General features: G+C 41.2%; 1 protein-coding gene across 5 annotated transcripts; it reads right to left on the bottom strand.

The window, feature by feature from the left end:
• Positions 1–37,996: 37,996 nt before the first annotated feature.
• LOC147634906 (histone acetyltransferase HAC1-like) lies at positions 37,997–69,004 on the bottom strand. 5 transcript variants are annotated; one of them, XM_086804144.1, is made up of 16 exons: positions 68,726–69,004; positions 67,229–67,485; positions 66,832–66,925; positions 65,958–66,735; positions 49,301–50,886; positions 48,835–49,131; positions 48,467–48,742; positions 48,229–48,357; positions 47,878–48,078; positions 40,623–40,765; positions 40,196–40,508; positions 39,974–40,116; positions 39,721–39,799; positions 39,105–39,497; positions 38,770–38,987; positions 37,997–38,679 (listed from the first exon to the last, which is right to left on the bottom strand). In XM_086804144.1, exons 2-16 carry the CDS (start codon positions 67,381–67,383, stop codon positions 38,568–38,570), a joined length of 4,917 nt encoding a protein of 1,638 aa, XP_086660270.1. In that variant the 5' UTR covers positions 67,384–67,485; positions 68,726–69,004; the 3' UTR covers positions 37,997–38,567. The 5 variants fall into 5 exon arrangements, with proteins under 5 accessions (XP_086660270.1, XP_086660268.1, XP_086660269.1 ...); XM_086804142.1 differs by having other exon boundaries at positions 49,301–50,889; positions 68,726–69,003; XM_086804143.1 differs by having other exon boundaries at positions 49,301–50,889; positions 67,229–68,609; positions 68,726–68,967.
• Positions 69,005–72,089: the final 3,085 nt, after the last annotated feature.

Here is a 72,089-nt window from a genome sequence, read left to right as displayed (position 1 = left end):
GTCAGGGAGCCAGAGGCATCAGTTCATGTGCTTTTGTAAGCAGCATGAATCATACTTGGAGAGTATGTAATACTAGCTATCCAATCACCTGCTACTAGTATGTAATACTAGCTATCCAATCACCTGCTAGACCCCTGATTATATGGCCAGTTGTGGACGAGGTACAAACCTTACTCTGCAGATGAGATCCGAACATTGGAGGTTAGTGGATTTGTGTTGTAAAAGGGACTACACCACGAAGAAATTGATGTAGCCCATCGGTCAACAAAGTACAAAAGTGGCATATAAGATATGGTAGTCAAGAGAATATATTTGGCAATTTTAAACATAGCTACAGTCTTTGAGCATTTGGTCATTAAGGCCGGGCGCAGATGGAAGTGTTTGTAATTGAGACCGAGGAATCACTACTACGCAATGAAAAATACCGTGTGACTATGGGAAAGAATCCATCATGCACATGCCTCAATTTTCAAATAGGGGTAGGGGTTGGTAGGCCATATTGTGCATGCAAGTACCTTTATTTTGTGTATTTGCGTATTTTTGGGTTAGATGCGAACCATAATATGTTTATACATCAACCCACTCTAAAAAAGGAGGACTTAGCAAGAGAACAATCTGAAAAGGACCTTGTACTGTTGATGACATTGTACTATTGTTTTGAAAATGTCTTTCATTTTGCAATAATAAAATGTCCTTTATATCATGTTTCTATCAACTGTCTAAGGTCTATTTACTTTTCATTTTTTAAATGTCTTAGTAGGACAATCAATATGGTTGTATGTTGATGGTTGGAATATCTTCATTTATTATTTCAAGGTCTTCTCAATGTTGATGTCTACATCGATTTTCTTAATTATAGTGCTTATTCATGTAATTACTTTTTCTACTACAAAGAACTTATCCATGTATTTACTTTTCTAAATTTAGAAAATATCCATGCAAAATCCCTTTTTTCTTTTAGCATGATGTATCTATAAATATGACCCCCTGGCTCTTACTCTAACCCTCACTTCCATACCTCATTGCCTCCTTCTCCCTTTAATTGTATTTCTCTCCCTCCCTATTTATCCTTCTTCACTTCACTCTCCCTCACCATCCTCTCTACCTCACCAACCCTTACTATCATCCACTAATCTTTGTCGATCTCACTGTGTCTTCTTCTAATGGCCCCAACTATGCTCTCAAGGATATCCTTGATGTTGTTTGCAAAGATTTGTGCACAAATTCAGATGGAGGTGCAAAAGGACATTTAAAAATCACAAGGACCATAATCTTTGGAGTAAGATGCTAGTGGATGAGCCCATTGATTCCAGAGATCTATATGTCTGGAATATGAAGATTGGAAGCGCCATTGGCACTTGGTGGAGTTACAAGTACATTGTTGAAGAAAAGGAGAAGTCCCTTTGAGAGGAGTTGAAGAATAGAGTAGCCCGTAAAAGCACATAGGTGTAGGAACCCTTATGTAGTTATGGCAGGTTGTCCTTTGTAAACAATATTTAAGGCTATAGCCCATACAAGTACTTAGTTGTAGGAACCCTTATGAAGTTAGGTGAGGCTGTCATGTTGTCTTTAGTCTTCACGTGCAAGGATGATGTAACAACCTTTCTAGAATAAAGTCTTCTTTAACTATAATTTTCCTTATCGTTTTTATTAATTGCCTTGTTAAATTTTAAGTTGTTAGTTATTTTTAGGAAACAATATGTAATCCCAATGTAATTTCAGGATCCATAAATGTTGATATATATCACATGTGCTTTTGATGTAGGTGGTTCCTTTTCTTCCATTTCTCAGAGATATCAGTCTTAATAGACTAAATAAAAAAAAGCTTTTTCCCAGAGAATCTTAACTCTTTATTAAATCTGCAGCTTCATGGAGAAGCTTGAACCTAAATGAGGTCCATGATATAATGCATTAATTCTTCATCCCTATTTGCGAGACTGCCCCATTAGTTCCCTCTTCTTGTAGATTAGCTTTGAATCTGTAACTCTTATTTCTTCCATGGTATTATCCCCATCATCGTCTATCTTATCCACAAGAATCTCGTTTAATTCTTCTATCTCCGCCACCACCAGTGTTGTTGTATCCTTTAGTGCACTCCTCATCTGTAGAATCAAGGAGATTTTCAATCCCTACAGCATATCAAACTATTTATTTTTTGAAAAAGCATCATATTTCTACTAATCCAAGCATTCCACATAAAAGCTGATCTGATTACATTCCATATTTTAGTTCAACACCCATTATCTTCCCCCAACAGAAGCTCTTTCCAGTTAATCTCTTGTCGGTGGGTTGGCATATATGCATTGCTGTACAAAGGAGAGCGCCAGTTTAACTTTTTGGTAAGAGATGAGGAATAGTTTCCTTCTTTTTCGTGCAACCCTGGCATGTACCATTGCCTAACCCCATTGAAGCTACACGTGAATTTGTTCACAAGGCATGATGCAATATGAGCCACATCAAACATTGTTGACTTTATGTATCTTTAAAAAATAGGATAAAGTATCCAAGCATAAAATCCACATATGCTTGAAGAATGGCATATGCTTTGTAAAGTTGCCTTTATAAAAAAGGACACAATCTAATGGAAATGCAATAAGCATACAATTTTTCCAATTTTTGTGTGTTTTCTCTCTATGCCCACGTAGTGTGTAATTATCTTAAGCTCTTTCCATTAGCTATGTTTCCATTAGCTAATGTTTAAAACATGAGCTCCATCTTCTACTTTGATCCACCCTAAACCTAACAGTGGTATCAGAGTCTTGTTAAGCCTAGGACTAATCTCTTTTACACTTATATTAAGAAAAAGGCTATTATCTCATGTTGCAATTAAGCATAATTACTACATAATTATCAAAAAAATCATTTCTATGTGATTTCCCTCTTTCTGTCAAAACCTACAACCCTTGGATTGTTGAATGCTCTCTCTACACAAAAGCAATTGACAAAATCCAAATTGGCAATACTTCTCAGCTCCTATGCGTTTATTCTAATCGCTACACAGACAGAGAAATCACCGCAAGCAACGGGAATTCGCACATACAGCACAATGACATTTTCTCTATAGTTTCGATTGCTATGGATTTTCTAGGACAAGAGAGACCAAGGAAGAGTGGGAAGCTAAGGATGAAAAAGCATTTGCTATTATTACATTAGGGCTTAGTGATGATTATATTCATTACATTTCAAATGAAAGAGAAGACTTTTTGGGGCTACGGTAAGCATTCAAAAATAAGCTTAAAATTCTAATTTTTCAAACTTGAAATTCAGGTTTCCAAAGCATTCCCTAGTCATTTGAATCACATGAAAAGCCTTATGTCACAACTAGTAGCTATTGCAGCACCAATAGAAGAAGAGGATACAATAGCTGTCTTGTTGAAGAGTATGCCAGATGAGGATTATGGACATCTTGTCTCTACCCTCATGAATCTACATGATCCTTCTCTAGAAGACATTGAAGCTGCACTCCTTGAGGAGTACAAGAAGAAGCAAGAGAAAAGCAAAACCTATGATGAGGCACGCTTCACCAAAAACAAGTTCTCCAACAACAACAAGAGCTTCAACAAGAGGAAATCCAATAACTCCAAGATGAATAAGAAGCCTTGTGGTTTTTGCAACAAAGACAATCACACACCGAGGAGAATTGTTCTTAAAGAAGAAGGCACAACATGTGTTTCTTGCAAGCCAAGAAGAAAAAGAAGAGCATCAAGAAGAGCCTCCACCAGTGAGGCCAATTTTACGGAATCGGATTGGACATTTAAATTTCCAAGATTAAATGCCTCAAACTCATGACTAAAACTCCTCTATCCTATGCATAAATTTGCATTGTAAGCCTAACTTCACATGGTAAATCATCATCTGTCATTGTAACTAGGTAAGGCCCAAAGAGGCACTAGCACCATAAACAGTAAATGAAACCTAAGGGAACTAGCATGGTCATCATAACAAATCATGCCATGGACATCTTGTTGAGGAGGGTATTGGAGGAAGCAACACAATATCCATGTCGAAAATCTAAGGTTGTGAGGCATATTTAATCTTTGGATTACACTTCAAGAAGGCAAAAAGAAATGCAAGAAAAGGAGCCACCTACATCAAAAGCACATGTGATATATCAACATTTATGGAGCTTCAAAATGTTGACTTTATGTATCTTAAAAAAATAGGAGAAAGTATCCAAGCATAAAATCTACATATGCCTCAAGAATATATTGGCATATGCTTTGTAAAGTTGCCTTTATAAAAAAGGGCACAATCTAATGGAAATGCAATAAGCATATAATTTCTCCAATTTTTGTGTGTCTTTCTCTCTATGCCCAATTAGTCTGCAATTATCTTAGGCTCTTTCCATTAGCTATGTTTAAAACATGAGCTCCTTATTCTACTTTGATCCACCCTAAACCTAACAGTCTCTGTGTGCAATGAGTGTGCAAGCAGGTGAATGTGTATATGATAATGGAATGTTGAGATGTGCACACATGTGGGGTGCGTGTGTGTATTTGTGAATGAAAGTGAATGTCTAAGAGTGTCGGTGCATGTATGTGAATGTAAGAGTGTGTGGCGAAAATGCGTATGTGGACTGGGTGAATATGCATGGTGTAAATAAGTGTGCACATGTGTGTGTGTGTGTGTGAAAATATGTGGGGAGGGTGCATGGGTGCACGTGCAAATGCATGAATGCAAGTGTGTGTGCACATGTCAGTGTGCACGCAAGTGAATGTGTATATGTGAATGGAGTGTGTGAGGTGTGGTGTGCACACGTGTGGGGTGCATGTGTGCATGGGTGAATGGAAGTGAATGTGTAAGAGTTTCGGTGCATGTGTGTGAATGTAAGAGTGTGTGGCGAAAATGTGTATGTGGGCAGGGTGAATGTGCATGGTGTAAATGGGTGTGTGGTGCATGCAAGCATGGGTAGAGTGCATGTGCAATGTAAGTGGGTGGAGTGCAAGTGCGAATGCGAATGCATAAATGAATGAATGTGCACGCACCATCATGTGGTACCCATGCAAATGCAAGGGGTGTATATGTGCACATACATGTACGCACGAGGTGCGAAGGGTGGGTGCACATGGGGATGCAAGTGTTGTAAATGTGTGAATATGTGTGTGCACATGCCTATGCAGTGGGTGTGTGTGTGTGTTTTTAGTTGTTCTTTAACGATTCTTGAAATGTTTTTAGGTTTTTGTGTTTTTTATCTAGTGGACTGGGTTGTTGTCGCACCCATCACCTGGATTTTTTGGCTTCTAAGTTTGTGTAGATGGTGAGATTTTTGGGGCCTAGATGAACAAGTTCCCTTTATAGAAGCCCTGGGCTTCCAGCAACTTAACAGGGATCCAACAAGGCTCATGGTTTGGGTAGAGCATTGTTGCATAAGGCTTCCACTTGTTGGTAGATCTCCACTCATAGTTGGGATTTGGGCCAATGGTGGTGGCTACCAGGTCCTTGCAAAAACAGTTGCTCTGAGGTTGAGGTTTGAGGAGGGGTCTTTGTCTTTTACCGATGAGATTTAGGATCTTCATAATGGTTTGAGGGGGTGGCCACGTGCGAGGTGAGAGTGTTAGGCTACCTGAGAGGGTGGTTCATTAAGTGGAGGAAAATGCTTGGGATGTTGATAGGTTCAAGGTGCCCTCATCCACCAAGGGTATGGTAACCATTTCAAAGGGGAGCTCAAGCATTGCAGTCCTTTTTTACTAGTTCACTATGTAATCCGTGGGGCCATGATCCATCATCTCCCAAGGATGATGCTCTTGTTCAATGTACATGCGCGGGTCACATAAGACTAGCACAAGTTAGAAAATCTACTTCAAAACAACTCACGATCATAGATTGGGAATTAATTACTGTGGTAATGGTTGCTATGGATAGTGCGAGGGGTGTGTGGCATAATGAGGTCCATGTCTCCTAAGACAACAGGTTCTGAGACTAGCCTCGATGTCAACCTGTAACAAAGTAAAAAAGGGACTTAAGTCAATTTCGGCGGGATGAAGGGGATGTGAATGGGGCAAGGGTTAGGCTAATGGGTTGGGCATGCCCATGGACACTTTTAATTGTACTGTGAAAGGGTGGCCTAGTATATAAGTTAATATCAACCCTAATCTCTTGTTAACTTTAATAATCACTTTTCTCATAGAAATTACCGATTCTTTCTCTAATCATAAGCTAATCTCTTTCATCTTTGATTTGTTTTTCTAGGCTAATCTAGGCTAATGAGGTGAGCTACTTTCTTTCATTGGTATCAAGCCTAGCTCTTGATCCATCATCCTCTACTTCATTTCAATTCACTTTTGACCAAAAAATATGTGTGTGTGTGTGTGTGTGTGAGATTCTTGAAGTTCTTGATTTTCTTGATCTTCTTGATTTTCCCCAACTTTTCTTGAAAATTTTGGTGCAACCATGGATGATGTTCAAGTTTGATCCTAAGAACACAAGCTATGGTGAGCTTGAAAGCAAACCAGGCATCAAATAGGTGAGAATTAATCAATTTCATGAGTTTTTGAATAAAATTTCTTCAAAAAGGTCACTTGGACATGGCAAACTTGGGTGTGGAGAAAAAAACATTTGGTCCATGGCCATCCGCTTGTGAAAGAGTTTCAAAAAAGAATGGAAAAAAAAAAGGGGTGAAAATCATCCATCGTGCGTTTTAGGGTTTGTTGTTCATGGCTCACTAGTGTTGTTGTTAAACATTGTAAGCAAGCAAGCTTGGCTATTTGTGGTATCGACACGGTGAAGAACGAATTAATCCAGCCATGAGAAGGAATCTGCAAAACGGCCATCCATTTCACTTGCGTTTTGGTAACTCCCTCAAGCCATAGCCATTAAAAATCATCAAGTGAGCTCTCTTCTCTTGATTGAAAACAAATTTCACAAAATTTCCTTGAATCGTCCTGTAGCATCAAGAATGAAAAGCTTCCATGTTCATTAAGCTTTGTGTCATCAAGAATGTGGATATTCTTCTTGCATTACATCATCTTGAAACATTGAAGAAGCATCGATTTCTTTCTAATTACTTGATGGAAATTTTGGGATTATTACATTGATAATCTTGCTATCACCAAGCTTCGTGATGGAGTTTATGCATAATGGAATTGTCAATGCCTTGACTTGAGATTCTCTTACATGATTCACACCATATCTAGCAATATTGAGTTAATTGGCATATCCAATCAAGGGTTTTTGAGAGAGTCTTCATCATACACATGCTTTGATGAAATCTATGCTTAAATGATGCTTTGTTAGATTGCCTATGCTTATCTTATGCCATGGTAAGGACATATTATGGACACTTGATTTGTTGAGATCATTTGGGAGCTATTCTACATGATGGAGACATGAATCGATGCTTTGGAATGGCATATGATTTGCTTTGCGAATGCTCAATATGCATGTACATGGAGGTGTTGAATGCCCATGCATTTGACATGCCTATGTAAGAGGCATACATTTGTTTTAATTGATGCCTTTGGAGCTATATGGTATTGTGGAAGAGCATGGACATTATGAGATTGACATTCTAATATTAGCATGAGTTCATGCTATAAGTGAACTCTCTTACATATTTGGATTAAAAGCTTTCATTACATTCAATTTCAATTTCAAAATGCTTGTAGAATCTAGTATGGTGAGAGGGTACCTTTGGCATGAGGTGGAGTGGTCAAAGGGAAGTGTGTCTTGAACATTTCGTGTCATGAGTGCCTTGTAAAGTGGTACGAAAGGGGATTAGGTACATGGTGTGAAGACATGGCCTCAAGCTTTGCCATTTGATCTAAACTTTGGTAAAAGGGTGAGAAGAGCTTGGCGAGGATATCAGCAAGCTTCAACGTGCTTCACTAACCCTCCAAGTGGTGACGATTGGTGTATTTTGATGTGGCAAAGTTTTTGCAAAGAGTGGGTAGCACTGCAATCGAAAGTTATTTGAGTCTACATTGAGATTTTGTTGAAAACAAAAGAGACGATGCCAATTTCTTTTGCAGAAAGCACATATGCATGACATTTGGAGTCAATATCTTGGATTCTCAATGATACAAATTGGTGTTATGCATGCTTTTGAATGGTGTGGTGCATGCTTTTGAATGGTTATGAGGCATTGCCAATGTAAGGGGAAGGAGTGAATAGCAAGTGGAGACAATTTTGACAATTTATGCTACAACATAAAACCCTAATTCAACCCAAAAGGGTTGGATTTGTTTTCAAGTGGTTTATATAGCCTTATTCTACTTTCCAAGGGCTCCGTTTGGAGCCCTCAAGTGCTCCATTCTTACACCGTTTATATCTCCAACCGGCGAGTCTCATCCACAAGGAAAAAAATAGCAAGTTAAATTTAAGATTTGAGCATGTGGGTGTGTAGTACATGCCATTAGCTTCTCGACAAACCAAAGAGCTCTTAATTATGTCACCCTTAACTTGGTCAAATAGCAATAGTTGACAGGTCACAAAGGGGGTCAAAATAGAGAGATGTTGCTAGTAAACTTGATCAAAGTGTTGACATGGATGCGTAGTGCTTGCTTTAAGCATTCCATCAAACCAAAGATTCTCAAAATTGGATTTTGCTTAATCAAGATTTGGTCACTTTTGGGTTGTGATTGACTTTTCAAAAAAATTTAAAATAGAGAATAGTACATGGTTAACAAAGTCAAAGGCAATTACATAGGTGGTTAAAGCATTCAATCACCTCTCTATAGAGCCCAAGGACATGCAATTCAGAGTTCAGGAACCTGTTCAACTAAAAATCCGGAGTAATTCTTGGAAAGCCATGACTATGATGGTGACGAAGAGGATGTTAGCTACTACAAGAAGAAGGAAGATGGCCATAGCACCAACACCAACAATGGGATTTACACCAATGAAGAAGATCGTTACATTGATAATCATACCTTCAATGAGGGGATTCATAGCCTTGAAGATCCCACATACATAGGGGGTGGCATGGAAGAGGTGGTCTATGCTTATGATTCTCAAGGATATTGGGATGGTGTGGATTTTTGTGGCAATGCATATGCCTATGATAAGCATGATGACTATGGCTATGATGATCATGCCTTTGATGACCGTGATGCCTATGCCTATGATGATCATGGCTATGATGACTGTGATGCCTATGCCTATGACGATCGTGTTAGTTGTTATTCTTCTTATTATGAGTCCATGTATGGCAATGAGGATTGGATCAATGGAAGTGAAGAAGAGTTCCAACTTGGCACTAGTGAGGGCAATAATGCAAGTGACCTTGTGGGTAAATTTGATGAGGAACGATGACGAAGAGGACTATGAGAATTTGTTTGCAATGCCATGAGCATTTTGACTATCTCTATGCAAAACTCTTTTGCTAGTAGGGACCAAAGGTTTCAAGCCATGTTTGACAAACCACAAGCAAGCCTACGAAGCCTTTGTTAGCATTATTCATGTAAACACAACATTTATCTCTCAAGCTCACTTGCAACAAACAAGGAGATCAAGATCAAAGTTCTATACATGGAAAGGGGAACTTACCTCCATATTCAATGCAACAAGGTGGAATTATGTGTTTGGTGTGCCTATGCATCAAAGTGGTGCATATGGCACACGTGTGTTGGGGATGCCAATGCAACAAGGCGAGGCAAATGTGTTTGGTATGCCGATGCATCAAGTTGATTCATATGGGTCAAGTATGGCTATGTGTGGTTCCTCTTCAATTCATATGTCCAATCATTGATACCCTTCACCCTTGTCTATCAGCCACACTGTCAAACACTCTTGTCTTTAAAAGGAGTCCACTACATGTGTAGCCAAGATAAGGAGAATCAATGCAAGTGAATTGTTGGTGTCAACTCTTGGCTTCCCTATTGCTTTGAGTGGGGAAGATCTATTATACACTCAATGTTGCTAGATTTGGGCTTTGCCAAAAGCAATAGAGGATCTTTGTTCACTTTCACATTTGGTCAATGCATGAAGTATGACTATGTAGGCCTTTATGCACACATTATGGGTGTTGAATTGGAAGAAATGCTTGCTATAATTTTTGCACAGTATTGTCAAAGGGGAGACACAAGCTGAAAATGGGTATAATTGGACAGCTTTCATAAGTGCTTTGATTGAGGATGATGTATGCATTGGTAGTGAGCATGTGGATATTGAGAATGATGCTTATGTTCATACGGAAGCTAGCTATGAGGGGTGTATCTTTGAACTTTGTGGATGCCAAAGTGATTCTATGGTTTATGAGATTGGGGCATTTTTTTTGGATGCATCACTTGTCATGTGAGATGCATGGTGCATAACTATGTGGTACGCCATGGTTTTAGTATATTTTCCTTGGATGATGGAGGTACTCTTACACATGGCGAATTGAATTTATGTTTTGGATTGATGAATATACCAGTATGCTTTCCTTTTGACCCCGGTATATGTGGTAGCCAAGTTGTATGGGTTGGCAATTATAGTAGCTATCATTTTGATCCGGGTGGCTACTTGTGCTTGAGGAGGTTTGATCATTGGTCTCTCAATTCCGAGAGGTCAAAGCTTTTGATAAGTTGTCCTTCGGCTACCTTTGAGGAGTCAATCAGTGCATTAAAAAAATGATTATGGGTTGCTATAATTTTTTAAAATCACTATTCGGACAACTCTATACCTTTTGGTTTTAAAAGCATAATGCGTGGAAGCTTTATGGAGTACATATTCCATTATGGAATACATGATATGGCTTGATTTGAAGGCATTGGGGGTAGTTTACAGCCATACATATGTCTTTTTGGCTCCAACATACATCACGCATGAGCATGCTACTTGACATGAGTCCTTGATGGTATTCTCCATCCATGTAAGTTTGTACATGAATACCTAAGGTTTAAAGGACAAAACATCTTGGGTGGGAATGGTTTGTAATAACAAATTATAAAGGAACTTAAGCCAATTTGGGCCCAAGGCCAAGGGATGAAGGAGATATGAAAGGGGCCACGGGTTGGATTGATGGATTGGTCATGCCCATAGACACTTTTAAGTATAATAATGTGAAAGGGTGGCCTAGTATACAAGTGAATATGGGCCCTAATCTCTTGTTAACTTTGATAATCACTTTCCTCATAGAAATTACCATTTCTTTCCCTAATCATAGGCTAATATCTTTCATCTTTCATAATCTTTGCTAATCCATATTTTTCTAGGCTAATGAGGCTAGCTACTTTCTTTCACAACCAAGGTGGGCCATGCAACTAGGTGGCCTTTTTGGGGGAGCCCTAACTCAAGGTGAGCCAGTTCCACTCCCCGGTTTCACCCCTAGTCCTATCTCAAATACGTCGAGCATGAACAAGGATGTGATTTTAGCACCATCCAATCGTTTTCAAACCTTGTCCCAAGCTTTTGTCAAGGAGTGTCTGTGGTTGCAAGAACGTGAATCCAGTCCTCATAGTCAGCAAGCTCCAAGAGGGGCTTATATCCATGGTCCTCGTCTTCACCATCCAACATCTTGTTATAAGTTCTACAGATATCTTCTGTGTTACATGCTCTGTAAATATCAACTAAAGCGGTCTAAGCGATTATGTTAGACTCGTTGTGTGTGGCGGCAAGAATACCATCGACCCATGGGGGATATCTTCCTCCCTAGTTTTAATTTTATTTTTAAGGACTAGTTACCTTTGCATATATAGATGTTATTAGTTTCCCAATCATGACCTGCCTTGCATCTCTCATGTAAGACCTTTCGAGAATCATGATGTATGACCCTCTTCTCTAGAAATCCATCACCACAAATATGTGGTAAAAGCTTATCCTGAAGGTATTAACCACCTTTGCATCCTAAATTATGCCCAAAGTTTTAGTTGTGCTCCCAATTCATCCAGCCGGATATGTCACCCAAAGCTGAGGACAACCTTGTAAAAGAGAACTTATTGAGACTCAAACATCCGAGGATAAGAAGGTTGTGAGGCTTGCTATGTCCCCCTCGTGTGATGTTCATGCTCACTTAGCTTATACTCACTCTCGGAGGAGGGCTTGGACCTACTAATGTGTATGGGATGTGCACTGATCCTTCTCTCGTAGGCGATGCCTCTAAATAGAGTCAAAATGAAGTCATCATCTATCACATCAGAGAGAAAATATTATGGTGACTATGATGATCCACATAAGGCTAACACGAACCGATTGGGGTGGTAATATCGGAGGTGGGTATGGCATTGGTGGTGGCATATACATACCTGTCAGGATAGGGTTCTGATGGATGGGTGATGGATTATATGTCGGTTGAAAAGCATTTGGTATGGGTGATAGGGCTAGTGGTATGGGCAGTAGAGCTAGTGGTTACTTTAGCATTGGCAAGAGTGTAGGTTGTAGTGCCAAGTTTCCTTGGTACCAACAATGAGTTGTGTCATGGTCCCATAGGCATTTGTAATGAGCACAATATTGTTGTTTTCTAGGCCATAGCATTGGACACTCTATGCTTGCATGATTCTGACGAGATAATTGCACACCAAACCATGTCTCTTCATGGGAATAGATGTGGGTGTCATGCTTGAGGTGCTGGCTGGGGTGGCCTTTGAGATTGCACTTGGGGCTAGCCTGACAACCATTGCTTGGCCTAAACAATTGAGCAGATTCTCTGCCAACTTGTTCATGCTCATATCCTTGACTAGGACTCTAGCTTTGGCACCCTTTGCCACAGCGATGAGGCTTTGTACGATGTGTCCCTTATCTCTTGGTTCGAGTGGATAACTTCTACATCCTTATCTTATAGGTTATCTACTAGGTCTATTACCTCATGGCAGTGGCACCACTCATCAAAGATATAGTGCCTAGACCTATAGAGATGTTCATAAAGCCTCTTGCTCTTAAGACCGATTATAAATCAATCAATCAGCAAATAAGTCATCATGGTGCATCTCATGTGGAGATACTTGGTTCTAGCAATGTGATCCCTCATCGTTTCTCTCTCCTCCTAAGGTTGTATAATTGTGGAATGGGGCTCCATGTCACTCCACTAAGTGAGAATCTCACTATATGAAAGTGTGTCTCGACCTCATAATTGGCCTTTTTAAGTGGCTTTAGTGACCTAAACCACTAGCATGCTTTGCCTTCAAGGCAAAGTCCAAATGAGAAGATCTTGGTGGGATCATCAATCAGTCCCATGGCCTCGCAAATTTGATTGAACTTCTCTAGGTACCAAATGGGATCTCTAATTCCATCAAATTTGGTCATCATCCTTGAGATGTGATTGGATTGGTTTGCCCAACTTTAAGCCACTAGGTGCTATGTTTGACCCCTTTCCCATCTCATACGTCATCCTTAGCATGCCTTTTGTGTACTCATGGCAATGGAATGTAAGGAGGTAGTTACACAAAACCCTTTATTTTCAGGGTATGAGATCTCTTTCTCTATAGGGTTAGGATGTACGATTTTCTAATGGCACTTATCCTCCGCCAGCCTAGCCTTGAGGCTATAAGATCATTACAGCTAATAAGGACACATTTTGTGAATGCCCTTGTGGATTCCTTTGTGATGAGGTCATTCCAGACATTGGCTCTTTACCCTTCCCCATGCTCCATGTTCCTCATCTAAACACAGAGAACTAGAACTCGATGTTGTGGTAAAGGCACTTTTGTAATAAGCTCCTGTGGTGGAGAGTGGAACTCTTGCTTGCAATGGGTGTGCTTACTATTGGGTGTATTATGAAACACTTATCCCTATTTATACAACAAAAGAGACACATCCCATTTACTGTAACTACAGCTGTTGGTGGACTTCTTGTCAAAAAGACTACTTTGGATAATCCCAGATCACGATTTACACCAAATGTTTAAAACATGGTTTGATCACTTTGTGTGGAAGCTTCCTATGGGAGCAAACCTTGAGGTTCCTAGTCCTTCTCTAGCTCCTTCATTAGAGTTGCACCCAAAAGTAAGGCGATTAAATGCCTTCTTCATAAAATTTAAGGTGATGTTAACAGAGCCATTTGGTGAATTTGTATACTCATAAGCTACCTTAATGGCAGCATATACTTTAGCACTAATGAAGTGTTGAATTGCAAGAAACATATATATCCGAAGGATTGATCTTTGGATTTGTATTGCAACTTAAAGACTCATGGTGGTCTCAGAGGTGTGGACTATGGACGGCGCGTGATTACACTCTGAGATTGAAAAATAGGGATTTTGAGGAGCTAGCTAAAGAGGATATGCATGTCCTTGCAAAATGTAATTGCATTGTTATTTACATTATAGCTATGTGACAATATGCTCTACTCAACTTTACCCACACAAACAGCCACTTAACTTTTGTAAGACAGCACTAGAACATATAAAGTTGCCTTATCCCATGGGCTTAATGTCAAATAGGGAAAGTCTACAGACTTAGTGTACATACTTGCTTACGACTAGTAATAGAGACCTAGATATTTTTAAGTTTGGCCGGCCTAGTGTGAAAACTAATCACTTGTATATAATTCATTTTTGACAATTAGCAATACACAATCATTCCCTTGCAATAGTTTTCTTATGAGCTCTCCTTCTTCCCTCTTCTTGCTTGCTTTTATGCTTTTGAATTCATGCTTGTTAGATGGATGCATGCTTGAATAGGTTTGATTTTAGCAATACACAACCATTCCCTTGCAATATAGCTATGTAACAATATGCTCTACTCAACTTTACCCACACAAACGGCCACTTAACTTTTGTAAGACAGCACTGAACATATAAAGTTGCCTTATCCCATGGGCTTAATGTCAAATAGGGAAAGTCTACAAACTTAGTGTACATACTTGCTTACACGACTAGTAATAGAGATGTAAGATTCCTCCCCCAATCCCTTTTTGATGTCTAGTATCTTCCCCTATAATCAATCCCTCTTCAAAAATATAAAGACCTTGTTTCTAACTGTTTTAGCCTAGAGTGAGAAAATTATTCTAGAGAGAGAATATTCAAATTATGAATATTTTTGGATAGAAAAATAACTCATCTTATTAAAATAAGTTCCCCTGAAATAAAAATTCAAATATAATTTTTCAATGTGCAATTAGAATTAATTGGAAATGGGTATAAAGGACCTTAGTCTAAGGGTCTAGATTTTCAGAAATTTTTGGATAATGGTCCAATTAAGGTTCCTATGGGCCAATAGCATCAATCCATGTGTAGGGAGGAGATAAATCCAATTTGTAAAAGAAGATACCCAAAAATGAGTAAATGCTCACACAAGATGAAGAGTTGAAAATGTACAAGGTTTATTAGTAAAAAACTATGAGCAATAAAATTTTGACACATATGTAAGGAAGGGGAGTTCTTTAACACTAGTTTGGTACCAAAACAGGACACTTGAGTGTCCTTTTTTGGGGGTTGCGAAAAAAAATCAAACTCCTAATGTAGGCTTTAAAAACCAAAATGCTTCATTGGGCATGTAGAACATAACCCTATGCTTATGTAAAAAATGCTAAACATATAAAATGCCTTTTTATTTGGAAGTACATAAGCAACAAAGTAGCATATGTCTTGAAAATGAACATTTTTCAAGATTTTTCAGGATTTTTCCAAATATGCAAGCATCATTCTCTCAAAAAAAAATCCAATGATATCAATAGCATTTTTTCCAAGATATTTTGATAGCATACATTAGTCCAAGGAGGTAGAAGTTCACCAAAAAAATCATTTTCCTTTCCTAGAATTTTTTCCAAAAAAGTTGTATAAAATCAGCAAAAGTAACGCGTATTATCAAAACTCAATCACGCCACTAAAAAAAATTGTAGCCCTATCAATGAGAATGTTGATTATTGGTTTTCATGCTTGAGATGAGATAAATAAGCCATAATTTGATGTGTATGACACTAACTTAGCCTCCACTTAAGTAGATTCTTATCGCCTAGTTCTAAAAAAACTGTAAAAAATAAAAATACAAAATTTGATCATCTTTTTTCAAAAACTAATCATAACTATGCTTGCACAAGTAGTCTACACCTATAGTTACAACAAATAATGCACTTACACAGCTTTTTCCTTTGATGAAAATCAAAATTAGGCTCATAATTAGACATTTTACGTATTAAAAACAGGTTGCGCAAAAGGCCATGTATGAGAAGAGGCCCAAAAAGTGGCTCTAAAGTTTTGGAAAATTCAAAACAAAGTAGTATTTACCCTATATAACATGGGTGCACCTCAAGTTTTACATTACTAGCTTGCATATGGAAGGAGAAAAATTCATGCTCCACCTATATAAAAAACATCATTTCAATATTAGCGAGTCAAAAATTTATCCAATAATTATCGTTTGATGATTCCAAGATTTAGTTTACATCATGGGCTTTCCATCAAGCCAAGTTTCATGATCAAACTATGTCCCTTCTAAAAGTTATGTACAAATTACTACTATTTTGAAAACAGCAAAAAATCATGCGTTTTATCAGCATGTGTCTAAGAAAATTAAAACATTGCCTTGCAAAAGCTAAGAAAAGTGCAATTTAAAAAATCTCAAATTTTTTTTGGGTCTTGAGGAACATCTGTGGATGTTAAGCATTTCAAAACTCTTAATAGATTGCCCACAAAAATTCAAGAAAAATGCTAACTTTCAGGACACTTTAGTGTCCTCAAGACACTTTAGTGTCCTCAAGACACTTTAGTGTCCAATTACAGAACTAGTGTTAAAGAAGGTGCATATTTCACATAAGATGAAGAGTTGAAAATGTACAAGGTTTATTAGTAAAAAAACTATGAGCAATAAAATTTTGACACATATGTAAGGAAGGGGAGTTCTTTAAAGAAGGTGCATATTTCACATAAGATGAAGAGTTGAAAATGTACAAGGTTTATTAGTAAAAAACTATGAGCAATAAAATTTCGACACATATGTAAGGAAGGGGAATTCTTTAAAGGAGGTGCATATTTCACATGCTTGAATGAGTTTTAAACTCAAAAATAATGTGATATTTTTATCTCTCATCTCTCTTGAACCAAACCAAATCAAAATGGAACCAAACCGAATCAAAAAGTAACCAAACTAGGTCCAAATCTAGTCCAAATTCAACCAAACTGACTTGGAAAATTCTAGAATCAGTTTGTTTGGTTAGGAGCTCAATTTTTCCTATAAATAGAAGCCTTCCCTTGTTGAAAAAAATATAATGTCTTATGCATTGTTACTCTACTCTACCTAAGCCAAGAACTGTGAATTCTTTAATAATTCACTAGTTTTTGATACTTCTCTCTTTCTTCAATCCCCATTGGTGGCTCCATCAACATACTAAACCAATTGATTGGTTGGGGGCCTCTACCGTGATCAAAGAATCAAGCAAATTATAAGATAAGTATAGTGAATTTTGATCTTTTCTATAATTTCTCAATGATTCTCTCTTCTCAACCCCTCTCAAGCTTGAGAAGCTTAATTGATATGGTTTTTGAAATGCTATTGAAGTAAATTAATTAATGATAGTAAAGAACTACATAAAATTCTACTTATATTTAATTCTAATGGTCTTTCTCTCTCTCACTTAAGAAATGGTCATACTCATGACCCTTTTCAATCCAAATGAAGCTTTTCATAAGGCTTTTCCTTAATCCAAGATTAAGCTATGCTTGAGGCCAAATTAATGGCTTTTTACTATGCTTTTAGTTTATGTATATTGATGATTCAATCCATTATGGATTGATGATCCAATTAGAGACCATTCTAATTATTTCCTTAATGATAAGCCTTATCCCTTAGAAAAAATTGAGATTTATCAGTCATAGTAGCGGAGCTATGGAAAAATTTTTATAGAAATTACGCATAAAATAATTTCATTTAAAGCATAAAAAGAGGACTTCCTACCATATTCTAGGAACTATCATCCTAGATTAATTAAAAGAATTTCATTATGCATGGAGATGTGGATGTTTGCATGTAGATGTAGATGTATAGATGTGGATGTAGATGTGGAGGTGGATGTATGCATGTAGATGTTGATGTATAGATGTAGATGTGAATGGAGATGTGGATGTATGCATGTAGATGTAGATGTATAGATGTGGATGTGAATGTGGAGGTGGATGTATGCATGGAGATGTGGATGTATGCATGTAGAAGTAGATGTATAGATGAGGATGTAAATGGAGATGTGGATGGATGCATGTAGATGTAGATGTATAGATGTAGATGTGAATGGAGATGTGGATGTATGCATGTAGATGTAGATGTATAGATGTAGATGTGGATGTGGAGGTGGATGGATGCATGTAGATGTTGATGTATAGATGTAGATGTGAATGGGGATGTGGATGTATGCATGTAGATGTAGATGTATAGATGTAGATGTGGATGTGGAGGTGGATGTATGCATGTAGATGTAGATGTGGATGTAGATGTGGAGGTGGATGTATGCATGTAGATGTAGATGTATAGATGTGGATTTGAATGTGGAGGCGGATGTACGCATGTAGATGTAGATGTATGGAGGTGAATGTGAATGTGGATGTGGATGTATGCATAGAGATGTGGATGTATGCATGTAGATGTGAATGTACGCATATAGATGTGGATGTATGGATGTGAATGTGCATGTAGATGCGGATGTATGGATGTGGATGCATGAATGTGCATGTAGATGTGGATGTGAAAATAGATGTATGGATGTAGATATGGATGTATGGATGTGAATATATGATATGTGATGTGAAGGAATCTGAAGTGATGAGATGGAAAATGATATGATGGGATGAGTATACATATAAATGGAATATGGAATAAGTAATGTAGATTGATGAGGGATAATGTGGAAAAATGAAAGTTAAAATAGAAATTGTATTGTAAACTGTTTGTAAATGCTGTTTGTAAATGACTGTTTTATGTCAAGAATGCTAGGGGAGCATTTTGACCATCTTGTGATTAAGGTCGTGGAGACCTAACTGATAAAGTTGCAACTACTGACGGAGAGTCAATGAAGGACGTCTCGCGTAGCAAGGTCGGCCGAGGTCTTGACCAGCCTCGGTGCGATTAAAATGGTGAGCTTCCGGTACGGTGGATGAGGGGCCAAGGAAGTAGCCTATGAGTGAAGCGCTAGGTCACCTGCGAAGGATCCTAGAGGGTGCTGACCATACGGTGCTCGGGCTCTGGGTCGCCTAGGATACCCACGCGTGCGTCGAGGAAGATATTGGAACAAGAGTAGGAGTTGTTTTCTCAAATCGGGCATGGATCTGGTTGATTGACCTTGCTGGTCTTCAATGGATGAGTCCATGGCCCTTTATATGGATCTGTTGGTTGATCTTGCTGATCTTCAACGAGAGTCCATCTTGATAAGTGATTATATTGCCGAGTATTATGGGCTAGGGATTAGGAAACGGCCCCTGAGTGGACAAGTGGTGAGCGTCCTAGTTGCCAATGATGCCATAGATACTCTGATGAAGGAATGATGGGAAAATTAAGAATCAACTGGATAAATTGGAAGATGGTGATCAGTGATACTATGGTTTTATTAAAGGATTGTTTTAAACTGGTTGAATCTGTGAAAAGGCAATTTCATATTGGGTGTATGAGTGGTGTGACTAGTTTTATTTTGCATGAACATCCGGCTAGGGGGCCTTGGAACTCTTTCCCTTGGTACCCGGGACAAAACCTAACCAAATTCTTAATTGGATCCCATCACTACAGTGGTTGGACGGTTGGCTAACCCATGGGTCTGGATGGGGTTAGGCTGGACTGATGGATCCGTAAATCGAGACTCAAACTTTTGTTTTTACGATAGATAAAATAAATCCCGGACAGTAACTGTTCTATGGATAGGAATCAACGGCTGTGCCTCTTGAATGGGGAAAAAAGCGTTGATCCCAATGATCCAAGTGCAAGTTTCTCCCTTGATCTGACCAAGTATCTTATAGATGTAATTGGATCAGCTCGATCAGAAATGATCTTGACTACGTTAGAGTAAAAAGTTATCCTGGTGGAATCGCTCGTGCTTTCCGGTAAAGGAAGTTTTTCCGGGTTTGGTTTTGGAACAACCGACGGATTAGTCTCTTATCCGGATATCCGTGGGTGAGGCCCCGATGTGGGACCCCTGTCCCGCGCGAGAAGTGCTACTTCCGCTGCCAGTACCCCGAATCCGTTGCTCGGTGGGAACAGGGATCTTACAGTTGGTATCAGAGCAATTGGTTAATAAAGATCAACTGAGAAGACAAATATGTCAAAAATTTATCAAGAAACACAAAAAGGTTATAATTGTGTGATATAATTCATACAATTTGATATTCAAACTGAAATTCATAATTTGGTAATTGGTTTTTCAGATGGAAGTACCGCAATTATATAGAATCCCTGACTTGCTTGAGGCCTAGACATGATAGTATTTACCTTATAATTCCAAGGGCCGTGACTACCCGTATATACCGAGAGTATACTGCAGCTCTTTACTGACAGTATATACGAGTAAATCCAAGACTTGAAATTATAAGCGTTAATGCTATCTAGATGATGATTTCGAATGTGATTGATATGATTTTTAATTCTGTTTGAGAATGGATGAATTGATTTGGATTCTGATTGAAAATTTTGATTGAAAAATGATGATTTTTAAAAATTAGTTGAAATATAATGAAACCACAATGAGGGGGAATGGGACGAGTCCCTGTGATGATATTCATAACTAGAATGATGATAATGAATTCAGCAAATCGCTATGAGGTTAGTGGGTTGAGCTTTTAGATTGCTACTGTTAATACTTGACCGGTAGATCAAGTTAAGGGATGTCAAATTGAGAACTTGCTTGACTGAAATTTTCGTGGAGGAATGTTCCGAAGGAAACTTTTCAGTCTAATGGACCATTATCATGTTAAAGATATGAATGACATGATCTGAATGAATTGTTATTTAATGATGAGTTCTATATAAGGGATATTTATCCCAGTGTTCTGTTGGGTTGACCAGAATATAAGGAACCCCAGATAAAATTGGATCTTAAGAAAAAGAGCTGTCCTCTACCTTGCGAGATGAGGACATCTCACACTTTTTAAGTGGGGTAGAATGTAAGATTCCTCCCCAGCCTTCGAGGTATATAGGAGTAAGAATCTCCCTTTCTGATCTTATAATTATTCCCTCTCTAAAAATAAAAGAAAGTTTTTGTTTAAAAAAAGGAAGACCCATTTTCTAGAATACTTCTCAGGAGTCCCACCTGTTTTCAGGATCTAGAACAATGAGTTCAGAAGTGAGAATCGGTGTTTTGGATACCAAGGTTTTGGTTTTCATTCGAGTACGGCTCAAAAGTTCTTTATCTCTTGGGGAGTATAAGAAGTTATGCCCCAGATATTGTGACCTTATATCTGAATTCAATGAAAGTAGGTGACTTAGCCTACAAGTTTCTTTTATCTCCTCATCTCAAAAGTCTTAATGCCTTCTATAGAAAAATGTGTCAAACTCAAATCATGGAAAGACGGTAAAACTTCAGTGGTGGCAAGTTATCGTTGGCTTCTAGGTTACGCTAGCTCCTTCCTTTATATAAGTCGTAACTTTACTTGTCGCTCACAGTAATCTTACTCCCATCAATCTCCTTTCCTTCTTAATCTCCTTCATGGCTTGGCAACAAGAATTAGTTTTATCCCTAATGATTTCTCACCTTCAAGACGCAAGAGAGTCTGTGAAGAAAGACTTTATAGAACAGTATGAGCGCTCACTTTTTTCTCACCTAGGAACTTCGGTAGCACAGACCAAATGGCGGACCTATCAAAACATAACTAGGGTAACACCCTGGGGTCAGCAACACTTTCATAACAATGTCCGCTTGGCCATGGTTATTGAAGCTTTGGGTTTGGGTCCCCGATACTACTGCGTCATGAGATCAAGGCATCTTGGGTTTTCTGAGCGGGTCTTCTTACTGGCGTGTTTTCTTCCTCATGAGAAGATATGCCTTTATCCCGTTTTTGGCTTGCCTCTCAGAGGTCCTTTTGTTAGATCACCTCATACCACTGAGATAGGTGCGACAATAACCAGCAGAATCATTCCCATAGATGAGTTACCCTATACTTGTGCAGCTTGTGAGTGCTGCTTTTGTGACCATATGATGGACGGGCTTATGGAAGTGTAAAGAGTTCTTCTATCTTTACTGTATAAGTTTCGAGAATGAATAAAGTTTAAATCTTGTTCTATCTTGCTTTCTTTAAGACTTTTCTTGGTGGTTAATCTTGATTAAAATTTTTCTCTAAGTCTCATATTCGTGCATCTTGCGAAATTATCCCAGTTTGCGAGATGAGGACATCTCGCATTTTTTAAGTGGGGTAGAATGTAAGATTCCTCCCCCAACTCCTTTTTGATGTCTAGTATCTTCCCCTATAATCAATCCCTCTTCAGAAATATAAAGACCTTGTTTCTAACTGTTTTAGCCTAGAGAGAGAAAATTATTCTAGAGAGAGAATATTCAAATTATGAATATTTTTGGATAGAAAAATAACTCATCTTAATAAAATAAGTTCTCCTGAAACAGAAATTCAAATATAATTTTCCAATGTGCAATTGAAATTAATTGGAAATGGGTATAAAGGACCTTAGTCTAAGGGTCTAGATTTTCAGAAATTTTTAGATTATGGTCCAATTAAGGTTCCTATGGGCCAATAGCATCAATCCATGTGTAGGGAGGAGATAAATCCAATTTGTAAAAGAAGATACCCAAAAATGAGTAAATGCTCACACAAGATGAAGAGTTGAAAATGTACAAGGTTTATTAGTAAAAAACTATGAGCAATAAAATTTTGACACATATGTAAGGAAGGGGAGTTCTTTAAAGAAGGTGCATATTTCACATAAGATGAAGAATTGAAAATGTACAAGGTTTATTAGTAAAAAACTATGAGCAATAAAATTTTGACACATATGTAAGGAAGGGGAGTTCTTTAAAGAAGGTGCATATTTCACATAAGATGAAGAGTTGAAAATGTACAAGGTTTATTAGTAAAAAACTATGAGCAATAAAATTTTGACACATATGTAAGGAAGGGGAGTTCTTTAAAGAAGGTGCATATTTCACATAAGATGAAGAGTTGAAAATGTACAAGGTTTATTAGTAAAAAACTATGAGCAATAAAATTTCGACACATATGTAAGGAAGGGGAATTCTTTAAAGGAGGTGCATATTTCACATGCTTGAATGAGTTTTAAACTCAAAAATAATGTGATATTTTTATCTCTCATCTCTCTTGAACCAAACCAAATCAAAATGGAACCAAACCGAATCAAAAAGTAACCAAACTAGGTCCAAATCTAGTCTAAATTCAACCAAACTGACTTGGAAAATTCTAGAATCAGTTTGTTTGGTTAGGAGCTCAATTTTTCCTATAAATAGAAGCCTTCCCTTGTTGAAAAAAATATAATGTCTTATGCATTGTTACTCTACTCTACCTAAGCCAAGAACTGTGAATTCTTTAATAATTCACTAGTTTCTGATACTTCTCTCTTTCTTCAATCCCCATTGGTGGCTCCATCAACATACTAAACCAATTGATTGGTTGGGGGCCTCTACCGTGATCAAAGAATCAAGCAAATTATAAGATAAGTATAGTGAATTTTGATCTTTTCTATAATTTCTCAATGATTCTCTCTTCTCAACTCCTCTCAAGCTTGAGAAGCTTAATTGATATGGTTTTTGAAATGCTATTGAAGTAAATTAATTAATGATAGTAAAGAACTACATAAAATTCTACTTATATTTAATTCTACATGTAGAAGTAGATGTATAGATGAGGATGTAAATGGAGATGTGGATGGATGCATGTAGATGTAGATGTATAGATGTAGATGTGAACGGAGATGTGGATGTATGCATGTAGATGTAGATGTATAGATGTAAATGTGGATGTGGAGGTGGATGGATGCATGTAGATGTAGATGTATAGATGTAGATGTGAATGGGGATGTGGATGTATGCATGTAGATATAGATGTATAGATGTAGATGTGGAGGTGGAGGTGGATGTATGCATGTAGATGTAGATGTGGATGTGGATGTAGATGTGGAGGTGGATGTATGCATGTAGATGTAGATGTATAGATGTGGATGTGAATGTGGAGGCGGATGTATGCATGTAGATGTAGATGTATGGAGGTGAATGTGAATGTGGATGTGGATGTATGCATAGAGATGTGGATGTATGCATGTAGATGTGAATGTACGCATATAGATGTGGATGTATGGATGTGAATGTGCATGTAGATGTGGATGTATGGATGTGGATGCATGAATGTGCATGTAGATGTGGATGTGAAAATAGATGTATGGATGTAGATATGGATGTATGGATGTGAATATATGATATGTGATGTGAAGGAATCTGAAGTGATGAGATGAAAAATGATATGATGGGATGAGTATACATATAAATGGAATATGGAATAAGTAATGTAGATTGATGAGGGATAATGTGGAAAAATGAAAGTTAAAATAGAAATTGTATTGTAAACTGTTTGTAAATGCTGTTTGTAAATGACTGTTTTATGTCAAGAATGCTGGGGGAGCATTTTGACCATCTTGTGATTAAGGTCGTGGAGACCTAACTGATAAAGTTACAACTGCTGACGGAGAGTCAATGAAGGACGTCTCGCGTAGCAAGGTCGGCCGAGGTCTTGACCAGCCTCGGTGCGATTAAAATGGTGAGCTTCCGGTACGGTGGATGAGGGGCCAAGGAAGCGGCCTATGAGTGAAGGGCTAGGTCACCTGCGAAGGATCCTAGAGGGTGCTGACCATACGGTGCTCGGGCTCTGGGGGTCGCCTAGGATACCCACACGTGCGTCGAGGAAGATATTGGAACAAGAGTAGGAGTTGTTTTCTCAAATCGGGCATGGATCTGGTTGATTGACCTTGCTGGTCTTCAATGGATGAGTCCATGGCCCTTTATATGGATCTGTTGGTTGATCTTGCTGATCTTCAACGAGAGTCCATCTTGATAAGTGATTATATTGCCGAGTATTATGGGCTAGGGATTAGGAAACGGCCCCTGAGTGGACAGGTGGTGAGCATCCTAGTTGCCAATGATGCCATAGATACTCTGATGAAGGAATGATGGGAAAATTAAGAATCAACTGGATAAATTGGAAGATGGTGATCAGTGATACTATGGTTTTATTAAAGGATTGTTTTAAACTGGTTGAATCTGTGAAAAGGCAATTTCATATTGGGTGTGTGAGTAGTGTGACTAGTTTTATTTTCCATGAACATCCGGCTAGGGCTACCTCTTGAATGGGGAAAAAAGCGTTGATCCCAATGATCCAAGTGCAAGTTTCTCCCTTGATCTGACCAAGTATCTTATAGATGTAATTTGATCAAATGATCTTGACTACGTTAGAGTAAAAAGTTATCCTGGTGGAATCGCCCGTGCTTTCCGGTAAAGGAAGTTTTTCCGGGTTCGGTTTTGGAACAACCGACGGATTAGTCTCTTATCCGGATATCCGTGGGTGAGGCCCTGATGTGGGACCCTTGTCGCGCGCGAGAAGTGCTACTTCCGCTGCCAGTACCCCGAATCCGTTGCTCGGTGGGAACAGGGATCTTACAAGAGACCTAGCTATTTTTAAGTTTTGCCGGCCTAGTGTGAAAACTAATCACTTGTATATAATTCATTTTTGACAATTAGCAATACACAATCATTCCCTTGCAATAGTTTTCTTATGAGCTCTCCTTCTTCCCTCTTCTTGCTTGCTTTTATGCTTTTGAATTCATGCTTGTTAGATGGATGCGTGCTTGAATAGGTTTGATTTTAGGTCCCTCTTCAATTAGCTTCTTCTTTTCCCCCCTTTTTGTGAGACAAAACCATCACAAAGGACCATCTCTTCTTGCCTGCATCTAAGTATTTAGAGCTATCCCTTCACCCCTTTGGCAAGGAGCATTGCAGTGTGACAATGGACTTAGGATGTGACGGACGAGCTAGCACACCCACAATGGGAAGTTGCATTTGTAGCTCGAAGGTAAGATCCAATGACACATGCTTTGGTAAGACTAAAATAAGCTCTTGACTCGAACATATTTGGCATCACCCGCTGTGTCGGGGACTAGTCTAGGGCTTAGCTCCGTTTTTTCGTCCATTTCAAGCTATTGGGGTCACCTAATATTGCCTAGTGTTGATTAGAAGGTCACACTCTAAAACACAAATGATTTTGAAGCATTGGAAATGTTTGTTTGTTTGTTTGATTGTTTGTTTCTTTTGATTTTGATTTGGAGTATTTTACATTAGATCATTCTATGTTCATCTATTGGTAGAGCAAAACTCTAACTTTTTTGTGATTTGCGTGATATTGGAGCCCACAAGGCTTAGATTTCATTGCTTTGAGCCAAGAATTAGCTTAAAGTAATTATGATTATCCACTCCAAAAATACGAGCATTAAACATGAATATACAAACATGAGCTTGGAGACATGAGTCTAAAGTTAAGTATACCTAATATAGCACGCACCAATTATTACAACCATACAGACCCATACATATACACCTACCCATGTCATTAGAAGATTTTCTTGTTATACAAACTGTACCACGTGACAAATTCTAAGAAAAATTCTTGTCCTTCACAATTATTGAGAAATTAAGTACACCTATTACCCAATAATTGCACACGAGCCCTATGATAAGGGAAAAGGCATAAGTCTACATACGTGAACCTGCATGCGTGAGCCTAGAGACATGAGCGCCTGGAGACATGAACTTGGACACGTAAGCTAAGAGACATGAACCTAGACACATAAAGCTGGAGACATGAACCTAGACATGTAAGCTAAGAGACACGAACATGGACATGTAAGCTAAGGGACGTGAAGCTAGACACGTAAACCTACAGAGATAAGCCTAGAAATGTGAGTCTAGAGGTGTGAACCTGGAGACATGATCCTAGACACATGAGCCTAGCAGCAAAACAAAACCCAAAAAAAACCCATTCTCGTACTTGATTGAGAAGCACCAAAGACCTTTGGATGCAAACCCAATCTGAACTAATTGTTGGAAGCGACAACAAAGTCGATTGCAGCGCGTCAAACCACACCTCCTCAAACCCACCAAGCTTTCAACCCACCAACAAACGACCAACACTCAGTAGTGTGTTGGTCAATTGGAGAACACAGCAGAGTGTTCCCCAATTAAGAATACTAGACTCCTTCGAATCCACCTCAGCGAGCATCTTTGGGAAGAAATAAGCCAACAAAACACAAACATAAGAGGAAGAATAGTGAAACATCTAGATTCAAGAGTCGCCACGAGCCTCTAAGCTCCATATTCCAACTGGCTCTATTAAGAGTGCCTTAAATTTTATGAAGAATGCATTCAACCACCTTATTTTTGGGTGTAACTCCAATGAACGAGCAAGAGCAGGACCTGATAGAATCTCACGATCACTCCCATAAGAAGCGTCAAACCATGTTAGATGCCACAATATTTCAAACATTTGGTGTCGATCATAAGCTTAGTTTATCCCAGTCTGACCCACGGCCAACAAGCAATCCAACAATCATAGTTTTAACAAACGAGACATGTTTCTTTTGCTGCACACCAAGGACAAGTGTTGTGCAATATACCAAACAGTAAGTGGACATAGCGTAAATAGAAGTCCCGCTCTCCATAGGAGCCCATTAGAAAATCGTACGAAACCAAGTTCCAATTCTTGTTCATGAAAAATAGGAAACCCGGAGAAAGGTAAAGAGCCAATGTCTGAAACTACCTCATCACAAAGGGATCCACACGAGCATTCACATAGAATGTCACAGTAGGGAGCTTGTAGGCTCAAGGCCAAGTTGCTCTGATGGAGAACAAGTACCATTAGAAACCACGCACCCAATTTCACATGGTAAGAAATCCCAAACCCTAAAACAAAGGGTTTCATGCAACCACTCCCTTATGTTCCACCGCCACATGAATATGCAGAAGCATACTTAGGATGGTGTTTGAAATGGGAAGGGAGGTTGGGATCAACATAAACCCTAGAGGCTCAAAGTTGGGCAAAACAAAGCGAATCCACACCTCAATAATGATGACCAAATTTGATGGAACTAGAGATCCTACGCAATACCAAGTTTGTGAGGCCATGGGAAGTATTGATGATATGTCAGATGAGCTGGTTTTGATAAAATCTCAGAGCTCATCACCGTGCTTCCATTTTTTTATCTTGCAAAATGGGAATTGGGAATTTTCCAAAATCCCTAATATGGTCTTTGTCCTCATAGAACCGTTACACCTAATGTCCCAACTCCATCCCTGAATCCAATGCCAAATCCCAATGTCATTCCATACAGAGGTACATGTTACAAGTGTGAGTTCGAACATGCCTTCAAAGTGACAATCACACTAGTGGTTGGAGAATCAACATCTTTGATTAGCCTTAACTTGTTAAGTGTACAAGGTGGAGTTATTCATATAGTCCCCCTTAATGCTATCATAAGCATCCACACCAAGTTGAGGGTAGTCGCACCAAGAAAACATCCACACCAACTCGAGGGTAGTTGTACAAAAAAGCTCAAGCATGAACCTCGAAGCCAGCAACCCAAGAGCCAAAGACATAAGCCCTCATCAGCCCCTAAAAAAGCTAATAAACAAGCACCAAAGGTCTAAAAGAAGAAGACCTCAAAGAGCACTCGAAAATGCAACGCATAATAAGTTGTCAAGGGTAACGATGTCATGACCATTGAAAGTGGTTTGGATGATAGCTCTGAAGCTCCCTTCCTTACGAAGACAAGCAGTGATCTCCCATTCAAATAAGCTCTTCCTAAAAGGAGAAGAAACTGACAAAAACTCAAAGAGCACTCCAACCCCATATCGGAGAAAGAGGAAATGAAACAAGCCCAAGAGCTTGTAAGGAAGATACATGCTAAACTAGAGCCAATATTGAGCAAGTGATCTATGTAGTTTATGTATGGCATGGTCATCATCACTTGAGCAAGTGATCTATGTAGTTTATATATGGCATGGTCATCATCATGTAGATCAAGCTGCCCAATATCTTCCTGTACATATTAGCATTCTCCAAAAACTCACCTGCATTTACACTCAACTTGCCATTCTAATCCAATGGTATAGAAATGGGCTTATAGCCAACCATACCATATTTGGACAACATGTCCAATGCATATTGTCTCTATGTGATAGCCATATCCCCTTATGTGTTCTCATGACCTAAATGCCAAGAAAGTATCTCAGCTCATCCAAATCCTTCATGTCAAACTTTTTCTTGAGGAGACCTTTTACATTCTCAACTTTCTTTTTTTCATTATCATCCCCAATAATCAAGTCATCCACATCGATGGTGACCATAATCCCCTTATCACTCTTATGCACATAGAGTGAATGATTAGCATCTGTCGTATGAAGACCAATGGTGATTAGATAATGTGTAATCTTATCATGCCATGCTCTCGGTACCTACTTCAAGCCATATAAGGCTTTACGCAACCTGCACACATAATCTAGGTGACTCAAATCCTCATAACTAGGTGGCTATTCCAAATATACTTCTTCTTGCAACTCACCATGCAAGAACGCATCCTTTACATCCATCTAATGTAAAACCCAACCTTTTGACACACCCACTACAATAACAACTCACAGTTGTCATCTTGTCGATGGGGCTTGTCTCCTCATAATCAATGCCATAGATCTGAGCATAACCTTTGGCAACCGATCTTTCCTTGTACTTGCAAATACTTCCATCTGAGTTGCACTTCACTTTGTAGACCCACTTACATCCAATAGATTTTTTACCCTCAAGCAAACGCACCAATTCCCATGTCTTGTTTGCATCCAATGCAACCATTTCTTCATCCATGGATATCTCCCAATGTACATGCCCAACATCATCCTCAAAGCATGTGGGTTCAACGTCCTGCTGCACAACCTTTGTTGCCATGTATACATAATAGTGAGCTACATAACCATCATACACATTAATCTCTGAGTAGGGTTTTTTGACCCTACCCGACCTGTGTGGTCCTAGTTCTATCCTTGTTGTCCTTGCAGCTATCTTAGCCTTCCTTGCACCAAAGTGTCCTTATAGTTGGAATCCCAAACTCCTCATCAAGGCTTTGCTCTGAGCCACAAGACTCTCCACATCAACATATGAATGCCCTTCTGAAATTTCAAGCATACTAAGAGACTCATCAATCTTCTCTTTACCTTTATGTGATACACTTGCAGGATTGATTTTTTGATGCAACCTATGCCACTCCATGTTCTATCAACAAACCCAATATTACAAAACTCTCAGTCCACTCAATGACTATGATTGCTGACCTGTATTCTGTGCAACCACCTACTCCTGTGCGTCAGTCTCAATCGAGTCTTTTACAATAACATACCAACTGCTCAATGACTATGATTGCTGACCTGTATTCTGTGCAACCACCTACTCCTGTGCGTCAGTCTCAATCGAGTCTTTTACAATAACATACCAACTGCTCATCTCATCAAAGACAACATCCCTTCTCACCCTTATCTGACATGTGATAGGGTTATAACATCTGTACTCCTTTTTGTCAAGGGATTAACCAATGAACACACATTTTTCAACCTTTGGATCTAACTCACTACATAGCTCATCAAGAATGCAATGTATCCAAACACTTTCAAGTGTGTCAAATCTGGTCTTCTGCCAGTATACCTCTCCTCTGGAGTCATACCATGCACTACTGCTCGAGGATCCTATTCATAATGTAAACTACAGAGACTACTTCAACCCAATAATGGTAAGGCATGCTCTTCTTAGCCATCAATGCACAAGTAACCTCTGCAATATGCCTATTCTTCCTCTCAACAACACCATTTGGTTGTGGAGTGTACTTGGATATGAATTTCCTCTGAATTCCATGCTGTCTCAACAAGTTCTCACTCCAATTATTGGAGAAGTACTCTTTCCCTCCATTTGACCTTCAGTACTTAACCTACAAACATGTTTGCTTTTCAACCTACATTCTGAAATTCTAAAAGTGAGTACATACTTCACTTTTCTCTTTCATGAAATAGACCCACACGTTTCTTATGTGGTCCATCAATGAAAGATACATAATAACGACATCGCTCCATTGATGTCATCTTTGTCGGCCCGCATACATCTAAGTACACCACATGAAGTGCTCTCTTACTTACATTCCTATTATGTGGAAATACATTCTTTGTTTACTTTCCAAAAATGACATGCTTCACATACTTTATGCATCCCATCCACCTCAAACTTTGGCAGACCTACAACACGTACACCTTGTGCAAACTTAGCAACTTTCACCTTAGACATGCTTATATCCAAAGTAAACATTCTACTCAGTCTTTTGCCCTTTACAACCAAACAACATTTGTTGTTGTCCTGAACATAGCAATCCTTAGGGTTAAAGGGTACCTACAAACCCTACTAAATCATCTGCCTAACAGAAAAAAAAATCTTTGTTATGTTAAGCACATGAAGTAGATCAACCAAGTGACTCAACTTGTCATTTTGTATAGCCAATGGCACATTCCCAATGTGAGCAGTAGGATAAGTCGTGTCTTCCCTCGTCTCTACACAACTTGGTTTTTCTAGATTCCTGACATCTCTAAACCACTCATGATGATAGGTCATACGGTTAGACACTCCTAAATCCACATGTCATACATCATTATCATTTGTGGATACATCCGCAATCATTAACATGTGATGCATAACAAACGAATGCCCTCTTAATTCAACATGTAATGAATAACAAATAAATGCTCACATCTATCTTCAACTTGCTTGCTTAAAGATGCATAATTGTTTTGCTACAAATTGCCACTTTTTATGGCAATCTATCTCTTATGATATTTTATTACAAAGCGATCTGATTTGCTACCATAAAAGCAATCTTTTAAACCTAATCCTAATTGTTGTCTTTGCCAATTTCCTCGATTTCTCTGACTCCCTCTGCCTTGAGACTGGCCTCTTCCACCTTTGTGTGTTTACTGCTGCTCTATGAATCATTGGATTCCTATTGTGCATAATTTTGATTTCTACAATAGCCACCACATTAGCCTGACCGTGATCTCTACGCCTCCTCTACCTGAATTTGAGTAGAAGGCCTATTGTGAAGTGTTCTTTAAAGTATTCTTTACGAGAAAAAGTCTTCACCCAAAGACTTATCTTCTATGATTAACATAAACACCAAATCTCGAAAGTTGAAAACATTCTCTCAACATAAACACCAAATCTCGAAAGTTGGAAATATTTTCTCTTATAATAATAGCAATCTTGAATGGCTTGTATTCTTTGCTAAGCCTATTCAAATAGACGCTCACCAAGTCATAATCTTCCATTGAGACATTAATAGATCCAAGGGATTAAACAATGTCCTTGATCTTCAATGCATACTCATTGATGAACATGTTCTTCTCAATTATATGCAGCTCCTATTTTAGCTGCAACTTCATCGCCTTTGTGTTTGTCTGAAACATCTTCACCAGGTTTTGCCATGCAACTATCGGGTAGTGTTAACATCCTACCCTATCATAGTGTTTCCATACTGACTGAAAGCTAATACATGACTTTCCTTAAATCCTGATTCCAGTCTTTGAACACCTTTATCTTTGCTGGAGTAGCATTCTCTTCAGGCAATTCCAAAGGCTCCTCATTGTCTCCTTCAACATAGTCCCAAAATCCTTTTCCCATCAAAAATTTGATCATTTTAAACTTCCACTCATGGAAGTTGCTCTTATCAAGCTTCTCACTGATAATTTGGTTAATGTTGTCAGACATCTTTGCTTACAATAACCAAAAATTTACAAACATACAATTTATGTATGCAACCTACAACACAGCAGTATATATCGTAACTCCTGTAGCGGTACTTTTACACAATCTATATATCACAACATGTGGCCAGAGTATATGTACAATACATATGCAAACACTGTTTGGACACCCGAAATGCACTGCTACACTACAATAACCAGAGTTCGAGCACAGAGTTACAAACCAAAACTTCTCAAAAATGCTCGAAAACACATTGCAATGGCCGAACGGAGGTCAAAACGCACTCAAATTGTAAATATGACAGCAAAATTAGAGTACACAATACTAAACACAAATCAAATACCTCCGCACGTACAAAAACAGCTCCTCAATCTGAGACGTGTAGCTACTAGAGCTACCCACAAGATGTCGTACCAAAACAAGAAAGAGAAAAGATGATGATGCTCTTACCCATGTACCACTTCCTTTGCCTTCATGACTTCCTTTGCTTGTCTCTCAGCTCCTTTGTCCGAACCCGGCTTTGATACCATGAAAAGATTGGGGGAGAAGAGAGAGGTTGAACTCTTATAAGCACACACACACTCTTATAACAATGGATAAGACACACAAAGATGGAAGGCTAAAATCTTCTTCTACTTGCTCTCAAAAGAGGTCTACAAAAGATAAGTGAAAACCAACATAAGTACTAGAGTACTACATACAAGGGGTCCATAATGTGGACACGCTAAGTAGATGAGCTAACAAGATAAAGCATGCCATAACTTAGTTGGACTAAGTAGGTGTAGTCCACCAGTAGAATCACTGGCGAAGATCCGTCAAGTCAGCTACTAAACGCGCCAGTGGTGTAAAGGTGAAATGGTCACCCAGGCACGTCATGAGTGTCAACTCGTGTTGAGCTTGACATCTCAACAACAGACACACCTTTCGACCATTTTCCATGCACATCACCTAAATTTTTCATTATAGACATCACAACTTTTTCACTTCTCGCATCTCATGGCACACATACACCTACGACGACTAATCTCGTCAACTTCAATCCTCCACGTATATCTTGAGATAGAGAAAACATGGCAAACGCAAGTATGGTCCCTGCTACAACCTATCGCCTGAAGAACCCTCAACCTTGAATGTACTCCCTTGAGCTTCCATGCATATATCCTCTATTTCCACTCCAATTCAACACCAACAAAACCTTGCCCTAACTGACGACTTCATCAAGAAAAAGACCCATCTGGACATAATACCTTGTCGCGCCAAAAAACTCTAGACCTCCATCTACCCATGCTAACCATTCCATGGGATCCTTACACTCATTCTACCAATAACAAGGTGTGGGACTGATTCTCCCAACTACCTCATGTTGAAGAGTCCACACCACTTCCACAACCAACGGAGGCCTGGCGTGAAACACCTCTACATCGTCTCTCTCTTTCCATGCCGCCTCAACAAGTTGCCTACCTTGAGAGCTACCAATCTACCCAAAACTTTGCCCTACATCTGTCTGCAAATCGATCCCGAACAAACCACTTACCTCGACCACCAACTCCATGGCATATCCTTGACCATCTTCAGCATCCACTTCCCCACCACAACAACTTCACCACCAACTTAGGTGACACCAAGACACGATTACCATTAGGAAGGGAAATCTATTAACCACTCCAATATGTTTTCGTCCATGCGATCTACCATACGACGCTTTGCCATCCTAGCCATACGAACAAACACTTAAATTTTGTAAGACAGCCGTGAAAAACATATAAAGCAAACGTATCATGAACTTAATGTCAAATAGTGAGAGTCTACGAACTTAGTGTACATACTTACTTAGGACTGGTAATAGAGACCATACCATTTTAAAGTGTAGGCGGTCTAGTATGAAAACTATGCCATCCTAGCCACACGAACAGACACTTAACTTTTGTAAGACGGCCGTGAAAAACATATAAAGCAACCGTATCATGAACTTAATGTCAAATAGTGAAAGTCTACGAACTTAGTGTACATACTTACTTAGGACTGGTAATAGAGACCAGACCATTTTAATGTGTAGGCGGTCTAGTATGAAAACTATGTATAATTTTTAGCAATAAGTGAGACATAATCATTCCCTTGCAATAGTGTTCTTGTGATATCTCCTTCTTCTCTCTTCTTGCATGTTTGTATGCTTCTGCATCCATGCTTGCTAGATATATGCATGCTTGAATAGGCTTAATTGTAGGTTTACCACCTCAATTAGCTTTTTTTTTTCTCGCTTTTTGTGAGAGAACGATCGCAGAAGAGACTCTCTTCTTGCCTCCATCTAGGCATTGAGAGCTCTCCCTTCACCCCTTTGAGAAGGAGCATTCCAACGACACGTGCTTTGACAAGGCTAAAGTAAGCTCTTACCTTAAACAAACATCTTCTTCATAGACCCGTTTACATATTATCGCACGTGCATGCGTGCGTGCGTGTGTGTGTGTGTGTGTGTGAGAGAGAGAGAGAGAGGGCATGTTACTTCTTATCGTGTGTGCGTGTGCATGTGCAAGCGTACGCGTGCACGCGTGAGGAAAAAATAGATCTTGATTTTTTTCTTTTTGCAAGGAAGTGAGGATAAATCTATATACACACACACACACACACACACAAGGGGGGAAGGGGAGGGAAAACAGTGGAGAGAAATAGAAAGAAGGCAATAAAACATGGACAAAAAAAGGATTTATTGATTCCAAGCTTCCATTTTTTAAATTAAAATTTGATTTTGGTTTCCGAGTGGGGGGATACGTGGAGAGCGCAATTTTTATTTTTACTTTTATTCCAGACCTTTATCACTGATAAGAGGGTTTCATGGACTCGCGTAAAGGGGAAGAGAGAGAGAGAGAGGGGGGGGGGGCGGGGGGTGCTTTTACTGGCTTCACTATAGGGTTACAGGCCAGATTTGTGGTTGCAAGCTGCTAAAAGACTGCGCATTAGGGTTTAAGGGTGTGCCTAAACATGCAGCAACCCTAAATGTGCAGACATCCTAGATGTATATAAACTCTAAATATGGAGAGAGAGAGAGAGAGAGAGAGAGAGAGAGACCAGAGGATCTATGACATCACAATACATCCCTGAAGTAACTAAGAAAACAAACATCTCAAGGTATGGCAATGTCACAATAGCCCATATAGTAGCTGAAACATGTAGGGAGAAAAACTGCCTAGCAAAAAGAAGGGGAGAACTCAGCATCTTATATCAAAGCCTTCTATCTGAATGCGTCTCCTACTGATATGTGACCTCAAACATTGTCTCTACATCTACCACCCTCCCATGTCTCAGTAAGATGTCCGTTGTCATGCAGCTGATCGCCCTGGTCAAATAGGCCTTTTTAGAGGTGGATACAAATGACAACTCTACTCCTTACAAATCAAAGCAAGGTACTATTGCACTTAGCTTTGATTTTTTTAAAGCTCCAGCAACAAAGAGTACCTCGACTGGGTTTTGACAGCGAAGCACCTTAACAACTGCTGGCTACCCCGATTGATGCCTCACCCTTGTGTACCGATTGAAGCTTGCCCCTGCTTTGTGGGATAAGGGGGGTCCCATGGGTACTAAGCCCGCTTCCTAACGCCCAACTTTTAAAAAAAAAGAGTACCTCGACTAATATAAGTTTGGGTAGGCAAGTGTCCAAGTGACCCCCACGTGTTGTAGATTGACGTCAGAGTCATTTTAATATTCAAAAAAAGTGAACATAAGTACAAGTCGTCAGGTGTGTAGAGCTTCCAATAAAAAGTAGAGAGTTTAGATAAATTTACAAACAAATAAAAATGGACGTTGAAAAGAAGCTTAGTTTGATACTTGTAGCATGCACAATCTCTTGGATCATACAGTAGTAGGGTAAGAAGAATACCCATCATACGATTGATTTGAATTTTTGCAATATGACTGACATACAATACCCATCATAACATTGATTTGCAATATGACTAACGTACTTAAAATGATCTTGTTGTCTTAACCCCCCAGTCACCACCTTTCCTAACTCTTACCTGTCTGGCAATGAGAAAAGATTATGAGGGTTTTACCACCTTTATATCTTTGGTGGGTTCTGTACTAGTAACAACTAACCACTGGCACAGCAAACTTATCCTTTACTTATTATGCGACTACCAGTGCTTGGTTCAGGCTTAACTAATGATTAAGTAGAACCACCAAGTGGAGGATTTAACAGGTTCAATGGCCTGTAATGAAGGTGTTTTGTTCGGTGGAAATATTCTATTATGTTAGGTGGTACAATTTATCAAGAAAAAGATGTTTATAAACCAACATGCAGCATGCAGTCCAGGCAATTCCTTCCATGTCCTTCAGATGATGCCTTCATTACAAACCTATGACAAGGGCACTAAAACACCATGATTTTGTTACACGAATTTTGCTCGAGAGAATCACTTCTTGCAAAACAGATTAAAGGGGGCTTTACATCCAAATGGAAACAAACAAGAAAATAAATTAAGTGTCCAAGACATGCCAAAGTCTGTTTATCAACTGAGCAGCAATTTGTGATGCTGTTTTATTTGACAGGTTGAAGGGGTCTCTCACGAGGATACTGCAGAATTACAAGGATATAGCAGACTTTTGCATGTTAACAGAGTCAGATGATAAACACCCAAGTTTATGGCCCTGCTTAACGTGTACTAACAACTAAATTTAATCAATCATGATTTTTGTATAAACTGTAATTACACAATGGCTCATACAAATCACATTATGAACACGTCAATTTTGAAATACAAAATTAGCTGCTAAATTGCTTACCTGAGAATCCATGACTTTATATTGATGTAGTGAGGCTTTACTTTTCTTCCAGTGATCTTTGAATTACTAATGGGTCTCCTTTGCCTCCATGATGCTGGCTTTGATTCCGGCTATCAACCACCCTTTGCTATGGCAATCAGCTACCAAAGTTCATCTGAGTTACCTGGTTTGTTTGGCAATCAAACAAGCAGACTGTTGGATGCAAGCCTCACTTCTCACAATGATACGGAGTTGCATGGTGATTTGCGACATGGCTTTTGTTACCATCTCTAAATTGAGTTGGTAGGATTAAGCCAACCTAAGTAAAGACCATGCATGGTTCAGTTCAACCATTAAAAAAGGCATGTTTTATTAAAGTGAGTATTTACCTTATGAAAGGAAAACTTTGAAACTCCTATGAAGGGACTGACTGCACACTGGCGCACAAGCGTGCGCGTGGTGTGAGAGTACAAATGTAAATTTTCATTCAAACTTTTTCCTTTGAATTTCTCAAAAAGCTTTAGCTGGTCAAAATTCAGTCTTGCCTTTTACAAAGGCAACCGGCAACCAGGTAGGGCAATGTTGAGATTACTAGAAGTAATTAGACTGCAAAATTTAACAGAAGTCTCATGTTAAAAGCTTGGCATATCATCAAAAGGACATGTCAAAAACTTTTTCATTTAGCCTGCCAACTTTGTTGACCCAAAAAAATGAGTTGCCACAACCCTGTTACAACAAATGATATTGACAGGAGCATATCCAGCAGTTTTGATACTGCCTGGACCCAGCAGCTATGCATAGCAAGCATGCGAAAACGGAACCCCTGACAGAAAGAATCGAAACCCCTCTCCTATGGCCTTTCCAACAAAAGCATTCATTCGATGCACTCTCATACATATACAAGGCCTCACAACTGACCTGATTCAATGAGAAGGGCGGACATATTGCAGGTTGGACATATTTACTCGTGTATGAATAAATCAAATACAGAACCTGAATTTGAGGATGGACACGGTACATTGATAGACTATGCTTTTACAGACTGCGGGTTCTTCCTGCAGTACTCAACAGTAACATTGACTCCTCAATGTGATATGTACACTTTCCTGTAGACCCCATCACACTAGGAGCTTTTGTAGTCCTTTGGAGTGATAGGATTACACACACACAGGGTTGATGCAAGCCAACTATACAGTGGCGTCTTCACTGACCCCCTGCCGCTTCTGCAGCACGCTGTCTGATCATCTCATTGACCGCCGCCCGACGCCGGGACTCCTGCTGTAGCTGCGTCCGCCTTAAATGCTTCCTTAAATCCCTGAACTCAAACCAATTTACACAGGTCAATACAAGGTGTAGAACAGGAACATGCATTTAAATCTTCAAATGTGGTCAAAAAGCAACTTACATGCACCGAGGCACACTGCATACAGTCTCTTTGCAGGATCGGGCATGGGCTGTTAGGAGAAACCACATCCTCTTGCAAAGCGAGCAGCCACCCACGGCTCTCTTGGCACAAGAATTACCGTGCCTAAACAAGTCTTTCATGTTCCGGCATTTTCCAAACTGACACGATGCTTCGCGACACTTCGATGCATGCACCAGCACCTCCAGCATCATCCGCAGCTATTACAGTCCAAAAAGGCACATCACATGAGTGGGTTTGATCCGATAGAGATGATGAGAGCACAAACAAAGAAAAACACCAAACTGCTTTCTTTGAGTATAGGAAAGCAATGCAACCTGAAGCATACGCTGCTTCCTAGCGTCTGCATTCACTGCACTTTGATCGCCTACAATCGTGCGGGCCACAAACTTGTGAGGATGCCTTTGGACCTCTTTACTTGAATAGCACCCATTGCAAACATCAAAATCTGAGCAGGTTTTGCATTTCCACCCCTGGCCAGCCTCTAACTCACTGTGGCAGATGGTGCAGGATGATATGAAAGCAGGCGCGTTGGGATTATGGAGGTGGTACAGAATCATCATAGAAGAATGCTTGGCCCTTCTAAGTGTATCATATTGATACTGATTCCCTTGACAAAGGCTTAGAAAAGCTTGTCGGTTGTCAAAAAATTCACTTTCCATTATCTCATCTCTGTCAAGAGTATCCATGGGTACATCTCTCACTTCCTCCTGTGAACAAAAGAATCAATTTATCATGCAAGGCTGAGAATACGGTCTTTATTGAAAGATACCCAAAAGACAAACCCCCCGCCCCCCCAAGGCTCATCGGACAGCGGGCTGGAGTTGGACAGGAGATCCCCAACCCATCAGGGGGTAAGATCTCCCCTTCCACGGGCAGGGGTTGTGTCCATCAGAACAAGTGTTCGTGCATACAAAGTTCATAGGTGCTAACCATTGACAACGCGTGCCATTCTTTCTTGCCAATGGGATGTCTTTCCTCCTCGCCCAGCTTCTCGTGCTCTTCATAACAGCTGCCACAAGAAAATCCCAATGTCCCATTATGTAGTTAGTTCAACATATCAGGACCAGACTCTACACTAAGCCCATGCTATCTCAAGATCATGGCTTTACCCACTGTGGACAAACCCTCATCATATCAAAACTTAAATCTAGCTGCTAGCAAACATAATACAAAAAGGACCTACCGATCACAGAGCTGAAAGTTATCCCCACACTGTTGGCAGAACCACCGATGACCTGAGATGATGAAGTTGCGACAACGGGAACACATATGGTGCAGATGAACCATTATAAAATCCTCTTTCATTGCCACAATCGATTGTCCCAGCTGTGATCAGCAAATATGAAAACGTCAAATGATTTTATCAACGGAAGCCAAATTGTGTTCCGAATTGTACTTTAATTACCTTATGCATTAGTTGAAGATCCTTGGACATATTGCCTGCAACCTCTGCTTGTGCTGAAGTCTTGGTCGTCCGCTTTGTGGCCACCTTCTTAGTCTTGCCCTTCCTCTGAGAGTGTAGGCCTTCCTCCTCTTCTTGGAGCTGCTGAAGTATGTCTTCAGCAGCCCCTGGCCAATAATCTCCATCAAAGTAAGGGAGGCGGGCAGCAGTTACCTTGGCTTTACATTCTCCATTCGATATGAAAAAGTAATCATACAAGTTTTTGTTGGCAGTCACGATGTTTTCCTTCTTTGCTTTTGCAATCATGCTTAGGTACCTGCAGAGGATCATACCCATCATAACCATCAAGATTGAGGCATTGTGCATGCACAGATCATGCCCAGTATAATCACACTCACGTCAGGAATTTTTCTTACAAGAAAAGCCCTACCATTCACGAAGCTTATCTGTCTTGGGAGTTTTTTGTATCTCAGGATGACAATAAAGAATATAGTCATCCCCTTTCAGAGGCGGGCATGCCCAGATGTAGCAGCTGCTAAAGCCTCGCTTTTTACAGTAGTCCAAGTAGGCAATCTGGACAATTCAAAACCATCCAAGTACAGAAAATTTCAGTTACTTAGACAGCACAAAATAAGGTCTTAACAAAACTGTTTAAAAATCAGAGAAAAGAAACAAAACTGTGTTGTAAGTACAAAGAAAGAAAGAAAGTTCATTAAAAAACCCAACTAGGGCAGAAAGACAAAACAGCCATATAAGTGCCAAAGGTACAAAGGTACAATGTGATAGGATCACAGTGCGTCCTCCACATCTGTAGCTATATAGAGGCTCTTCACTTCCACTGCCTGTGGAGGGACACTCCTGTGACTCTGGAGTGGATCTCTAGGATCTCAAGCTGTCAAGTGAAGCATCTCCTCCGACCAGTGGATCTCGGGCGTCTAGCTCACTGCACCTGGATTGCTATCTAGGGAGAAGCCCATGCATAATCTATTCCAACATTCAGTTAAATGTATCGCCCTAGGCTACTGTTAGGGTTGGGGTTTGGCAAAGAAAAAGCCAAGTATCAAGTATTTAAGTGTGGTTGTGGTTTTCAGTGAGTAAAATGTGTTCCTCTATTTTAAGTGTTTAATTGCATTATTAGTCATGTGAGCTCCTGGATTAGTTACAAAATGCTGGCCGCCTAGTTTAGCCTCCTACTAGAGGCAATCTGATGTGCGTTTTCCTTCACAACCAAGAAAACTTGCGTTTTGTTGTAAATGCTGATGTGGGACTGGATAGGACGTCTTGCTGCCTGCGTTAATGGCTCAGGATTGCATATGACAGTTGTATCCATCATACGTGTGTGAAAGACTGAGAGATGGGTGTTATGGCCTGATGCACATGTTTATATAATGTCAATGTTGCTGGCTGACTGGAGGAAACAGGCCGACCAGCCCTGTAGGGCTGGTAGTGGACGTGAAAGAGAGCTTTTACACCATGCACCCCTTAGTTTTGGTTCTCATGCTTGGTTGTGGACACCTTTTTCCCATGGCCCCCATATGTGGGTGGCCAATGTACAAGACTAGTACTGTGATCTTATGCAATCTAAAGAACCAAAAATTCCAACCATATTCAAACAAAACCGTTCATGAGCTGCTGCATCTTCACATTCCATGCATGTATAACCAGCACATGTATACAGGACACTCTTTTTGTTTTGTCTTGCCTGTAAAATTTGCCCCAAAAAACGCTTTCCCACTAGTCACTTTAAGTTTGTGTTTCTGAAGTGCAGGTGACATCTGCATGGATTGTACTCTCCTGTATCCACCATTGTTGATATATCAGCCCTTAATAAATCGTCACCCTTTAACCACACAACAAAGTCATGCCGCATTACATAGTTTGCATCTCATAAGCACTGCTGCATCTACGCACTCCAAAATTTGTCATGCAGCTCAGTCAAGGCAGACGCTCCCAACTCCAAATATCTCAGCCCTCTTCCTGTCAGCTTCAAATTTGGGACATCTCTGGCACTATAGAAAGGGCACTGACACACAAGAGGTGAACATCGACACCACGTTGTTGCAAGGAAAGATGACAGATGATTGGTTCTGCCCATTTCATTGTCCATGCAAGGATTGTGTACTACACAAGCCCTATTTTTTGTTTTATAGGCTTTTGTTTTTTCCATGTTCTATGACTTGTCATCTACAAACAGAACATATGTACTACTTTTTCTCACACCCCCTTTGGATTTTAAGTGGCAAACATTGATAGATTCTCTCTCTCTCTCTCTCTCTCTCTCTCTCTCTCTCTCTCTCTCTCTCATGATGATACTGTTATTCGAATGCACTCCTCCCACCCCTCTGTACTGGCACCTTGTAGTATTAGCCACATGGCTACTTGTACTACCCTTTCATCAACACATGTTGATAGTCTAGGTAGTTTCTTTTTCAGTTTTCAGTTTTTCCCATGGATCAGTATTTTCATGGAGTTCTTGAATTACTCGTTGGGCTCATAATCCTTTAGCCCTTGAGTCTTTTAATAAGGCCCTCTCTCTCTCTCTCTCTCTCTCTCTCTCTCTCTCTCTCTCTCTCAAGTTTTACCTAATTTGTCTCAAATGTTTGGGAGTTTCCAAATTCTAACAATTTTTAAAAAAAATCTCAAATTATTTTAATTTTCCCACAATTTTTCACTTTTCACGAAATCCTCCCGATTGCCTTCACTTTATCCCTTATACTCCTGATTTCTTTCCCCCAATTTCTTTTGATTTTTTCAATTTTCCCTTTTTTCAGTTTTCCCTAATTACTTCAACTATTTTCAGTTTTCCCTAATAACTTCAGCTTTCTCAACTTCCCAATTTTCTATTTCTCTATACCCCCAAATTAACAATGCCCCTAATTTTCCCAAATTCAACAATTTCCTTAATTTTCTTCATTCCCCCAACTGAATTCATATTTGTAATTCATAGTAGGTTATGATTTTGATGCAACAAGATACTTTCATCATATTTGTAGTAAGCTAAAAAAGCATTAATGCATCACATTTCTTTGTTTTCGTCTTTTAACAAATAAAGTGAGTTTTACCAACAACCTTACCCTAAGGCATGCTTTCATTATGCATACCAAACACCTTCGTTCAGAACCTAACATTTCTAACCACCTTGATCCCCTCACTTGAGTTCCGAATTTGTCACATGCATCATCCACATTTATTAATGATAAGTCATGCAAGTGAAATCAAGAAATCAGCCCGGGTTGTGAGCCCTCTCTATGTAGGGACAAAAAAGGCAATTAATATAAAACACGACACCAAGAACAAGCTAGCTTGCCCACCAAAGTGTGTTATGATAGAAAAGATCTTTAATATGTGTTGAAGACATTCTCAATGGTATGGCTACTTGAAAAAAAAAAAATCACATTTGCCTCCACCGTTCCATTTGCATCTTCTCATATACTCACAAAAACCACATCAAATTTTCTAGAAAGAGCCAACTAGTCCCAAATGCAACTTCACTACCGATCATAGTTACATTCCGGATTCATAAAATCCGTACATTATGTTCTGTACTTGGACCGAAACATTTCTTTTTTTTTCTAGTTTGGATCAAAAATGAAAAAAAAATGTCCCTTGTGATCTAGCAACCCATACATTACATATGTTGCCAATTCGCTTTCCAGTTTTCTATTTCTCCCAATTCTCTCAATTTTTTCTCGTTTCCCCCAATTTTTTTAAATTCTTCAGGTTTCTCCCAATAGCCCCAATTTCCTCCAATTTTATCCAAGTCACTCCAATTTCTTCCAATATCCCCCAAGTTCTCCCCATTCTCCCAATCTCTCTCCAAATTTCTCTCAATTTTTCTCCCAAATTCCCTCATTTTTTCCAATTTCTCCATTTTTCTAGAGTCACCAATACCCCCAATTTCTCCCAATTCCCCTAATTTCCTTCAATCTCCCCTGGTTTCTCCCAATTCCCTCAAATTCTCCTAAGTTTCCCAATTTTTCCCAAGTCTCTTAATTTCCCCCAATCTCATCCAATCCTCAAATTCTTCCAATCTCTCACAATTTGAATTTCCCTTCATCTGTCCTAATGTCTTCAAGCCCCTGCAATTCCCTCCATTTCTTCCTAATTCTCCAATTTCCCCCAAGTCTCCCGATTTCTCCCAATTTCCCAAAATTTGTTGTAAATTATTTAAATTCTCTTTTTATGTTTTATATTTTTTATTATATCTTTAAAAAGTTAACGTACTTAAAGATCCTATCTTGATGCATACTTTGCATACTAGTTCTATACACGTACCATACCACAATGTACCTAAAGTACTTAAACACCTTGCTACCGATTCAAAGTACAAGGTTCAAGTTTTTTGGTTATTGCAATAGGGATCTCAATTGTTGAGTCTAGTCAAAGACTAGCCAAAGATCATCTGATGTGGAACACCCCTAGAAGTAGGCTCACCTCCTAGCCATAGAGTCCATCCGGACTCACCCCCGAGCTGGAGGCCATAGCTACACCCTAGGCAGAGCTCCCTCGTGGTAAGACTCTGTGTCCCACACCACCAAGCCACACCTTGCAGGTGTCATTGAGGTGAGCAATCCTGTTGGGCCTTACGCTACAAGTCAAAATAGACGATTGTGTCTTATATAGGAGCCTAGGCTCTATACTTAGCCATACTATTATTAAAAGTGCTTTCCCATAGTTCTTTTAATCACTATGCCTCATATTTAAAGCCTTCCTTCACTTTGTGTGAAGTCGTCCCCTAACCATGCACCGCTCTAACCTTAGATTAATCCATCCTAGTGCCTAGTGTGGACGTAACATACTTTCCCCCTTAAGGACCATTGATGTCCTCAGCGATGAACTCAAGGAACTAGGCCTTCAAATATCAAATGTTTAGTATGATGATTTATGGTTCCTTAAGAATACATTCAATTTGCTCTTCTCGGATTAGTTGTTGTGGCATAGAGCTTCTCTTGCCTTAAATTTGTAAGACACTCTTGAGATGCTCTATGTGCCCTTGCAATGTTTTGCTCCAAAATAGTATATCATCTAGGAAAACCACAATAAACTTTCCCAAATTTGGACGAAGTCGATCGTTCATCATCTGCTAGAAAGTGACTAGAGCATTGGCTAACCCAAAGAGTAACACCAAGAACTCATAGTGACCATATCTAGTCCAAAAACCCATCTTTGGCACAACTTCAAATTTAATTTGAATATGGTGATATCTAGCACGAAGATCAATCTTTGAGAAGTATTTGGCTCCACGTAAACGATCAATGAGATTATCCATTCGAGGTAATGGATACCCATCCTTGATCATTAGTTTGTTTAGCCCCTTATAATCTACACATAGAAATGAATCAAGCCGTCCTTTTTCTAGATAATAATTTGCTAGGAGGTACAAACCCTCTCTCAAGATAATCATGTAATTGCCTTTGTGTCTCATCCTCCTTAGTTTAACTCAACCAATAAGGTTGCTTTGAAAACGGCTTGCTACCAAGAATTAACTCAATAGCATGATCTACCACTCAAAGAAGCCTTTCTCCATGTTGGGGACCACTCTGTTTTGGTCCTATAACCTTCTGTCCTCATCAAGAACGACTGCTATTATGCTGTCATAAGTCATCTCTCTAGACACTCTAAAAGTAGAGAGGACTTCCTTGAATCTGTCTATGTCCTCGAGACTAGAGAAGAGGACAGCCTTCTTGTCGTCTTCATCAATGTTAGCAGTGAGGGCAGCAAGTTGTTGTAATAAAGAACCAATAGTCCTTAAGTGTTCTTGAAGGGAGTGATGCTCCTTCATTTTCAATGTATAGTACTTTTGTTTCAAGAACACTTGTGAATTATTAATCTTCTTGAAAAATAGATTTTCCAACTTGTTCCATACCTCCCTTGCAGTTTTGTTGAAGTTGATGTGATGTATTAAATTATCTACAAGGCCCAGGCCAATATGGACAAGTGCTTTGTCATTGCGGTCCACCCATGCCTTGAATTATAGAGAAGTGACATCTCCCTCACGCTTCTCATCTATCCCTTTTACTACGTTCCACAAACCGTCTCTCATGAGTATAAGCCTCACTTTGGTTTGCCATGTTGGAAAATTTGCTCGGGATAATTTCTCGAAGGTGATGGCTGATCTAGACAGATCCATGATGAGTGAACTTTTGCTGTAGCTGAAAACGCAGAATAGAGAACTTCTGGCTGGACTCAGCTATCACAGTTGCATAAGAAGAGGCTGTCAGAGTGGGAGTAGACTTGGATGACCATTGACTAGTAGCAAAGGTGAGGAGGGTGCAGACTAGGCAGGTCAGCAGAGAGAACCAACGGTGACAGAGGTTGAAGGCACAGTCGACGTGGGGAGGAACAGACGCCCAGGCGGTAAAGAAACGCTGAGGGAGTTGATGAGTAGGCAGCAGCAGGCAAAGGCAAGGAAATCGTCGACAGCCAGGAAACGTGGCATCACAGGCAAGAAAATCTTTGAAGGAAGAAAACGCAGCGTTGCCGCGGGGGGGGGGGGGGGGGAGAGAGAGAGAGAGAGAGAGAGAGAGAGAGAGAGAGAGAGAGAGAGAGGAAATGGAGCCCAACCAGGTAAGGGTCCGTGGAGGCCAGCTTCGCCTGAGGGGCGGGAGGCTCAGCCGACTGAAGCGATGGTGCTCCACTCATCCCAGCCGCAGGCACCATATTATGGGCTCCACTAGGATTGGTGGCAGCACAGATGGTTGCAGCGGCGGAAGAGATGGCGCGAACGGAGACAATCGACGGCGCGCGAATGGCATGGGGCGTGCAGGGCGAACAGGCAGACGATCACACTGCTCTGATACCGATTGATGGTTCAAAGAAGCACAGCAGAGCCTAGCTGTTAAGGGGGATCGAATGTCTTCATGGCTGCAATGAAAAAGGAGAGAGAGAGAGAGAGAGAGAGAGAGAGAGAGAGAGAGAGAATGTAACAACGCTCTAGAGAGATGTGACTTTCACAACTCAATGAGTATTGTATATCATTTGGAGTACACCAAGTACATGCTTTTATAGGTTGCAAACCTTATCTTTTGACTCACACAAATCATACTCACATATGGGGACATGACACATGGCACACACTTATCTTATCCAGATAAGAGGGTGTTCACACATATAGGCACCCTTACACATACATGAGGTGTTCACACCTATACAAACACATATAGATGGTTACACACATACTGACAGGTGCACGTGGTGGACATACAGGACACGAGACTCTGAAATACCCCACACACTGTATATTCTTAATTTTGTATTTTGAAGTATTTCCAAGAACCACGCTTTCATTTGTGCACGAAGATTCTATAGCACAAAGGTTCGTAAGCCATGTCGTTTCTGTACAACGAGTGCTATGATGGCACATGGCAATCTTCCAGCTTCTATGCAGACTCCAGGTGCTGAAATCGGAAATACATGATTACTGAGTCTCACCTCCAAGGTCTCCTCTCCTGATTTGATAAGTTTCCAGAAAAATCATATGAACTTACAGCTATTTTCTGGGAGAGAGAGAGAGAGAGAGAGAGAGAGAGAGAGAGAGAGAGAGGGGTGGTCTATCCCTACACCTACATATTTAGAGAGCTAAAAACATGTGGGTTGACTCAAGCAGTCCAAATCACAATCAAAAGATTCATGAAATATAGTATACCCTAATTTTAAATAGAAGTTTCTATGAGAGCCTATCTTACCAAAATCTCGTGGTAGATGTAAGTCCGAAGAGCTTCCCCAGTTCTGGTTTTCACATCTGGTCTGAAATACTTAACAGAATCCAGATAAGAGAGATATACATGCCGGTGATTGGGTTGAGGACTCTCTGCCCCAAACTCCTGTACATACATGCCAAAAAGGCAAACTTCTACGCCTTCTATCTCCTGGAAAAGCATCAGCATCTGTACACCCCCATGGGATTAGTGTTAAGTGTAAGTCAATGGAAAAATTCACATCATTCACGAACCTCAACTTCAGCATGCATGCGAAATTAAGTGCTGAGGCTCCCCACTTGTGTCATCACATGAAACCTAGTTAGGGGAGACTCAAACCTTAGATTTGTAGAGAAAGTCTCTAGGGTAGTCTTCTTGCTGTAACAACTCTAAAAACTTTGGTTTGACCTCCAGTTTTTTGTCTACGGATGATATAACACGCACAACAAGACCCTCTGCGGTAGGGATCTGCAAGTAAAGCCACCATGCCTGTGATGTTAGCAGTACCTTATGAAACCATTTTTAGGGCAAACTCGCAGCTGTGTGTTTGTATCCTTCTGAAACAGATATCATGTACCTCTTCAGGTCTTTTGCCAAGGGATTCGGAACGCTCAGCCCTTTCTTGTTTCAACTTCCAAGCCAATCTCTCTTCCACAAAATCACTCAGCACTGTCCTTGGTAGGTCTTTAGCTCCAAGCACCGAGTTTGCAGGCTGCGGCACCCTGTCTCCTCTCTCCATTTCCGCTATACAGCAATCTGGACAGACGTACTCTGACCTCTCTTTATTGATACGAGCATTGAAGAGTACACATATTTGATGCTGCCACTTCTTGCACTTATCACACTCTACCCACTGAAAAAAATAATTCACTTAGCAACTACACTATATTAATATAAAGACAAAAACTTGTGTACCTGCATGATAGACGATAATGTTCAGCTTACCCCTTCAACTCGTTGCTCATCATTCTTCTTCTTTTCAAGCATGGACTTTTGAACCTTGAAACCATCAGTCTCCAGCATGTCAGATCGAATAGCATTATAACAAGGCCCACAAAAACTGAGGCTGTTATCACCAGATCCTGAGGTGTGATAGGTAGCATTTCGCTTTATGCGGCAGCCACACTGTGTGCAGAATATTGGTATTGGGTCAAAGCAAAGATACTCTACAGCACAAGCTGAACAAGCTGAAGGAGACATGTGATGCTCCATGGCTTGATTCTTCTCAGCCTTCCCTTTGCTCTGCCCCCAACATACACACAAACAACAAACAGATAAGTAATCACAACTATTTCCACTCACTAATCAATAACAAAAACATGGACAAACAGATAAGTAATCACAACTATTTCCACTCACTAATCAATAACAAAAACATGGAGAAACACCAAAAAAGTAGCAGACTTTCTACCTGGCCTATCCATTTCCTCAGACTGGAAATGTGTTGCCTGATTTGCTGTGGGGTTAAGCTTTCAATGTACGTAATCCCAGAGATCTTCTTCTTTACAGGTTTCTCAATGTTTGAGGAGACCTTTAGAGGTACGACTGCAGATGCAACAGCAACAACCTCCTTCTTTGTCATCAGGTTTGCTGGCACTGCCACCGGCGCTGCATGATCTTCTTTGGAGCAGCAAGAACCCATCTTTATAAAATGGTCTGGTTTTGAGTTCATGGCCCCCTGTAAGTGTGATCCAGCACTCACCGACGATTCAGTGGGAGACTCAATTTTGAGTGAGGACAATCCAGCATTGCCTTTCCCTTCCCCTTTCAAAGCATGGAGCTCTGCCACAGATAAAGATTCGGTATATTCATCTTTTACAGTAGATAATGTATCTTGGCAGCTTGTCTGTTCAAGGCTTTCAACTATGCTCATCAACTGCTGCTGCTGCTGCTGTGAAACCTGTGGTGCATCCAGAGCTAGAGCTTCCAACTTTGCTCGCTTTACAGGAGGTGACTCCACCTCATTCAAAGCAGAACCATTGACACAGCTGGTTATAGGCTGCTTAGTGTGACCCTTCCCCAATTTGCTTCGTGCAACCATTGATTGATGTGAAACGCACACACGCACTGGACCACAAACTATGCATTTCGAGTTCCTGCATTTCTTGTGGTGTCTAAGTAGCCATTTCAAATGCGTGCATCTCTGGTTTGAGCATGGGTAGTTTTGGCAAGTTGTAAGATGTTTCCACACCTCACGCCCAGCCTTGCACTGGGCTACAGAGCACTGTCCCGAATTTGTGCACCGACTGACATGCCGTAACAATATCAATAACCACTGTTGCCTCTTCACTTGTTGTGAATGATCTGGCGTGCCTACCTCTTTGGCTTGACTAGGAGCCAAGCTGTCATCATTGCTGACTACTTCTGATTGCCCTGTATCAGCACTGCTGGCTTGACAAGTCTGTTCACTGTGCTGATCCACAGATGAGACCTGCTGGCAATGTTTCTGAAGCTTCTGAGGCTCAGATTGCATATATGATTGATTTCCAACATCCTTTTCCAGCCAGCTTTTATCCTGATTCTCAAAGGTTTGTTCTGATTGCTGGTGTTGTAGCAAACAGAGTTGGTCCCTACTTACTTGGAGCTGATGTTGTTCACCAGATAATATGTCCACCAAAGTGTCCTGATCTACAGGCGTTCTAAGAAGAGGTTGTGCATTTGCATTCAGCCCATCGGCATCAGAGTCTTTATGGCTACGTTGATTAGAGATCACAAGGCTCCTCCCTGACTGCTGCTGCTCTTGAGAGAGTGCTGAAAAAGTGGGACTATTCGGTGGAGCACCAGTCTGAGATATATGTTGGGCATGGAAGTTCTGTGAAAGCTTGGCATTTGGCTGTTCAGACAGCATAATGGGAAATGAATTCGCTGGTGTTGGAACCAGAGGGCTTGGATTAGCACTCCCAACTCCAAGTCCTGTTGGGATAAAAGAATTGTGAAAGCTTCTGCATTCCACAAAATCTGTGGCATTCAATCCATGTGTGTCCCCTCCTGCAACTCCTGCTTTAGTTCAATAAATCAGTTGCAAATTCAGTATGTTCAGATCTAAACAAAAGAGTGTAACCTGTGAAAGTATGCACAGGCGGATGCGATCATCATATAGACAAAGTAGAGAGAGTCAGAGAGAGGGAGAGAGTAGGCAATGATCAAGTTCTATTATCATAGCATAAGATTACAAGGGGTTGAACAGCCAGCAGATAGGCTTCAGAACATATGCGCTGGGATTGATTGGTTACAACAAGTGGGACAGAGGCCCTTTAAATAGGGAGGCCAAGAAGCTGGCCGACTGCACATGAACTAGCCGACATGCAGCCCACGACCTCCATGAATCCCCACGACTAGAGAAAATACACATAAAATACATGTGCTCCAATATAAGGCCCAAATCCCACACTAGAGATGCACATAAAATTCTAACACCCCCTCTGCAACTCATAGTGTGCAAAAGTCAGAAGAAGAAAACTGATGAAGAAGATGCAACCATGGCCAGATACAAAATACACCGCAGAAAATGCACCTGCCAACCTGTCTCTTCAAAACGCATTGCCACCTTGAACAACAAAGAAATCTGCTTGGCTCCGAATTCCCACACCAGTGTGTAGTGAACTCCATTCACCCCAACAATGGACTCACAGTGAACACATCATGTCCCAGAAAACCTCGAACAATGAACTTGGAACACATCCAGTTCATAGCTTCTACTACACCAAGCAATGAATCTGGAACACAACCAATCCATAGCTATCAAAATTGACCTTTACCTGCCATATTATTATGCTTGGAACACCAACACATGTGTCCCATGCACCAGAAATGAGGAGTTGCTGAGAGCCCCCTCTCCCGCCCACAAGCCTCCTCTGGTTGGAAGCACACGGGGGAAAACTAACTATATAGCTAGAGAAGAACACCATCCTTGTCCTCCCAAGTCAGAAGCGCCCTGTGAGCCCTAGGTGAGTCACTATAAGTATCTGAATCACTGTCATGTGTGTTGTTTTTGCCCTTCTGCACTGATGCTAAGGCATGATCTGGATCAAGAGACAAAACCTGTAATTTACACGTGTCATGAGGACTTATTCCTCTTCCAATAGGAGGGAGCTTAGGTCATCAGAATCTAAAAGATTGGTAGTGATCTGGCATCGCAAAGCTCTAGCGACCATATGTGTCCCATCAGGCTTGTCCTCCTTTGTCGTACACGGGGGAGCCAAATCCACAGCAACAAAGTACGCCACCAAAAACGCAAATCTCAGCACTCCAAGACTTCTGTCAAGCACTTTCCAACGGAGTACATGTTGCTTATCTCAAGAGATAGCTTGATATTCTTGAGATGCATGAGGGAGATTCAATGACAGAGCATCTCACCAAGGTCAAGGATTTGAGGAACAACTGTTGAACATTAACGAAGTCATACCAAACAAGCAGCTCGTTACTAATACTCTAAATTCTTTGCAACCTTCTTATCTTGGTTTTCATAATGAGAAGTCCAGTGACTTTTGATAAGCTTGTGGGCTTGCTTTTATAAGAGGAGCAAACAAGGGCCAGCAATACTATGGTGGTGAACAAGCTTTTGTAGTGAAAGACAAAGGGAAGTCCAAGGCTAACTCCAAGAATCATCTTCTAAAGGTGATACTTCAGCCAAGGGTGATGCTTCTAAGAAAAAGAAGGGTAATGCCACTTTTGCCAAAAGCCTGGTCACTATATCAATGAGTGTCGTAAAAGATAGCTCAAGAAAAGGACAAGAAGAAGGTTACTCGCATGGAATCTGTAATGTTGCTGATGCATCCGAGGGTAAGTAAGAAAATTCAGCCAACCTTGTGGATGATGATTGGGTGTTTTTGACCATGGAAGAGGTCATTTGTGATGCTTCTGTATCCAATGATGTATCTCTCACTGTTTTTGAGAAGAGTTCTCCTATTTGGTACATAGATAGTGGTGCTATGCATCACGTAACATCTGGGAGTGATGTTTTCAACTCTATGCAATCTGTTTTAGGTCATCAAAGTCTCTTGTGCACATCACTCAACATAACTTGCTAAAGGTATACGCTCAGTTTTGGCCAATGGAAAGAGTAAAGTTGCATGAATGATGTGTTATAAGTGCCAGGCATAAAGAAGAACTTAGTGTCAGTGTCTTCTTTTGCCAAGCAGGGTATGTATGTGGAGTTTGTGGGTGAGAAGTGTCTCATCAAGGACCCTAAGAAAGAGCTCCAGATTCTATCCACAAGTTCACTTTGCAATGGTTTGTATAGGTTGGATACCTATGACAAACAAACACATCATGTATGCGTGAGAAAACAGTATTTTTCCAGCCCTAAAAAGGGAATTTTCTGGATATTTTATGTTTTATTTGGCGTTTTTTGACTTGGCTGCTGGCCTACACCTTTTTGGCTGACCGACCAGCACCCCCCCCCCTCAGTATATATATAGCCTTGCCTATCATTCATCATTCGTGTACGTCATATCCGGTACCATCTGGCCACTACTCGGGACAGCAGCCCACTCTCTGCTACAGGCCACCGTGGGACAGCAGCCCTCTCTGCTATCATATGCGTTTTACATCTGCTGGTACAGGCCACCTAGATCAGGTTGACTTCAGCGTTTCACATCAGGCTTACATCAGCGTTTTCAGCCTGTCATCAACGCTTACATCTGGGCTGACACCAGAGTTTATCTTCAGCGCTTACATCTGGGCTGACATCAGCGTTTATCTTCAGCCTTACATCAGGGCTTGCATCAGCGCTTTCATCAAGGCTCACGTCAGTGCTTACATCAGCATATCATCTGCATTTTACCACAGCCCATGGGACAGCAGCCCCCTCTGCTATACATAGAGCATATCAGCGTTTTTGCCTCAGCTCTCACCATCGGGACAGCAGCCCACTCTCTGCTACATCATACCATCGGGATGGCAGCCCACTCTCTGCTTAGCTTCACCATCGACATCACATCATGTACGCAGCACCCATGTTACCAAAGCTTGCACCACTCGGGACGGCAGCCCTCTCTACTCTTTTTCCACTTCAGGTACGCAGCACCCATGTCACCAGAGCTTGCACCCTTCAGGTACACAGCACCCGTGTCACAAGAGCTTGCACCCCTTAGGTACGCAGCACCCTTGTCATCAGAGCCTGCACCCTTCAGGTCTTGCAGCACCCTTGTCATCAGAGCTTGCTCCTCCACCACCACTCAGGACGACAGCCCTCTCTGCTCTTCATCTACCACCTCAAGTACAGCAGCACCCTTGTCATTAGAGCCTGCATCACCTCATCTTCCACTACCATTACCACCTTGGAGTGCCTCAGCATCTACCGACACGAGCCTTCAACACCGACCACTCCTTGCCTCACATCAACGGAAGCCTTCGTCACCGACCGTGCTTCAGCTCCGACATCCACTTTGCTTCTACACTGGTCTTTCTACTCAGAGCCATCTCACATCAGAGGGCTCTTGTACATATTTGCACTCTCACCATATATATATATATATATATATATATATGTATATGTATATATATGTATATGTATATATATGTATATGTATATATATATATATGTATGTATGTATTCATGTATGTATGTATGTATTCATGTATGTATGTATGTATGTATTCACTCACATATTTCATGTTGTGTTGTTTTGCTCTGATCTCTCGTACATCTAGTCCTTTCGTCCTTTTGCCCTCACAATATGTTCAAATGCAATGAAGGTCGCTGAATTATGGCATGCCAGATTTGGGCTTGTAAATTTCAGGAGTTTGCTGCTTTTGCCAAAACATAATATGGTGGAATGCATGCCTCGTATAGAGATCCCAGATGATCATGTTTGTGAAGATTGTATTTTTGGCAAATGCATAGAAAGCCATTCCCAAGGGATGGTTCAATGAGAGCTAATGGCAAATTACAGCTCATTCATAGTGACGTTTTTGGTCCTATGAGGACACCATCTTTGGGGGAGCATCTATAGTTTGTCACATTCATCAACAACTATACTAGGTTCACATGGGTGTTTCCCATGAACAAAAAATTCCAAGGTATTCATTGTCATGTGCACAGTGTGTATCTACCGTGTGCTACACGCACACAAGACTAGCTTCGAGGTTTGGGAAAGCTTGGAGCTAGGCAGGCTGATTGGCGAGCTGAGTTAGGGATAGACTAACGGGTGGGCACCCAAGTGTGGACGCTCGATGACCGGCCAAGAGCCTATAAAAGGGTGGCCAAGGTTAGTCATTAGTCATATAGAGCCTCGCGTGATTTGTGAGAGCTCTATGGTCTGGAGCCTGGATCTAATGCAGACGTGCACCTGCTTTACGTAGCCGAGGCCGGCAGCAATCTCGAGGCCCGCGAGGGTAGCTTCGTGGCGGTATGGGACGTCGCAAGGAGGAGATTGGTCGGTACGTCAACCTAGTTAGCTCACCTCGTGGCTCGGTGGGGATAGCCAAGACTGGGGGCTTGCCCACGGCTGTCATGGTTGGGAGGTGAGTCAGGCCTGCACCCCCCTTGTTGTTTGTTTGTTTGCAGGTTTCGAGTCTCGTACCAGGAGCGTTCCACGAGGTGATGGATTGGCTATGCGAGGTCGCATGCGCGTGTTGGTCGTGTGCTGTTGGAGGGCGGTCGCATGCTGGTCGTATGGTTGTTGGAGGCACACGCATGAAGTCGGCCAAGCCTACGTAGGCAGGCACCTAGGCCAGGCCGGCAGGCGCCCATGCCTACACAGGCGCCCAGGCCATGCCTACACAGGCGCCCAGGCCTACGCAAGCAGGCGCCTAGGCCAGGCCGGCAAGCGCCCAAGCCTACGACGCCTTGTGGCCACGTCTACGCAGGGGCCACGCCTACGCACGTAGGCTGGCGCAGACAGCCACGCACACCTGCATGAAGGCGGCACCGACAGCACGTGAGGTGACAGCAGCAAGGTGGGCGACTTCAGGCTCACGCTGGCAGCCGGCGGCGCTAATCCAGGAGGGAAGGAGAAAAAAAAAACCAGAAAAGCATTCGGCGCTTTTGTTTTTTTTAGATTAAACTTTTTTTTAAAAAGGTTTAAAGGCCCCTCCAAGGTTTAAAGGTGTTTGTTTTTTTTTTAAGAAAGCAGAATATATATATATATATATATATATATTTTTATTTATTTATTTATTTATTTATTTATTTATTTATTTTAACAAAACAAAACAAAACACAAAAGCAAAAGCAAAAGCTCAAGTAGCTTTTGGGGATAGTTATATAAACCCCTTAAGTGGGCTTCTTGCCACACATCTCTCAAGTTTTCAAGCTCTCAAGCTCTCAAGTTCCCTTGCACTTTTATTGTGCAAAGATCGAATTTTCTCTCCACTTGCCCTCTTCACGATGTCGACCCAAGAATCGGAGTTGGAGCCCCTTGTCGAACGCGAAGGCTTGCCGGCTACGGAAGATACCGATGCCGATCTTTTTGACGATTATGTGTCAAAATCAGATTTCCAAGAGTTCAAAGTAGCTATCGAAGCTTCTTCTTCGGAATGTCAGGCACAAATTGCCGCCCAGATGCAAGCCTTGTAGAACTCCATCTCTCTCTTGACCACTACCCTCTCTACTCTTTCGGGTATGGATACCTTGGCCTTTGCTTTAGGCCCCAACATTACTCCGGAACCGTTCGGGGGCGAGCAAAAGCAGCGTACCAAGGAGATCGTGGACACATGGCTACATAAGTGGCAGGTCCATTTTCAGTTTCATCCATATGATGATGGAAAAAAGATCCAGTTAGCAGCAGGTTTCCTCTCCGGCAAAGCTTTGCTTTGGTGGAAGGAACTCAACCCCAAGCCAACAACTTGGGCACAATTCGAAGACGTCTTCAAGAAGGAATTCCTCAAGAAAGAGGATGATTATGATGTTGTTGCCCGGTTTACAGCTTTGACCATGACCTCGTAGCACCTCACTTATGAGGTCTACCTCCAAAAGTTTAGGGACTTGCAGATGAAAGCTACAAAGATGAATCCCACTACTCTTTTGGGGTTCTTCGTAGCTGGTTTACCAGACTCATACCATTTACAAGTTAAAAATAACAAATGCAAAACATTGGACGAGGCCATTCATTCAGCTCGTATCTATGATGATATAATGGTCTCTTCCAAGTCGAAACCCGTTACCGAGCAGGGGAACAAGCATAAAAGAAAGTTCTCTGCACCTATGGCTAACACGATTGACGGAAAGTCTTCAGACCAACCTTCGAAGAATTCAAGTTCGATACCAGCGAAGAAGAAACGACTCCTTAGGACTTTAAAGAAATCATAGAAGTCGAGGACATGACATTTGTTCCGCACGAACCTGAAAAGATTCTTGGATTTCGTGAAAGAAGATTGCGTAATACGCTTATCACGAAATACAAGATCAAGTGGAAGGATCGTGTTGAGGACGCTACATAGGAGACATTGACTACTCTTCACAGAGATTACCCTGGCTTTTTAGTGAGCTCAGGAGTGAGCTCTTAGAGGCAGGGGAGTATGTCATGTGCACAGTGTGTATCTACCGAGTACTACACGCACACAAGACTAGCTTCGAGGTTTGGGGAAGCTTGGAGCTAGGCAGGCTGATTGGCGAGCTGAGTTAGGGATAGACTAACAGGCGGGCACCCAAATGCGGACGCCCGATGACCGGCCAAGAGCCTATAAAAGGGTGGCCAAGGTTAGTCATTAGTCATATAGAGTCTCGCGTAATTTGTGAGAGCTCTATGGTCTAGAGCTTGGATCTAGTGCAAACCTGCACCTGCTTTACGCAGCCGAGGTCGGCAGCAATCTCGAGGCCCGCGAGGGTAGCTTCGTGGCGGTATGGGACGTCGCGAGGAGGAGATTGGTCGGTACGTCAACCTAGTTAGCTCAGCTCGTGGCTCGGTAGGGACAGCCAAGACTGTGGGCTTGCCCACGGCTGTCATGATTGGGAGGTGAGTCAGGCCTGCACCCCCCTTGTTGTTTGTTTGTTTGCAGGTTGAGTCTCGTACCAGGAGCGTTCCACGAGGTGGTCCGGTGGGGATTTGACATTCATGCATTTTCAGCATTATGTAGCTTTGGTTGAGAATGAGACAAGGTGCAAAATTCATCTTCTTCACCCCGATAGATGAGGTGAATACATGTCAAATGTATTCGAGGACTTCTTGCATAAAAGGGGATTAAGCATCAATGTACAGTGCCATACACACCTCAACAAAATGGTGTGGCCGAACACAAGAATAGATCTTTGATGGAAACAACTAGATGCATGGTCAAAGGCAAGTTTTGCCACACAAACTTTGTCTTGAGTCAATCTTATGCGCCGTATGAAGCTTGGTACAATAAGAAGCCAAGAGTGTACTATTTGCATGTGTTTGGTTGTTTGGCATATGCACATGTACCTCAAGAGAAGAGATCAAAGCTAGATGATAAAGCTATGAGGTGTATCTTCTTCGTCAAGGGACACAGGTTATATGACCTTGCTACTCACAAGGTGCTTCCTAGTAGAGATGTTATCTTTGCTGAAAACTCAGGCCAGCCACTCTCTACTACACATAAACAAAGTGTTGGAAGCCCAAAGGATATGTATCATCATCATGTCACCTATCCACATGCTGAAATTTCTGGACATCAGAATATAGGACAGAATATGCCTCAGAATAATGTGGAACATCAGCCCATTGAGCAGCCTGATATGCCAACATGTGTTGGACAGCCATACAAGCGGCTAAATCAGTCCCTAGATGGCTGATCGTACCTGAAGATAGCAAACTTTCAGCTCCTTTGGAAAACAAGACAAGGGTAAGAAAAAGAGGTCATGGAAACACGACATTGGTTTTTCGAGAAGAAACTGGACTTTGGTATCAAGGATACAGGCCTATGGTTTATGGGATACAGGTCTTTGGTTTATAGGATACAGGTCTTTGGTTTCATGTGGAAAACATGTCTCTGGATTCATGTGAACAGGTTCTAGTTTTCTCAAGAATACATGCAAGCTGTGACTATAGGGAGAACATATGGTTTGGTACAGCCCTACTGCTGTTTGGGAAAGGGTTTGAGGGATCCATGTTAGCGATGGAGAAGACCTTTTCAAGCAGGGAGGTGTTGTACAAGTGTGCCTTCTCTATGAAATGCTTTGCTGTATTAGCGAGATTTCTTATTTGGAAGTCCTGGGTGAAAGTTTTGAGGGATCCTATTGGTAAAGGATTCGACAAGTTGTACTTTGTACTCAAATTTTGATCAAGTAAAGAAATACCGCAAGGGGCGCCACTACGTTTTGGGGCCAATCGGTGTCCTTGTACTATTTGCGGGAGCACTCTAGCTCCCCTGTTTGTTTTACTTTTCTAGGTTCCCATGGGTGATGAAGTGTTTTGTGTGCGAGTGTTTGTTTCACCGCCCGTTAGATTTTTGAAGGCCGGTTTCACACAAACTCAGTGCCATGGATCATGGATGACTAACTTAGCACTACGAGCCTCAAACTTGATACTCGTGGTCATACCTGTGCTAAATCCCTCAACCTGCTTGTGTACCGAAGTCGATAGAAAACGAGCCTATCGAGCGGCTTGCTCCGTAATCACATCCTCCGTACTACCGTGTCAAACACGACCGTCGACGATGCCTCTCTGGCCACCTATGTAGCCAAAAGTCTTTGAGTAACTCATTGCGCTCATACTACAGGTCATGGGTTTCCTTCTACTTATCTTCAAGCTCTTGGTTGACAATGGCACCAACCGTAGAACTGGGAAGCGAAGAGCTAGAGGCATTTGAAAATGTCGAGGCTAGTGTGGTGGTCTATATGGGTGATTTCTACAATAGGGCAATACATCACCCATATAGCCCTAGAAGTATGCCCTATTGTATAACAATAGAAGAATCGCTCCTCCATTTTATACTGATTTTGCTCATCTTGGCTGAGCTTACCTCCGGTCTTACATGCCTGATCATAAGTAAGTTTTGGCACGTTGGTCGCGTTCTTGAAGCCGAAGACTCCCGTGCTCTATCCTCGGGAAGGCCCCAATTGGTTATGACCCTTGACACCTACAATTGTTGCCTTGGGCAATGTGGGCTCGGAAGTCCTAGGCTTTCCACCGATGTACTTCATTTCGGCATTTGCGCAAGCGCGAGCGCCCATTCAAAGGCCAGTGGTTCAAACATAAACACATCCCACTCCATTCGCATGTCTAAATTATACAAGAACTGCCCTCTCTTGTCCTCCTCAGATTTGTTCAACTGTAAATCCAAATGAGTGACTTTGTTGGCAAACTGGAGAACTGACTCCATGTTCCAGCATAATCCCTTGAACTCGTCCTCAAGCTCCTCAGGATAATGAGGCGGTAGAAATCGCTTCTTGAGGTCCGTGGCAACCTGGTCCCATTCATAGGCGGCAACTCCAAACTAGGAATCGACTTAGGTCCTATGAGTCCACCAAGTTCACCTCAATGTAGCAACTAGCTAACACTACTTTATCCACATCCGACTTTCCCCCGACAACAAAATAAGCCTCCAACTCATGAATCCAAGAATACAAAGCGACGGGGTCGAGTTTACCATTATACTTACTAAAGTTAAATGAGTTGAGTCGTCGGTAACCACTCCTGCATCGAGAGCTACAGGGAATCGGTCATGTTCCACGTGTCGTCTTTGGTCCTCTTGCGCAACGGCACAAGCTATTGCTTCACGGTCTGCCTTCATACAAAGCTTAAGCTCTCGCATCTTCAATTAAAGCGGAGAACGGGCGTGTTGCGTTAACCCCTTAGTAAAGCTAGTCGAGGTAGGACTTTGGATAGGGATTTGGCAAGAGAAGGGGAAGATAAATGGGGGTAATGCTAGAAGAGGTAATCGCTTCTCCAAGGCCAAGATCATGGCTTTCTGCTCAAACAATTGATCTCTATGTTGCTGTCGGAATGCAAAGCAGAAAATGAGAGAACTGCTGTGAGAAACGAAACGCAGGAGTGTAGAGAGAGAGCAACTGTATAAACTTTGCTATATACACAAAGATCCGGTACAAAAATGAGAGTGGGAGCAAGGGTGGTATTTATACCACCCTATGGTACTGGTCAACCCAAAAACAGCCGACAGGCTGACTGCATGTCCACGACTATGTGGGAGCCACTTGGCCAACACAAGTTCAGTCAACCAAGACAAAAAAACTCAGTCAACCAAGACAGAATGAGTTGGCCAGAACAAGACAACCCCCACGACCCAGAAACAAGGAAAAAAACATGGAAAAATGGAGAGAACTCCTAGGCGAGCACACCCACAACAAAGGCCCTCACTAAGTAATATGGTACAGACTGAAGATGACTCCTAACACCCCCTCTCAGCTCCTAGATGTGAAACCAACCCCAATGAGCTAGACTACTGCCAGAGCATCACCTGAGGTAGAGACTTCGTGAAGAGGTCTCCAGCATTCTCCTCCGTCGAACAAAACTCTAGCAAGATGTCATCAGCCAAAATCTTCTCACGAACAAAGTGACTCAAGATGACCGTGGGTCCTTCTGTGGAAACCCAATCTCCCCAAGTAACCTCCGCAACCACAGAACCTCGCAAGCAGCACCACAAGCATCCCGGTACTTTGCCTCAGTAGAAGACAAGACAATAGTTGGCTGCCTCTTGCTGCTCCATGAAATAGCTCCTGAGCCAAGGGTAAATCCGTAGCCTGATGTAGATCTCCTCGTGTCTGGATCTCCTCCCCAATCTGAGTCACTCCAACCTTGAAGTCTAACTCGTTCTGTCGTTCCCTCTCTAGTGTCATAGAAGAGTCCGAGATCCTTCGTACCCTGCAGATACCACAAGATCAGCAATCCTGCGTCCCAATGAGTCTTCAAGGGTGTCTACATGAATGAGCTCAACAGCCCCACTGGAAAGCTCAAGTCCAATCTGGTGTTCATTAATGAGCCAACAAGCTTCCAATATAAAGAGACATCAACCTGCTCGCAAGGATCATCAATTGTAACTTAGGTATGCCAAGTCCTAGGAGCCTGCAGAAGACCATACAAGGCCTTCCATAACCTGTAAACCACCCCCTTTGATCCCGGAACCTCAAAGCCTAGAGGCTACTGAACATACACCTCCTCTTGCAAGTCACCATCTACCACTTGCATGGCTTTCCTCCAAGTCTCCTAGGAAGGAGCCTCCTTAACAAAAGTGGGCTCTTTGTTCCGAATGATACAAGACATCAAAGCATAGTTCACCTACAAAGGCTCCTCTATCTACCGAATGCAAGAACTGGTATGTCCCTACCTACTGCCAACATCTAGCAAGCCATCCACCATCTGGTCCCGGAAAGCCTGCCAACGTATCCACATTCAAGTGGTCATGACGAAACTGCCACAAATCACCTAATTGAGAAGCTATAAGAGAGAGTGCTGAGAGTTTGTAGATCCCATTCTCCACTCCGCCTTCTCATACAACCTGGCCTGTTGCTTTGTCCCAAAGAGCAACAAAATGCTCATCAAACTCCACCCGTATGCCAGTCTTACAAACCTCATGCGTTGACAAAATATGAAAACCAAGGGATGGGACATAAAGAACCTCAGAGGAATGCTTCCCCCCTCTGCCCCATCGGGAACGATCTCTAACGTGCCCTCACTGTGAATAGGGATAGTGGACTTGTCACTAATAAGGATGTGACTTGCATTTGCATGCCTTCAAAGATCCTGTAATAACTCTCGGGAATAAGTCATGTGCTTGGAAGCACCACTATCTAGAATCCAGTCCCAAGTATGCCTAGCAGTAAGTCCAACCGCCTCCCTACTCAAAGAAGATGAAACTCTGGTGTCCATAATCTGCAAGTGCACAAAAGTTGGAGTTTTGACGGTTCTTGCTAAGGAATTTGTACCTTTCTCAAAGCTCCGCTGAGGACATTTCCTCCAATAGTGGTCTTTCTTACCACAATGGTTACAGATCCGCTCCGCCTTCAAGGCGTCACGATCCGACTCGGACTCTTGCTCAGAAGACTTCGCCTGTGAAGACTTCCCTTTGCCCTTGTTGCAGCCTTTCGACCGCTGGCCAATCAAGGCCTCATAACCTCCGCCCTATGGAGGGTTCGTAAAACACTCTTCCTAGTCCAAAACCATAGGCACAAGCTACTTCCATGCGATGGTACTGAGCCTCCCACTGGTGATCAAAGAGGAATAGAAAGCTGAGTACTGAGGGGTCAGATGCAACAGCAAAGTGATGGCCATGTCCTTTGAAGATATCTCCTTCCTAGCTTGAAAAACCTCCTGCTGAAGAGCCTAGAGTTTGTTGATGTACTCCCGCATCGTCGAAGACTTTGCAAGATTCATCACTCGCATCTGCACTTCCAAGGAAATCCGCTTCATGGGCGATACCCTGTTATACAGAGAAGCCAAGTGCTGCCAAATCCCTCTAGCCAGTGTCATGTGTTTGATATGATTAATCACCTGGGATGTGCAATTAAGGAAGATGAAAGAACGCACATGGGTACTGTGCCTAAGCCTCCCGTTCTTTCCTAGTAAAAGCTCCCTGTCCTCCAACTCTAGCCGTGGAACACCAACCACAATGAAATCAGCCAAGTCATAAGACTCTAAGACAGACTCCATCATTACCTTCCAGATGCCATAGTTGGTCCTGTCCAACTGTCGATCCATCGAGAATGCGGGGAGAGTGGGGATCTTCGCATGCTTCTCAACCATCTCAAGCAAATTTGCCCTCTCAAGGGTTCACAAGGTCTTGTGAAGGGAGGGTGGGTGGGAAAAAAAATGAAGAAGAGACTGCAAACACTATACAAGGTGGCTATCCAACGGTGATGGCCGCCTTTTACCCGTTCTCCAAGTCCCGAACAGCCCAAGAAATCTCCAATCAGCACCAAAAAACAACAAACCCTCAAGCTCCCACTATCTCCAAGCTTCAAGCCACCTGGGGCTTTGATACCATGTCGGAATGCACAGCGGAAAATAAGACAACTGCTGTGAGAAACAAAACGCAGAAGTGTAGAGAGAGAGAGAGAAGCTGTATAAACTCTGTTATATACACAAAGATCCGGTACAAAAATGAGTGTGGGGACAAGGGTGGTATTTATACCACCCTATGGTACTGGCTGGCCAGCCCAAAAACAGCCGACACGCTGACTGCATGTCCATGACTCGACAGGAGTCAACCAAGACAAAAAACTCAGTCGACCAAGATAGAATGAGTCAACCATAAGTTAGAACAAGACAACCCCCACGACCCAAAAACAGGGGAAAAAAATGGAAAAATGGGGAAAAATGGAGACAACTCTTGGGCGGGCACACCCACAACAAAGGCCCTCACTGAGTAATATTGTACAAACAGGAGATGACTGCTCACAGTTGCTTCATGAGATTCATAAAATTCTAGAACATCGCTTGCATCTGGTCCCCAATGAGAGCATTTCTCCCTGATGTCGTTGCTGTAGAAGTGACAAACTCTTCCTAGATCTGTTGTTCTCTCATCCTCGGAGGTCGCCAATAGTGGGAGTCGTCAAGGTTCTTCTTGACTGCAAATAAACCATCCACTATGTGTGTGGGAGACGTTTTCGATCACGTTCCAGCGGCTGAAAACCAACCGTCCTTTGAGGGATAGGAGTCACACCGGAATGGGGAGTGCTTCCGTCATGTATAAACCAACCACACAAGCCTCCACCCTCCCCCAAAAAAAAAAACAAAAAAAAATTCCTTGGTTGAATTTCTTCACCAAAAGGCAAAGCTTTGACACCACTATTAACATGCAAAAGCCTCCAAACAAGGATTATACTTTGGTAAATACTTTCAGCCCCTTTATTCTTGATGATGTATTGCACAATGTAGTGAAAGAGTGCAAATAACCTCTAAAGGGCCCCCACCACAAATGGTGTATTTTCTTTATTGAATGAGTAGACTTACAAACTGCTGGCTGTAAATAACCACAACTAAATTGACTTGGATACCTTCTCTTGGCTGAGATTTCTTACAGCCTGAAGATGACCCCTTGATCGACACATTCCACCTTGACTTAAGCTCCTACTTGGCTGTCTTCTCAGCCCTTGGACTATGGCTCTTGCAGAGAATATGAGATGAATGATGCAGCAGGCTGATATCGCTTATATAGCCACCTTATATGCTAGTGGGTTTTCTCTGCTGCTGTCGGCCAGCTCACAACTAGGGAAAAACAGATTTTAATACCATCGTTTCACACATGTGAGTCTGGGCAGCCCTTGCACTGGCCGACAAAGTCCCATGGGCTTCCTAGAGGTGGCTTATGGCCTATGGCTAGCCCCTATAGCCATGGACTCTTTGGTGGCTCTTGGACAATCCCTTACAGGGCTGTCCATATGAGAAAGACTCATCAAAGCCTCTCTCATGACCTAGAGTGGTGCCTGTGCATCCGGTTGGAAGCCTAACAAATGCTTGGTACACCTCTACATCATTCTAAAGGGTTACACAGTGTGTGGGTCCTGGGACATGCAATGACTTCATGTGTGGGACATGGACACCTAACCATGAACCTCTACAATGGAACCTTGGCTGACTTGTCCCAGACAAGGGCTCACAAAGAGCCAGTTACCACTCTCTGACTTGCACCTGCTGTACAGATATGTCCACACAACATCCAAGTGCAGGATGCATGTGACAGGAGCAGATTTAGTGTGAATGCTTGTAAAGACTCCAGCTTCATTCAATTCAATAATATACAATAGATCAGGTTTTGACAGTTGTCATTCTCTTTTATCTCTTCCTAATCTCTCTATAAACTCAGCTTTGTGTTTCAAAGTAAATCCAAGAAACGCACATCCGTTGCACCCTGACATAGAAGTTACACACTACAACATCACTATTCACATCTTCAGCACCCAAGAATATGAACAAATTTATATACAAAACCATGGCAACCTTACTGTCTCAATCTCCATGCCATAACCAACATCTTGGGTTTCAAATACTTATCAGATGTGAAGGGCAGACCCAGCCGCGGTGAAGGATACAAATAAAGAGAAAAGCCAATCAATGTAATCTAAATTTCTCATCAGCTTGAACACCAGTGTTTGTACACAATAGCATAATTTCCATACAATGGTAGGAGAATGGTAGCAACCAAGAAAGCTTAATAACATCATTATAAGGAGCTCAAAGGAAAAACCTAAATCCCTTGAATATGCTTACCATAAAACTGTTGATGTGGCAGTGACTGACCAACATGAAGTGAATAGTGAGGATGCGCCTGCACAAAACCCTGTTTCATATTTGGATGGTACAAAGAGCTGTTAAAAACGGAGGCATTGTTCAAAAAGATCTGATCAGGCCTCATAACCTGAAGCCCATTAGGCACCAGCTCGGCATTGTTGCTGAACATGACATCTCTCTGAAAATTTGTTCCACCGAAAGTTTGACCACTTGCCCCCGTAGACAACAGTTGTTGCCTTAATTTATCAGAACCATCATTTGCATTCACAAAAGCCAACCTTACAGGATTAGAAGAAACCTCGCTGCTGCTAGCATTCAGGCCAGGAGTCAGAATCATCCGGCTTCCTGCCCTTGGAATTCCCACACCAGATATAAGTTCATTGTTTTCAAAGTCCATTCCACCAAAACCTGCTGAGGGAGCTTGCCCTAGTGACGATGCAAACAGATTGTTACTCAAACCAGCTATGGGGCCAACACTGCCAACATCATAGGAAGAAGCTGCGGCAGCACTGCCTGTATTTAACAAGACCCTTGATCCACCATGGGTTGATAAAGCCTTTCCTGTTCCTAAACTTGCAAAATTACTATTGCTGCCAGGAACTAGTGCTGTGCCTGTAAAACTGCCAGAAGTGGGAAGAACCTCTGAAACAACAGAGCCTGGTAATGCTCCATATTGAGCAGCCTTCTGACTATTTCTCAAACGCAACATCAAAGAGCAAATCCGACGTTCCAATGTATTCAAGTTTCCATACTCCTCCTGGACACAGCCAATGAAATGTACGATCACTTTTTTCAACCGACACCCCAAAAGGCCTCCAAAAAAGTTGCACAATCACAATGACATCAAGCTAACCTTTGAATCTGCATCCGAGTACAATGCACTCTCCAATTCATTGGCAATTGCAGGCAGCCTGCTCTCCAAACCATGCTTCTGCACAAGTTTTGTACTACAGCACCCAGAAAGTAATGAATCAATACCTATAATTCCTGACGTGAAGAGCAAAATGTAAAGAAGCACCATGATTGGCTGGGACATGAAGAGCCTTGAACAGCTCATCAATCCAATGCATTATTCAAGAGTTACGGGGATCTGAAGTAAAATTGAACCTTCAAAAAAGGTTTGGACATCCCATTTCTCAAGCCCAAAATGACCTCGTGCACAACACTTGAGGTCTAAAAAAGGCATCCACAGCCGCATAAGAAATTCCTAAAATTAATACGTTTGAAAGAACTTTTAAAAAAACACTTACATTTGAGAAAATATTTCCCTCCTGAGACTCAAATCATTGTCACTGTGCCAAGGCTTCCGCCAAGAAGCCAAACCCTTTTTGGAAAGAGGCACCCCACCCTTAAAGAGCTGTGGAGCCTGACCATGTTGCCCAGCAACCTGGGCCTGATTCTGCATTTTGACCTCTTCGATGAATGTTGCCTCTTATAATTTAGCAGAGCTAATTCAGCGTCTTCCACTGCTATTTTCTTCTCGAGCATGCATAACAAAGCTTCACACCTGCTATTCACTTATAAGTCTAAATTTAACAGGAGAAAGGGGAGCATTCACATTAAGTAATGGTTGTTTGGCCTTGATTGCAAAGAATATTTAAACTCCAAAACAAACATAAACTGCCCTCTTCTAATTCTGCTCTGACAAAGGTCGCGTGCATCACCTCTTACCTTGATGCATGTTAACACATCATATTGTGAGCACTGGAAAAAAAAAAGATGATAACCATAGAGAGCAGTACGATAAGAATCACATGAGTTGGCAGGCCAGAAAACATAATGTGCCACCGTAAGCCAGAGCAGTTCAGGCAAGAGACATGAGGGAGCAGCAAGCAACCATCCACGGAACATGGCTTGGAGCAACACTGGGGTGGGTAGCTACTAGCAGCAAAGCATGAGTAGCAGGGGCAGTAATTGCCCAAAAATGCACTACCTATGCCAATCTTAACCATGGTCAGCCTTAGGGCATTGGGTAGGACATGCCAGTTTCCATTTTGCAGTTGACAAATGAGACTCTAAATGACAACTAAGCTATGGAGCAGCCTTGCCTTCCTCAGGACTCACTGCATGGCCTAATCCTATTAATAACACCCTGAACTTGCTTCTGAGACTGCAGCCACCGTGTAAGTACTTATATACTTACAGGCCACAAGCACCTATTAATAACACCCTGAGCTTGCGTCTGAGACTGCAGCCACCGTGCTTATACTTACAGGCCACAAGCACCTAGAGAAGAACCTCAAGAAGCTGATTGCAGCCACAGCAGTCTTAAACTTTGCAGTTAAGCTTGCAAAAGTTAGGGTTTTGTGTGTCAGGATAAACAGTTTATCTTGCAGAAACTAGGGTTTGGTATAGATTACGGTAACCATTTTAATTATGGTTTAGTACGGCCCTTAACTCTTCTAACAGGAAAATTCAGATCTCCATGCTCGGACAGTCAGATAATCCTGCAACCAGTCCTGAAGAGACAAGGCTTAGACGCCATGACTCAGATGCTACCCGCAACCAGTAATCGTAGTGCTCGAAATGTGAGCTGAATCCCGCCATATCGTGAACGAGTGCATGAGCCTTACCACGCCGCAGCCAGAAGAGAGATCAACACTTGGATCGAGTTGAGACACTTTCCAGTTCCTAAGCATACAATTCTGAGTGAATAGAATTCTAGGGTTTCCAAGCGTATGAAGTTCGGGGGTTTCTGAGCATTTGAAATTTTTAGGGTTTCAAAGCATGTGCAATTCCGAGCATACCTGGTGTCGAAGGTCGCAAATCGCAAAGAAAGCCGCTATATCCATCGCCACAAGCTAGGGTTTCCGGATGCAGAGATCGTCTGTAGCGAAGACGCACTGGGGAGCCAGAGGGGATGGGGAGAGGGTCGGACGGCAGGGGAGGGGAGAGGAGGAGAAGGAAGGGAAGTGAGGGGAAGGGGGGAGCGAGGCAGATGTTGATGATGATGATGATCTGCAGAGCTACCACACGCATGAGCCAATGCCTAGAGCTCTAATTTTTTTCCTGCTTGTTTACCCATTTTTTAATGCATCCCTCCTCATTTGATGGAGATAGACTAAGGTAGTTAGGCCTAGGTACTAGGCTGAGTTTATCTCCAAGTTAGAGGGTTGGCTCACCACATCAAATATGGTTTATTGATGCCCCTTTCCACCAACAAAGCTTTGAAAGTTGCAAACTACGCCAATGGCCCACCAGTGATCACATTAGCCTAGCACAAGCTTGTTCTAGTCAAAATCCTTCTAAGGGCTTGATATTCTCCAATTTTGTGCCAAGATATAAAATTTACCAAACATGGCACAAAGCTTTGCTCTTTTGGTCTCAGTAATGTAAGGGCGGTGGTCGGCATGGGCAATGGACCCAAGAGATTGCCTATTTGTGAGAAATATAGATCTCCCTTTGTAGCTCACTTTGCTCTAGGTGTGTCGTATGATAGAGCCCTTCTTTTTGTCTTCCTCAAAGAAGCAAAGAGTATTGATCCCACTTCTCCTTTTTGTCAACATGACTTCTAAATAAAGAAGTCTTTTTCCTTTTTTGAAACAACTCCTCTCCCTTGAAAGCTTTATAGCTTATCATCAGTTTCTTTATGAATAGAGTTTCCTTTAGAGCATGCAAACAAAGCATTGTGGTTGATCTTAAAAGCCTTCGCTTGCTTCATAGCTTATGGTGTTCTTTCCACAATGATCGTTCTTTGAAAGTCTTGTGCGCATTTATGTGAGCTTATGACACTTTTTACCTTCATAAGTATGTGCCTTCTCTCACTCTGATAGTCTCTTATGCTTCCAAAGCATGGTTTTTTTTTAGTATTACTTTTTCGCATATAAGCATTGTTTTTTGCCTTCATGACATGATTGCCTAGTTAGAAGTCTATGTTATCATGGTAGTTTATGTCGAGGTATAAATAGCTTTATTGTCTCTTTTATGTATTTGAGCACTTAGTATACACGTGTTAATTGCTCTTCATCATAAAGCAAATGGTAATGATAATTGATACTTTTTTTGTTTCTTAGCGACTTTGTAGTTTTATATGTTAATCTCTCATAATCTTCCTACAAAGTGACAATTATAGTCATGCTCACGTTCATGTCATGAAAAGTGTTAAGACAAAGTTATTTTTGGGTCTTTCTTAGGTTACATTATAACCAACTGTACTTGCTAAATGTCATGGAATATTGGGATCTTGCACTATTATGTGTAAAACTTGTTTATGGGTGAAAATGATATTGCTTGGTCATAAGCATTAAACAAAAAGGTAGCGTAGTTCCTCCTAATTTAATCTAGAGAACTTTGTAACATCACCTGCTTGACCAAATGTCTAAAAAATTAAACCTACAAAGTCAAATTTGATCACTACCTATTGATGATCACATAAATGATTAAAAAGAGAAAATCTTATTTCAAATGCTTCTTTAAACAATGTCATACTTAGCATAGAACTATTGCTTTTTTCATACTTGCTTTTTAAGGCATGCAAATATCCTTGGCATCCTATCTAAGTCACTTTGCATCCTTACCTTACTTTTTTTTTCCCCAACTAGCCTTAGGCCTAAGATCCTCCTATAGTTATTGTTTTTCACCGCCCATGCTTTTTTATCCATCCGTGGGGCGATGCCACTGAGAAAGCACATTATGGGGTTTTGAAGCCAATACCTCCTAGTCCTAGACAAGCACATTGTAGGGTTTTGAACCCAAGACCTTATGGTCCTTAGATAAGAATCTTTACCACTTGAGCTATCATCACATTATTGCATATGCCTTACTTGTAGTCATAATGAAGGCATAAGCTTGATGTTTGTACATCAAGTTAATTTATTTATTTTCCATTCCTCTCTTGCAAAATTATTTTCTCTTTCTTTCAAAACATAAACTTTCTTCCTTTTTAGAAACTTATTACATTGAGAGGTTAGATTAACTTTGTCTTAAACTCAAAGTTAAATAACGTGATGAACCGCAATCTTTCTTCAATAAACATAGGTCACAATCAGTCCAAACTTCTTCCATGGCAAGTACAATTTCTTTTTTTAAGACAAACTTGTCTTATTACCTTCAAAGGATTCTTGAACTTCCTAATGAATAGACAAAAAATTGCAACATGTGAAACCCATCGTCTTGCAATATTGAGGATTATCATGATCCACATAAGTAATTTTACTTGGTGTATTTATGGAACACTATGGAATGACACTCTTACACTAAAAACCACTCCTACCAATCATGTATACACCGTTAGTCCAAGATTTTTAAAACCCATATTATGCACCCATGTGTTAATTGAAAGCTTCTAGCATATTCCTGAATCAGCTTTATAAATAACAAAATTTATCGAACTGAAAAAACAATGAACGCTCACAAACTTTACAAACACATTTCACCATTCTTCAATGTCATTTAGACTCTAAGGTTGGGAGTGGTTTATTTGAAAGCCTACCACAAGTTTTTGAAAGCTTACCACAAGTCTTTCTTCTCCTTATTAATTATCGTGGATCTTTGGGAGCAGTTTATTTGAAAGCCTACCACAAGTCTTTCTTCTCTTTACTGATTATCGTGAATCTTGTAAGATCCTTGGGAGCGGTTTATGTGAAAGCCCACCACGAGTCTTTCTTCTCCTTACTAGATTATCATGGATCTTGTAAGATACTTGGAGCAGTATATTTGTTGAAAGCCTATCTCATGTCTTTCTTCTCCTTAGTGATTATCATGGATCTTGTCAGATTCATCCAAAAGGTCTGTCGACTCATCATCTCTATATGATATTATTCACTTACATTAAATGCAAAGGTCATCATCCATAGGATGTTGTCCACTTCATATCCACCAATACAAAGGTCATCATTCTATTCTACATTGTCCACACATAAAGTCAAGGAATTCTCATATACGTTGTCCACACATAAAGTCAAAGAATTCTCATATGAGTTATCCATACTAGATCTACCATAGCTCATCACATTGCTACAAATTTAACATGGTATCAGAGCCTAGCCTAGAATCCATCAAGTTTATGAGCCCATTATCTTGCTAATCACTTGGCTAATTAGGATTAGTAGATAATTAGATTTTTTTACCTCTTTTTCAAGTAGCCTGTTGGAATTAGGGTTACAGGAAAGC

The sequence above is a fragment of the Cibotium barometz genome, chromosome 10 (genome assembly GCF_041138505.1).
Source record: "Cibotium barometz isolate CiBa-2024 chromosome 10, ASM4113850v1, whole genome shotgun sequence".
NCBI lineage: Eukaryota > Viridiplantae > Streptophyta > Polypodiopsida > Cyatheales > Cibotiaceae > Cibotium > Cibotium barometz.
The sequence above is the reverse complement of the archived record's forward strand: the minus strand, read 5'-3'. Positions and strand labels throughout refer to the sequence as shown.

What these genes read in the sequence shown, in the direction of transcription:
- LOC147634906 (XM_086804142.1), bottom strand. Translation starts at nt 67,383, where the DNA reads ATGCAGAATCAGGCCCAGGTTGCTGGGCAACATGGTCAGGCTCCACAG. An exon ending in TTGGCAAAAGACCTGAAGAG is followed by an intron (nt 48,358 to 48,466) that starts GTACATGATATC and finishes CTTTACTTGCAG; the next exon opens with ATCCCTACCGCAGAGGGTCT. An exon ending in ACTTTCTCTACAAATCTAAG is followed by an intron (nt 48,079 to 48,228) that starts GTTTGAGTCTCC and finishes GGGGGTGTACAG; the next exon opens with ATGCTGATGCTTTTCCAGGA.